The following is a 56,585-nucleotide window of genomic DNA, read 5'->3' as shown; positions in this document are numbered from 1 at the left end:
GATTAGTAGAATGGGCAAAACAAGTGGGTTATATACAAAGGAGTTGACACCATCACTATGAGAAATAAAGATGAATATAAGAACCAAAAACAAGTAGAACACATGAAAGGAATCAACTACTTCATAAGAATTGGAAACATAATGAGTCAACTATTAGAAATAGTAAGTTTTTAATTTAATTTGTAGTCAACCACATCGAAGGAGTATACCTAGGTTCAAGGCAAGACGGGTTTTACCAAACTCGACTCAACCCTGACCCTAATTTGACTTAATTAACTTATATATCATTTTTTTAAATTATAATTTTATATATTTAAAATAAAAAAGAGTTTCTTTATTTTCAAGAGATTTATATTATAATTTATTTATACAGTATAATAATTTTTTGGGGTCAAGTTCAGGTTTTCGAAAACCTAACCTCGACTCACCCTGACCCGTGTCCACCCCAATTCAAGATTTTTATGTCTAAAATTTTTTTAAGTCACCTCCATTGTATCTAGCAACTAAAATTTTGGATTTTGACTTATTTCAAACTAAATGATGAAAAGTCATTTTTAGTCTAATAACTGGCCTTTTACATGTTGGAGAAGTTTCTATTTAACCAAATCACACTCTAAACATCCTAAAACTTTTGTCATAGTGAAGTCCTAGTCTTCTAAACCCTCACACATGATTTTTAGAATTCGTGCATCCTTTAGAACTTAAAATTAAAGGAAGGCAAATTTATCCATTGAGCTAAGAATTTCTATACCTATTCATTTAAATCTTGTTTGGGTACGTAGATTTGTAATTTATGAACATATGCTAAGTTGTTTTATATGATTTGGTTTAGTATTTGCACCTAAGTAATTTGTTTGACTTCTACTCATAACCAATTTTGTTTGAGTTTTTTTTTTTTTAAATTGTATTATACATTCTAGCATGTTGGTTTATTAAGGCATTAAAAGGGGCTTTTGTATAGTAGTATAGTTTGGATAAATTTTTAAATATTCAAGTATCTACATGCATTTGCTTTGAAGCCTATTGATTATACTTGGTCGAATACACTGAAAAATGTCATTGCACTTTGAAATCATTCATTAAAGTTCAAATTACTACCCGTGCTTTAAACATTGAAATTATTTATTCTATTGAGTTACTTTGTGTGTGTTTTTGCAACTTGGAAAATGAATTTGAGATTTTTCTTGAACTTATATTTTGGAATTAAGTCATTAAAGACTAATTGAGCTACTAGGTTCTAAGGACCAGTGTGCCTATATACTTATGCTAGAACTATAAAAAAATTGTCTATTGAATAAGTTTCTGTATGGACTTAAGTGTAAGCAAGCAACCCTTGCAAGTACTGGTCAAGCCTTATATAGGCAAGATTGTCCTTATCTTAATTTGATCGAGAAAAACCTATGTAGCTAAGGACTAGAGGTTGAGAAGTCATATTTGATGCTATGTAAAATGGAAACCCTTGTATAGGTAAGAACACTAAAAATCCACATGTGGGTCTAGAGTGGTGTATCTAGTGAGTGTTGCAAATCTTTGTGTGCATCAAGGCTTGTGTAGCCTAGTTAACTTATGAAAAATCCCTTTGTAGGTCTATGTTGTGTCTTAGTTTGTTGTTCCAAACTAAGAGTGGATTTAATTGAATAAGTATTGTAAATTGATTATTGTATTTAATTGAATGGCATAAGTCCTTGTGTGGGTAGCATTTGTAATTAGTCTTAGAGGCAATTTGATGTAAGTGTCGCTTGGTAATCGTAACATAGTAAACTAACTCTATCATACAAAATATTTTAAGAGTGGATTAACAATTCTTACAAAATATTTTATGAAAGATGTGGGTTTTAACATAAAGTCATGATTTTTATGTTAAACAATACTCTATGAGTCTATTTTTTTTAACATATATAACAAAAGGTTTATTTATTTGAACTCTTTTTATTCTAAAAAATTGACGTGGAAATGAGTAATGGTTGCTTAGGAATGTGGTTACAAGTAATACAAACAAACTTTAATGAATAAAAAATATACATATATAATTATGTCTTCAAAAAAGGCTCAACGAGTCTACATAAACAGTTAATCTCAAAGTGAGGATAACCCAATAACTAACTAATTACATACAACTACTAAATAGAACGAAAAAATAGCCACGATATTTGAATACAATAAATTAGTCTAGGTCTAACATGACTATAAACTAGTCCAGGTATAAAGTTTCATGCTTGAAAAGAAGAAAAGAAGAAGAGGAAAAGCTAGAAGATAAGGTGCCAAAGTTCAAGAAGAGATGAAAGCTAGGGTTTTCTCCAATAGGAGCTCGTGAATTTATGAGTTTACCGTCTCCTCTATATCTTACTGATAACGATGGGTAGAAACCCTTATACGTATCTATGAGCAAAAAGAACTTAAAACACTTAGTAATTATAAGGTGTGCCACTAAACTACTTAATTACAAGATATGTCATTAGTACTTCTTCAACATCAACAACTAAGTAAACTATACTAATCTAGACGTACACAAAGATTTGCAACAACTCACTCAGCACACCAGACCTAAATTCAAAAGGAGCTTTCAACACCCCCTACCTACAGAAGACTTCTCAACTTTCAACACCCCCTGACTAACAATAAAAACAATAAGACTTCTCAACTTTCATCCTCAACCACTAAGCAACAATTTAGATTCACAAAGGATTTTACAACAACGAATCCTCAACCACCCAAACTTTTGTCAATCAAATTGAGATAATGGATGGTCTTGCCTAAACAAGACTTGACCGATTACAAAAAAACCTCTTGATAGGTAGATTTGATAATTTCAGCAAAATAAATAGTAACTCAAATAGTACTTAATAACTTGATTTCAAAATTTAATAGCACCAAAGTAAATTGAATTGATTTTGAAATAGGGGGGACAACACATAAAAACAACTTGATATAAACAATAATTTCAAATTTTAGGCATATAAGTAGCAATATGAAGTTGACACTTGATTTCAAAGTGTAGTAACTCAAGTTCAATCAAAACATTTCAAAATACACACACATTTACACTTGGATCTTATGATGTAGCCCCCAAAATTTTTAATTCTATCTAAAAGCTTATTCAATTGCCCCAACAAATAAATATGCTAGAATATATTAACATATGATTTTAAAGTATAAGAGCAAATATTCTTGTATAAAATAAATCGACCAAAAAAATTTCAAAGTGTAAGCTAGAAAAAACTTGCTCTATGGGGATTGCCTTTTTGAAAATTCAAATCAATCTCAAATGTTGATCTCAAAGTATTAGAGTGCTTAGGAGTGGTTAAATTCGGTTTAAGGGTCAAGATAGACAAATCTTGGGGTTAAAAATTGAACCATTGTACTAAAAAAAATATATCTACTCCTTTTCAAATCTTGACAAATTCTTGATTAAAAATCACAATAAAATACTTAATATTTTGAATGAGTTGTTAATCACACAGATGGATCATTTATAGATTTTGAAAATCTATCTTGGCAAATGAAAACATTCAATCATGTTTTGTAACTCTGAAATACACCATTTGGACGCCTATGAATCAATCTACGGTCTTCATTGGATGCCTTTTTTTCTCTTATGGGTGTTTGACTATATTTGAATTAGTTGTTAAGATGAATCACTTTTCTCTTTCTTGCCGTTTGGATGATCCTAGTCTAATCAATCATCCTTTAGAAACCAACTTTTGTTTTCTTCGGGGTCTTCAATCAATTGGTTAACGAATACTTATATGTTTTCTATCTTCTGTTTAGTCAAATGAGGTAGTTTGATGGACAAACTTCTTTGCATGAACTTGTTTAATAGTTTTTCTCTTTCCGACTTCATTGGATCAGTCATTTGGGCATTTGAGTAAATAGATTTCAACAATCTTATCTCGTTTTTATTCAATTAGAGGAGCAATGTCCAGTCTAACTACTCTGTCTTTCTTATTGTGTTGAGCTCTCTTGTCCGATCAATTGCAACGCATACATAATGTACACCATTATCCCTAGGTTGTGTCCCTCATGGTTCATGACCCATTCCAACTTTTTTCCAAAATGTCATTGTTTAAGTTAGATTATCTTTTTTAATTAGTTTATCATGGTCAAGCCTTAAGAAGGGAGGCATTGTTTAACCGCCAAATTAATAAAATATAAATTTAATAATTTCTAATCATTTTTCTTTCTAACAGTCCACAAATTGGCAGTTTTAATAAGCAAAATCAAATAATTAATTCTCTCTCCTAGCGACCTCGTTGTTGCTCGCCCACGGGTCAGAAATTCAGCTCGATCCCTACGCAAAGCATCCAGTCTCCCTCCTCCACTCACCTACTACCCTTTTTCTTCCACCAAGGAAGGGCGGTATCGTAAATCCATCAAAGCTCGGGCCATTTCCGTCCTCACGCCATTTCCGTTGTCGTTCTCATGTTCCCCCCCTGTTGAATGACTGTTTCGAGGGATTAATTTAGGAGAGAGATAGAGAGAGACACAAAGTGGAAGCTGGTGGTTTGAAAGGCCGATCTTGTGGTTCTCGCATTTGGGATTTGGAAGCGAATTTGGTGAAAAACTGAGGAAGGGGACCTGAGGAGGGCTTTTCTGTTTTTGTTGGCGTTCAGATTTTGTTCTTGATTAAGGTAAATTTGGTGACAATCGTTGAAGAATAAGTTATGTTTTCATCCGATCTGTCACTTAGATTTCGAATCTTATACTTCGGTTGAGAAATTGAGGGTTTGTTTTTATGGGGTTTACGGGGTTTGATTTCAGGTTGTTGATTTGTTTTTTTTTTTTTTTTGTGTGTTGTTTATTGTGTGTGATTTGAAGGAGGATGCCTTATATTTTGTCTGAGAGGGTATATCGTGGCTTTTGAAAGGGGAGAAGATGGAAAGAAAAGGACATTGGTGGGGGTGTCTGTGTAGATTCTATAAGATGTATAAGTTAAGTTTGGTCGATTCTTAGGAGGAAGTTGGGGTCGTGATTGATGATCGGATGCTTTGGCGTTTGGATCCGTGGGGCAATTGAACATACTCGAGCGGAGAAGCGGAGATTGAAGGAATTTTTGTTATTCTAGGTTTTCTTTTTGGTTGGTTGTTGGGGAATAAGCTTGATTTTTGTCTTGAGTATAGAATTGGAGGCATGCATATTGAGGAATTAAAGGAGGGCGAGTCGGGATGTGTTGATGAGGAGTCCGTCTCAGAGGTTTGTCGCCATGAGATTGTATTTTTTTATGCGAAGAGAGTTGTGATCGGTGCCGGAGCACGTCTTCTTTTCTACCCGACGCTTCTGTACAATGTTGTCCGGAACAAGATACATGCGGAGTTCCGCTGGTGGGATGAGGTTGATGAGGTAAAATTCCTTTATTCTCTACCTTCGATTTGCTTCTGTACATGGGTTAAATGTTTCGCGGGCTTTGCTGCTACTGTTAATTTGGTAGTACTTCTGAAGAAACCATCCTACTTCTGCTGATTATCTGCTACGGGAATTTGTAGATCTCACATTTCCTATTTTGGGAGGTCAATCAAATATCGAGAAGAAATAATACATGAAATATGCGTTCTGTTTTTGCTTGTATATTCTTTTCTGAGCAACGGACGTAATCCCTTTTTTTCCCTTAAAAGATCTTATTTAGATAATAACTACCGTAATCCTTGTATCATTCATTGATTTTGTTAACTTTGATCAATTAGCAATACTACAGGAACAGATATTCTCTCAGCCTCATGATTTTTAATATTTTGACTACTAAATATTTTATTAAGATATCGAAGCATTGTGTTTGCCTCAAGCTTTTTAAACTGGATGGTTTCTTCTGTTTTTCCCCTTTCTTCCCTTAACCGATCCCCTGCACTCAATGGACCTGGTTCTCATCATGAGGGTAATCTTTTGGCATGCAATGGGAATTGGAAGGAATTGTGCCCTGGCAAGTTCAGTCTAACGCTTCTGTTTATCAGTTTTTATTATTAGGTGCTGTACCTTTTCCTGGAGACGTTCCCCACCTAAAACAACTTGGTGTGCATGGAGTGGTCACTCTGAACGAAGCATATGAGACCCTTGTCCCGACATCTTTGTATCGTGTGAGTACTTCATTGTAGTAAAGTGTCTTTGAACATGGAAAAAGATTAGAGGGTTTGTTTTATGGATATTATAGCTTTCTTTTAGTTTTGTGTACTATAGATCTGAATATAAAGCATAGTGTGAAGTATGTGCATAGATGCCTGTATTTGTCTTTTTATGTCGTTTTCTGAGTATTAGGGGTTTTGTGGAGTTTGTGAACCTGGAGCTTTTTTGCTCTTAATGCGATCAGGTTTACAGGTCCACTCTGTGGCACCCTTATTGGGAAGTTCTGCAGAATTTACTCCTTCAAAGAAATTAAAAAAAGTAGTTCGTTTTGTTATTACCGTAGTAACAATACTGGATGGTCAAGAAAACAGGAAATGAAAAGGCCTATTATTATAGCTTTCTTTTATTTTTGTGTATTATAGGTCTGAATATTAAGCATAGTGTGGAGTATGTGCATAGATGCATGTATTTATGTCTTTTTATGTCGTTTTCTGAGTATTAGGGGTTTTGTGGAGTTTGGGAGCCTGGAGCTTTTTTGCTCTTAATGCAATCAGGTTTACTGGTCCACTCTGTGGCACCCTTATTGGGAAGTTCTGCAGAATTTACTCCTTCAAAAAAATTAAAAAAAGTAGTTTGTTTTGTTATTACCGAAGTAACAATACTGGATGGTCAAGAAAACAGGAAATGAAAAGGCTTATGTTGTTAGCTTTAGGTTTGGCAGCCCATCATCTGCCCATAAAACTTTAGTTGGGTTCAGTTGATGGGACAGTTTGTTTCCATGTTTTGGTTAATATAGTCATTCATGAATTTGATCATCTCCTTTTCATCTGTAGGCTCATGGCATTGACCACTTGGTGATCCCCACAAGAGATTACCTTTTTGCTCCTTCTTTTGGAGATATATGCCGAGCTGTAGATTTCATTCATAGTGAGTTATTACGTTTGAGCTCTGGCCTGTGCTTACCTCTGTTCAATATCTATGTCATATTTCATTTATTTTCATAATCTCTCGAGGTTACACATCTCTTGTTAACAATTTTGAGAAAACTTTTTCTTTTTCTTAGCTAAAGCTGTTATTGTATTTGTTTATCACCAAATAAGATTGTGAATTTTTTAAATATCAAGTGTGTATAAAAATCTGAAAAAATGTAAGAAAATGAAAAGAGTCAGTAATGCTGGGACCTGTAACAATAAATGAGGTCTATACTTTAATATACTCTCTCTTTTTTTTAACTCCAAAAGCTTATACAGATGGTTCTCTGAACAATTTCTATCTTTATGTTTAAGAAGTTAACGTTTTCCTTCCATTTTCCCCTTTGTGGCCATACGTTACATTCTTCCTCTCTTTCACTAAAATGTTTTTTCGCTGTCTTCCAAATAAAAAACATTATATTCTTTTTTAAAAAGCACTTTTTATTTTCTTTCATCTGCCTAAGTCATGAAAATAATAATGTGGGGCTGTTTACTTACCTAAAATACAGCTAGAAAAAAAGGCAGAAATTGGCATGTGGAAAATGGTTGTGGATTGGGCCTTTGGCTTGATGGCCACATAAAGGGAGGGGTGTCTAGTGTGAGGTCTTGGGTTAATGTTTCACAAGCGGAAAAGGGTATAGTTTGTGTGCTTAATCAACACTCAAAGAAAAAAAAGAAAAAAAAAAAACTAAAAACACAACTTGAAAAAAGACTGCAATGAGATATGAAAAATGGAGTGTTAGTGGGAAAATGTATTATCTGTTCTGGTAAATTAAAGAATTACAGGAGAAGCAAGCTACGCTATAGTACTTCTTGTTCAGAAACAGAAGGAAAGAAGAAAGGGAACACATTTACATCTACCTGTGACGTTCTTCGTTTACAAAGCTAGGTTCTATCTAATATCCATGATTGCAATTTTAGTACTTTTTTTTGTCATATTGCCTGCCTGCATTGACTCTAGGCACTTTATCCTTCTCAAGTAGCAATGCAGTCGAGTGGTGCTTGATTGGGTTATGTTCACACAATTATTGATTCATGAATTCTGTAGAGCATATGGGTTCCTAAAAATGTAACATGACTGCAAATAGACAGTTCTCTCTTTCCCTTCCTTCCCTCCCTCCTTTGTCATCATCCTTTTTTGTGGTACTTTATTCAATTCCATTTACTTCTGTTCTTTTTTTGTTCCTGGAAGAGCTTGCATCCTGTGGAACAAGGACATATGTTCACTGCAAAGCAGGCCGTGGCCGCAGTACAACTGTTGTTCTCTGTTACCTGGTGTGTGATGCTGCACTCATCTTCACGTTGTAACTAAGGTATAAGAGACTGACAACCTGAATATGTTTTTGCAGGTGAGACACAGGAAAATGGCACCTGAGGCTGCTTATGAGTATGTGAGATCTAGGAGGCCAAGAGTGCACCTTGCTGCTTCACAGTGGCAGGTAATTAGTTTTCTCAATGTGCACATATGGTTCCTCCTTCATCTTTTGCTTTGGCTTTTCCCAGCATGGTTGAATTTTTTTCTGCTTACTAATCTATACAAGTTTGGGTATTGAATATTAGGCAGTGCAAGAGTTTTATCAACATGGGTTGAAGAGGGCTGAAAGGACCAACCTTGTGGCTGACCTAGTCCCTAGAGCCCCCGGTGCACTGATAGCTGCTACGCAGAAGTTTGTTGCTTTCGACGAGAGCTCCTCTATGGTGGTGGTGACTGAATCTGATCTTGATGGATATGATGGGTCACATGAATCTGGCATTGTGGGTAATGACATCTGGACGGAGTGGGGCCTTGTTTATAGGGTTCAGTTTGCAGGGCAGGCAGCGCTGACCAGGATTTCATGCTTATGGATCCGTTGCCATGCTAGGCAGAAGATAACACCCGAAAAGTGTGGTGGGAAGAAGAGTTGCTCAGCAGAGGCTGATCAGCTAGGAGGCATGGGTGTTGATATCCCTGTTTATTGACTTGTCCGTGCAGGTGGAAGTTGGGGGATGTAAAGAAGGTTCCCAGTTTTTTTTTTTTTTTTTCTCAAACCTTTTTTTTATCTTTTCTTCTTCAACAGAAGCTGGTCGAATCAAGAAAAAACTTCACATAGTTTATCACCAGATGAGAATGCACCAACCCGTCAATTCAGAGCAGCACCCGAACTACCAAAAGGCCCTTTGGGGAATGTGAAGTTAAGATTGCTGTTTCATTTGGCTTGGAGTCGGACGCAGGTTTTAGCTCTGGTGGTCATGCTTGCTGAAGCTACAACTAGCTGTATTTTATGCTTGTCGTGCCCTTCACCTATATTTCCTTTTTGGTGGGTTTGTTTGGGAGCTGGGGAGACAGGTTAGGGATGAAGGAAAGTTTCATAAGAGGTTATCTGTACATATGATACTGAATGTCACATTTCTGGAAGAATAATCATGAAATGTAACTTTAAAGTTTCTTTAATGTATATTGGTGTCTGAGTGTCATCTTGCAGCTGCTCGTAGATGTCACAACAGACAGGCAGTAATTTTCATTGTTGTTGTAACTGAGAAGTTTTATTTCAGAATAAGAATCGAAATACAGGACCAAATAGACTCAAACATAAACCGAGTTTGTAATCTCTATGTTGTAATTCTCCGCAGGGTCCGTCGGACGTTGTAATTCTCCGCAGGGTCCGTCGGACGTCAGCAAAGATGACATAGGCGTAAAGGATCTCCAGGTTTTGTGGATTATATTTAGCAAATGAGAGTGTGATACTGTTCTTTGGTTGTCTGGCGTGCCGTCAAGTTATTTTGGGTGTAGGGACATGTGCTTAAAGATAAACCAATCCAGGGCTCAAATGCCCTCTTCGAAATCTTAGTACAGTCGCCTTAGTTTTCCATTAATTCATGAAAAAATAATCATAGAGGCGTCCTGCCATTGTTGGGTTTTCATTTCCACCATGAACATGATGATTCGCCTTTTTTAATACGGTCGGATTAGACGACGATTTTAAAATCAATTTAACTCTGAATTTCTTATCTTCTTCCTCTTCCGACCCAAACAGGAATTCTGGTTGGAAAAAACACGGAGGGGAGCCTCCATATTAGAGTAATCAACGTGGGCTACACGTTGCCTTTTCCTAATGGCTGTTCGGCTGCCATTAAAGAGTCACCCATTTCGCTGCCGCCGACCATCTGCAACTACGCTTTCAAGTCTTAAGATAGAAAGAAGTCTGAAAAAAAGGCAGTGTTCAGGAATCACTTTGCAAAAGGGCACTGACGGGACGACAGAAAATGGAACCGCGGTTCCCTTACGTCCGATAAATCGGGCTGAGGATTTTGTCGTGGGCGAATATTCCTTTCCTGGATACACCGAGATTTCGCGCCTGAAGCAAATTATTTATTCTTTATTTTGCTTAATACCCCCTTCCGATTCTGAAGCAGAAGGAACATGACTGAAGAAATTCGAGAAAACTCACTGAATCGTTTGAAATATAACAAGCTAAATTTGAAGCAAAAGAAGCAAAAGGTCGGGCCTGCACCGCCCAAGGCGCCCTCAACAATTTGAATTTAGGAAAGGAATTTATCCGCTTACCCTTTTTCAGAAGGAAACCTGTAGTTGCAGGTAAACCATCGCGCTCACCTTCTTCGTCTTCCTCTTTCCTCTTACGCCACTCCATCCCACCGTCCTCCCCCACCCCCGGTTCTCGAGAAACCCAACTTTGGAAGACCAGCATTTTGGGTTTTTCCGCTGCACGAAAAGAACCACAGTTCGTCGTTTTCTTTTCCGCATTCTTGTCCTTTTTTATTTCATTCAACCTTTCAATCAAACAGTTCCATTCTTTACCAGCGTTGTCATGATTGGTCGTGGGTTTCTTCTTTGTTTCGTCCTCTTTAAACTCGCTTCAGCGCATTCCAAGCCCGATTCGCAGCCCCTACCGAGACCGTTGATTCTCGAATACCCGAGCAACGAGGAGATCGAGGAAAAACAGGTGGTTGACTTGCGATGCACGAGTTGGAGGGTCGCCGTCGAGGCAGGCAATCTGAACCCCTGGAAGACGATTCCGCTGGAGTGCGCGGAGTATGTCAGAGATTACATAACCGGCAGGGGGTATTCTTGGGATTTGGAATTGGTGGCGGAGGAGGCTGGTGTTTATGCCCGGAGTGTGGAGTTGAGTGGTGATGGGAAGGATGTTTGGATCTTTGATGTGGACGAGACGTTACTATCGAATCTCCCTTATTATGCCGAACGTGGATTTGGGTGAGTTATTCCGTTCTGGAGATCAATTTGGTTTTCTGATGGGTTTTTTTCCTTCTTTCTTCTCTGATGGCGTTCATGATGCTTAATAACTCAATCTTTGAGTTTTCAGTTCAATCGAAAGAGAATGAAACGAAAAAATCATAAATTTTTTTCTTGGATTTTCACTGGTTTTTATATTATTATGTAGTTTATTCTCATGGATGGATTCATCTCCTATTTCTTCGTCTTGACGATTGACCCGATACCTTTCCAAGCTTACAGGTTAAAGCTTTTTGATAAACACGAGTTTGATCATTGGGTCGGGAAGGCTGTGGCTCCAGCGATAGAATCCAGTCAGAAGCTATATGAAGAAGTTCGAAACTTGGGCTTTAAGGTTTTCTTGTTGACTGGGCGAAGCGAAAGCCACAGAAGCATTACGGAAAATAATCTGTTAAATGCTGGTTTTCAGAACTGGGACAAGCTTATTTTGAGGTTTGTTCCATTCCATCTCCTTTTACTGCTATCCCTTGTCCCTTGTTCCGAACAAGAATGGGAACCTGTAAACACCTATACTGTTCTCTGCAACCATGAGCTGGATAGATTTGGAAGAACCATTCATGGTTTTTTGGATTGTATTGAGTCGCTACTGTAGATGAGAAGATTTTGTGCAAAGATGTGTTATTGACTTCGTCTGGCTTGATGCAGGGGCGTGGATGATCACGACAAATCTGCAACTGTATACAAATCGGAGAAACTGGAGGAGATGGTGAAAGAGGGATACCGGATTATTGGCAACTCGGGAGACCAATGGAGTGATTTACTGGGTTCCTCAATTGCCAATCGTTCCTTCAAACTTCCTAATCCCATGTACTACATCCCCTGACTGGCTCAGTTTTAGACATTAACCTTCTGTGCTAACTCCACCTTGTGTTTATGAAAATAAGAGAATTCATTCCTGCAAGGAAGGAATAGTTGACTCGGTTTGAAATTAAACTAAGACATATGTATGTAAAGGTGAAATGCAGTATAATTTCCTTTGATTATTGTTTCTTGTGTTAGTGTATTCTGTAACTGAGATGTATTTCAGTTCACTTTCATTAGGTAAAATGCCAAAAAAAAAAAAAAAAAAAAAAACATTAGTGCACTCAGGAAGTTATGAGTGAAAGTGAATGCATTCCATTAGACGATTGAATTCACTCTCACTCGTTCAATTCCCTCGCCGTTCCAAAGAAGACGTTGTTCACATTCTAGTGACATGTCCCTCCTCTCTGCAACTTCTCCCTACTGATTTTTCTCACTGATCCTCTCTTTCTCTCGCCATCCCCAGTGATTCTTGACACTTGCCTCTCGATTCGACAGATATTAGGGTAAACCCTTCTTCCTAGAATTCGATCGTTCTTCTGGAAAATGTCTAATTTTAGAATTTAATGTCATAATGACATTAGATGGGGAAAATCTAGATTTTTTACCTCAATAAAAAAATAAGAGGTTAGTTTGCTTTCTCTTAGTACCTATTAGTGTCCTTAATGGAAATATATATCCTAGGAAACGTTTGAAATATTTTTTTAAAATTATAATTTTGTAAGGAAGAAATATTTTTTAAAATTATAATTTTGCAAGGACTCTTTGAATTGACATCTTGTTGGTAACCTATTAGAAAATTGTTCATAATTTTTTTAATATTTTCTAATAAGCATTATTATATTTTTTTGAGGAAATGATAGAAAAATCATATTTTTGTGTCATGGAATCAACTTAAATTTGGACTATGGGTAATATTAGAGATAATCATCTTAGATTTCCTATAAATTTTGCAAGTCCAAATTCAAAATCTAAGATGTCTCGATGAAACTCCCACTTTCAATATCGGTTGTTGGACTGCTTCAATTAGACATTGATTATGTAAATATTAAAGTTTAACTTGTCTTAAAATATAATACGTTTTAAAAAACCAAATACTATCTTGGACTTTTTTGAAAATGTATTATTGAAAGTAGTTTAGTAAATGTACTTTTTATTATCATATATATTTAATAAAATTCATATTATTAATTAATTTAATATAAAATAAATATTTCATGAACATACATTTCTTTATAAAATAAATATTAATTTTATCATATTCCATTTATTTTTATAAAACTCCAATACTCTCATGCTCCCACCCCTCTTCCCCACACCGATAGCAGGGGAGAAGTGGGCGAGGTGGTTATATGCTTTCTCTTGCTTTGTTTGAATTCATGTAATGGGGTGACTCTCCCCCTAATTCCAAACTAACGATAACAATAATAATAATCGCGTAATAAAGGAAAAACAAGCACGAGAGATTACGTTCTGTCTTCCACTACTGCAATAATCCATAATGAAGATAAAATGGAACACAAGAGAAATCGTACACTTACAGGTGTTTCTCTCTAACCTATTGAGATGCACCTGAGATTAAGATGATCAAACCCTAATAGCAATGCCTCTCAATTATAAAGAGAAAATGAGGACAACCGCTATACAAGAGTAAAATTCTCAAACTGCCCTTAATAAAACAAAAATCAATATATCATGGATTGGACGTGGGTTCCGTCCCAGCACCCCCGGGAGGGGAACGATTTTATCGCGAAAGTCGATCTGCAACCAACTCAGCTTAACAGGAGAGGGTCCCCGACTTGGGCAAGTATAGGAGAGGCTACCTACCTCTCTGCCAAGTACGGTAGAGTAATAAATAAGAGAAAGATACAAGTTTTTAATAAAAAAAGTTAAAAATAAATAAATGAAGAAGCATGATATGACCTTCATTCTCTCTCTTTTTAAGGTTAAATTAAAAGATTTTATGATTTTTTTTATAGTACATTCCATACGCTTACACAAATAAAAAATAAAAAAATATATTTTTTCCTAAATAATTTATTCTCTTCGTGAATCAATCCACCCCATTATCATATTCCGGACCATGTCTACAAACGTTTTAGCAGCCACCCAGGCACCAACCTTGCAACCGCCCACTCCACTTTTGGTCTCCGGAATCTAAAGCTTTTGCTTGGGGCCTCCGCGCGTGAAAGGTGTGGGAGTCTTGGACAATCCATCAGCCTTCCCAGGGCCCACCCGTGGAATATTCTCCACTCCTTTTCTTGTGTCAGAGAATCGTAATGCGGGCCCCACCCCCCCCCTCTTTTCATTCTTAACTCACTTTTTTTTTTTGCTTTAATTAGCATTTTAAGCGGTGGTTGACGCATTCAAACCCATATGGGACCACCTCTTAATACCACTGGCACGATCCCACGTGTTCACTTCGTCTCTTGTGGTGGGTCCCATGACGTTAAAGAAAAAGGAAAATTAGAAAATTTGGATTAATGGAATGAAGCGATATTAACAGGGGGAGAAATATTAAATACAGTGAAAGGCAACGACTTTCTGTTGATCGGACGGCTCAGAGACTCAGATCATTACGCTCCGGGCCTACAAGTGGCCCCCCGCTTCTGATCCAACCAAGTCTACATTTAATGCACCCAGCTCAAAATGACTTAATATTTAATAAATTCATTTTTAGCTTTAATCATTAATATTTATCATTATCATTTCCGGCTGTAATGATCAATAAGATGTAATCCCAACCACCGGATTTCTCTTTTTCGGTGTTCTTCGATCTAACGGATTGGATCGAGCCAGCTCGTTTCCAGACCCAGAACGTGTTATCCAATTAAACTGATTAATCTTCTGGTTAAAAATGGATCCTGCCAAGGGATTTCTGCCACGTGTCTGACGCGGTCTTTTCCCCCTTCGCGTCTCTCTCTTTTGTCTCTCGATCCCAAAAATCAGAACTTTCTTTTTTCTCGTCTGGAGTTTCGGCGCTTTCTACCTGACTTTTTGTTGGTCTGAGAGCAGGATCCTGTGTACTGGATTGCTGTTTTGAACAAGATCTCGGTATTGGATTACTGGCAGGGTCGTGAAACGGCTGACAATGCTGCTGTTCGTTTCGTTACTGGATCTGAAAGACTGAAAGTTTCTCGACCTTGGTTATCTACTGGAGCGAATGGTCGACAGGGAGGTAGTCTAAGAAATTTGGCATTTTTCTCCTCAATCTAGAGTTGGGGTTGTGCTTTTTTTTACTTGTGATCAGCCGGATCAAACTGGTATTTGGGGAGAATAGAGTGATAGTAATCGGCTTGGAATGGGAAGAGACACACGGATTAAGATAGTGCTTGGCGTGGTTTCTGGGAGCCTTGTGTTACTGCTTTTCCTCGTTGTGTATTTTTGTCGAAGGAGATCAAAAAAGGAGGAGTCTTCTGAGAGGGGGAAGTGCGAGCTTGGTGAAATGGTTGAGAAAGAGGATTTGATCAGTTTTGCGGGGTGTGGGGATTTGACTGTGCAAGACATTCTTGATGCGCCAGGGGAGGTTGTGGGGACATCGAGCTATGGGACTCTTTACAAGGCGACTCTAGTGAGGAGTCGGTCGTTGGTGTTGCTTCGGTTTCTTCGGCCGGCGTGCACTGGACGGATGAAAGAAATTCTTCCGGCGATTCAGTTGCTGGGTTTTGTCAGGCATCCGAATTTGGTTTCATTGGACGCGTTCTACTCTGGGACGAGAGGAGAGAAGCTTCTTGTTCATCCGTTCTTTAGCAGTGGAAATCTGTCACAGTTCTTACGAGGTACAAATTCGTTTTTTTCTTTTTTCTCTTTCTTCGAGTGTTCTTCCTTCCTCGTAAGATTAAACTGAATTACAGATGATTTGATGTTACTCATTCGTGTGTCTTGTTTGGGAACGGATCGATCTGTATCTAACAAAGTTGTTGAAGATCCTTTTTTTTTTTTTATCTTTTCCGGATTAAACTGTTTGCTGCTCTGAGATGTTTGAGGCCAGTTGTGATATGTTTGAAGATTGAACCTGATATGTTAGTTCTGTTTTCATCTAGACATACCTCCTTGGTATCGCTTTTTTTACATCAAATGGGAAGAAGAAACTCGGACAGACTCCACTCCCCTGTAACTTGGTATCTATCCTTAAGTAACCTCTTTCTGTGTTGTTCTTGGTCTTTACTCCCTTTTTGGACAAGGTGTTATGTTTGTCTCCCTGTATGCTCTCTGTTTTATCTTGCCTCGGTTTTGTGAAATTTCTCGTTCTTTTCTGTTACTCTTTCATAAAAAGTTAACAGCTCGCTTTCTTATCTAAAATTTTTATTAAAAAAAAGAAATCCGTTCTCTCTTATCTTTGATTCTCTTTGTGATCTTTTCCATCTGCGTAGAGTTCTTGTTTTAAATCCATTCTTGTTGATTTTTTAATAAAGGAAGATCTCGACACTAAGTTCTGTAAATCATATTTGTAACACTTGTATTTTAGAGTGGCTTTTGGTTTCTGAAATCTGAATTGCTGCCATGCTCTTGAGGACAGATGGCAAGGACGAAGCTCTGAGATGGTCTGTCATCTATAGGATCTCTCTTGGCATCGTGAGAGGACTGGATTATCTTCATTCTGGGTTGCCAAAGCCATTAATCCATGGAAATCTGAAGTCAAAAAACATATTACTGGATTCCAATTACGAGCCTCACATATCGGATTTTGGCCTTCATCTCCTTCTTAATGCAACTGCCGCCCAAGAAATGCTTGAAGCCTCAGCTGAGCAGGGTTACAAGGCGCCAGAACTGATTAAAATGAAAGAAGCAAGCACCGAGTGTGACATTTACAGCTTAGGAGTTATTTTACTGGAGATTCTCACTGGGAAGGAACCCCTGTTTGGGGACCCATTATCTCTTAGAACTCTTCATCTTCCTTCTTCAACGAGAAATGCAATTTTGGATCATAAAGTCTCTGAAATATTGAACACGAAGCTGCTCAATCAGAGTGATAATCTGAAGACACAAAACCCAATCACGGAGGAAGGTCTGCTCATGTTTTTTCAACTTGCAATCAGCTGTTGTTCTCCATCCCCATCATTGAGACCAGATACCAAACAAATTATCAGAAAGCTTGAACAGATCGGATAGCAGATTTATCGCATCCCTTTCATCTGAAAATGAGGGATCAACACTTACTGCCAGCAACAGTGGCTCAGCACCACCATGATGATGACAGCACAATATGTCTGAGTGATGGATATTCTTCATGGTTAAAAAACCATCTCAATCTCTGGTTGAAGATTCCTGGTAGCAGACAAACATGATGAGTTCAACAAGGCACAAATGGCTGGTTCGGGACTGATGATTTTGTGTATGTAGCATGTTCAGCTCCGATGATTTTGTTTTGTGAGGCAATGGGAATGGGTCTGAAATCAGATATTTCCGTTGGCAAATGATTAGAAGAAAGATACCCAATTGTTTTACTGCTAACTGTAAGAGTTTTGATCAGCAAAACTCTGTAACCCAGCAATTTAACATCACTTTTTTTCATCTGGTTTTGTTCTTTCTGCTTGTAGTTTTGATGCTGAAGCCATTAACAGACTTATAAAGGTTCTTAGCAAGTCTAAGCTGCCGAGAATGCGAGTGTAGGGTAAGATGCTTCTCTCTTCACCATAAAAAAAAATTGAACCTGTTTAGCTCCCATTGGATTTAATCTTCTTTGGCTTATGAAATCGATAAAATTCTCTAGTATGTCATTTTTGCCCTGTATCTTTCATCTTCCAGAAATTTAAGGCAAAGGAAGGCTATACTCGGATTGATTTTCCCCTTTAACAAAAGAAGAGCAAATCAAAGAAAGTTCGCAGTGAATATGTTTGCATCATTGCTTACGGTAAACGTCTACTCATTATGCCAACAAGGAAGAATATGTTCGCATCATTGCATACAGTAAACCTGTTTCTTCTTCACAGAACAAAGAAAAAGCAAACTTCGTCCAAAGTTCCAGACTTTTGACCTCCTCTGGATCATGGTTTACTGATTCGTTTTACCAGAAACTTTGGATAGACAGCGGTCCCATTAACGTTTTTCTGCCAGAAAACACTTATGAGCTGATAGAGAAAGGCAACCCATTAACTTTCCAGGCCATGCTACCAGAATCTGTTTCTTCTTTCTGAACCTCAGCAGCATCGTCTGTGATTGATTTGGACGGTACGTTGAGAGCACGTTACAGATTTTTCATCTGGGGTATTTGGTACCACAAAATGGGACCATTTGTATCACGATTTACTTTGATTCAAGCGTTGCTGCTACTTTATTGGCAAATTTAATGGCTGATGCTTGGCATTAGTATGATCGGCGCATGCCGGAAAAACAGGGGTTGAAGGCAGGTTTACTGTGTAGATGGAGAAATTTGGTTGAAGGAGTATCTTGGGTGCACTGAAGAAGTAAAGGCAGCATTTTTTTCCCCTCATCAATTGTCATCAATTGACACCATCACATCGTAGTCTTTAATTAGCCTGACCTTGGCAATAAAACGGGTAGGCATGAGGTGGTGACCCATTTAATAATTAGTTCAACTCAAACCTTGTCCATTGCATTGTTTGCTTACAATAAATATATATTAAAATAAAAATAATAATAAACACCATTAATGTTATTAAAAAACTATTTAAACATACATTTATGGGTATTTTGGTAATTTTACCCAGGGATATTTTGGTCATTCAGTGGTTAATTTTTTTTACGTAATCTTATTATGTATGTTAAAATTATGTCACTGGATAAATTTTTATGTGCAGAGGATTTGTAGTTAGGGAAATATAAGGAGATTAAAGTTTTTTAAGTGTATAAGGATATTTTTTTTATAATTTATGACTCAAAATACTCATTTAAAAAGTATGAGAATTCATGCATAGTTCCCAATGAAGCCTTTAAGGCTCTTTAGGGTTTAGGTTCGGAAAGTTATTCTTCTTCTTTCTCCTTTTTTATCTCAATTTTTTTTGCTTCCTTCACCCAAATCTTGATTTTTGTACGGTATTAGAGCAGTCGATTGTTGTTAGGAGCATTCTATTGTAGATTCTTGCAATTTTTTAAGAGGATGACTTGTTGGAAGGACAAACTATAGGTTTTTTATGCTGGTTTATCAAAGTTAAGTTTTTTTCCTCCTTTTTTTGCTATAACCTTAAGGTTACTAATCTTTATGAATCAATTAAGGTTTTTCTACACTTTGATTGCCGTAATTGGGTTGCTTGTGGGATTTTTTAGATCTGCATCACCCAACCTAGTGTTGGATGTTTGTGTCATCACCTAATTGATGATATCAGCCCTAATTGCTACTACTTTTGCATTATATTGGTTGAAATAACTGTGAATTGTTGAAGTGCATACCCTATTTTTTGTGCTAACCCTAATCTCTATGAATGGGGTCCACCTTGGGGATAAATCCTGAAAATTATCTAGAAGCTTAAATTGGTTATTTTGTGATCATATATCAGTAGGGAATTTCACTCAAATACCCATTTAAAATAAATTATTTTCAAAAATGCCAACGTCATCAAAATATTTCTAAAACTACCCAACTTTGACCGGTCAAATGCCTATGTGGGTAGTCAAAAACGACACATGAGCTTTCACTGCTTATGTGTCGCCATGTCATCATGACAATCAACTTACATTGACACATCACTATTTTACCACGTCATCTGCCACATAAGCTACCATGTCATTAAATAAAATATTAAATAATATTTTATTTAAAATAAAAAAATCTTATACATTTCTTGCCACGTAAGCCCTCACTTAAGTTTTTTCTCAAAAATCTCTCTTCCTCGATATTTCTTTCCCCTCGCGTCTCCTCTCGACCCCTCTCCTCTAGCCGCTGCCGCCGCTCGCTCTGCTGCCACCGCTCGTTCGCTCGCTCTCCTGCTGCCGTTGCACGCCCCTCGACATCCCCCCCCCCCCCCCTTCAACCGCTCTCTCTTCTTCTCAACTCAAACTTCGTCTCAACCTCATCTCTCATTATTCTTTTTCGCTCCCCTCTGTTCATCCTCTCGCCGCCCCTTTCTCAAAACCAAAAACTATCATTTCATCTCTTCGGCGCTCTCTCTCTCAAAACCGAACCCTATAATTTCCTCTCAGGGCCCCCTCTCTTATTACCCTATTATTTCACTCTCTCGCCGCCCCTTCTCTCAAAACCGAAGCCCTATTCACCCTCCAAACTAGAATTTGAATTTCAGAAACCGATTTAGCAGGGTGATTTTTTAGGGTTTTTGTTAATTGAATCTAATTACTGTGTTTAATTACTGTATTGATTTTTTTTTTTTGTGATTTACTGTTTAATTACTGTATTGATTTTTTTTTTTTGTGATTTACTGTTTAATTATTGTATTGATTTTTTTTGTAATTTACTGTTTAATTATTGTATTGATTTTTTGTGATTCACTGTTTACTGTCAATTGAAAATAAATTAAAATTATTATAAAGTTTAACTTTAGTTTATGGATTCCTATGCCATTGAAAATTGTATTTTCTGAAGTTGTTAGTTTAATTTTAGTTAATTTCGTTTAATTTTCTGATTTATGAAGTTGCTAGTTGTTGAATAAATTTGAAGTGTCATGGAATGATCATGCCATGTGGTGAGGAGCTTTGGGTGTTATAAATATCCACCACAAGGTTTTTTTTGTTTTGTTTATATTTTCTTATGTTTGCCCTAGTTACTAGGATGGGTACAGCTTTTGATTAAGAGTAGGTTGGGTCCAGTTCAAACTAGGCTGAGTCGCCTGCACGGGCGTCCATTAGCCAACAAAACCCGACCCCCATCACTGACGAGGTACGGTTCGTAGTGACTGCGAAGTCATATGGGGCTCTATCAGGGGTGTTCGGTGAATTTGGACTTAGGTGTGTTTTTGCATTGTTAGGACTAGTTATCTGTTATAGAATTAGTTGGATTATTTTTTAAATGTTGAATAATTTTGAAGTTCAGTGGAATTACTTTTTTGTTTATGTTTTATTGAGTTTCCATGTGTCCCTGGGGATGGGTAGAGAGTCTGATTAAGAGTAGATTGGGTCTAGTTCAAACTAGGCCGAGTCGCCTGCACGGGCGTCCATTAGCCAACAAAACCCGACCCCCATCACTGACGAGGTACGGTTCGTAGTGACTGCGAAGTCATATGGGGCTCTACCAGGGGTGTTCGGTGAATTTGGACTTAGGTGTGTTTTTGCATTGTTAGGACTAGTTATCTGTTATAGAATTAGTTGGATTATTTTTTAAATGTTGAATAATTTTGAAGTTCTATGGAATTATTTTTTTGTTTATGTTTTATTGAGTTTCCATGTATCCCTAGGGATGGGTAGAGAGTCTGATTAAGAGTAGATTGGGTCCAGTTCAAACTAGGCTGAGTCGCCTGCACCGGCGTCCATTAGCCAATGAAACTTGACCCCCATCACTGACGAGGTACGGTTCGTAGTGACTGCGAAGTCATATGGGGCTCTACCAGGGGTGTTCGGTGAATTTGGACTTATGTGTGTTTTTGCACTGTTAGGACTAGTTATCTGTTATAGAATTAGTTGGATTATTTTTTAAATGTTGAATAATTTTGAAGTTCTATGGAATTATTTTTTTGTTTATGTTTTATTGAGTTTCCATGTGTCCCTAGGGATGGGTAGAGAATTTGATTAAGAGTAGATTGGGTCTAGTTCAAACTAGGCTGAGTCGCCTGCACCGGTGTCCATTAGCCAATGAAACCTGACCCCCATCACTGACGAGGCACGGTTCGTAGTGACTGCGAAGTCATATGGGGCTCTACCAGGGGTGTTCGGTGAATTTGGACTTATATGTGTTTTTGCATTGTTAGGGTTACTAACAAATAAGTCCAAATTCACCGGTGATTCAAAAAACACACATAAGTCCAGATAACTAGTCCTAACAATGCAAAAACACACATAAGTCCAAATAACTGTATACGATTTTTCTAATCAATTACACCGAGTGACCAATAATTGCTTTAAACTAAACTCTTTGAAAAAATGGAGAAAAGTAATTGAAAATGAAATATAATTTCTAATAAAATTAAAAAGAGGACTTTTTTTAACATAATAGATTAGTCAATTTAATACATTTAGATTATACACAAATAAAAAAATGCAACATGACAAATAATTTATTTTATTGGATTTAAAAAATATATACATTCATAAAAGGAACATGGTAAAATGTGGTAAAAATTTATTTAAGTGATAAAAATTGATCTAGTTTTAATTAAAAAAAACTAGTAAATATTTTACCATGAAATACCCATGATCAAAATGGCTTCATTCTTGCAGTTCCCTTTTAAGTTAATCGCCTACTACATACCTTGAGGTAGGTAGATGTCACATTGCTTATGCGAGTTTTTGTGTGATATAAAAATCGATTTATAGAGTTAATAGATTGTGTAGAAATACCTAGTGATTTTTTTTTTCTGAATTTTATTTGTTTATTTTTTTAAAATTAAATAATTTTTAATATAAATATAAACACTATAATTAATTTTCTGAATTTTATTTGTATATTTGTTTAAAATTAACTAATTTTTAATATAAATATAAACACTATAATTAATTTTCTGAATTTTATTTTTATTATTTATAAAAAAATAAATTACTTTAATATAAATATAAACTATATAATTAATTTCCTGGAATTTATTATTATTAATTAAAATAATTTATTTTTAATATAAATATAAACACTATAATTAATTTTCAGATTGTTTTTTATGATAGCACAAACACAAAAAAATATGTCAAAAGCAATTCTTTTAATAAAATAATAATTTTTTCCTCTTTTGTTTCTTTCGGCTGCACTGCATATAATGGAATCGAGTCTTTGACGGCCTTCCTCACGCCACGTGTGCAGCCACAGACCTTCCCACGTTTTTCGGGCAACATCGGTCGGTAGATCATTCTCCCGCCCTTTCTCAGCGGATTCGCCAATTTTTCCCCCAAAAATTGCAAAATAAATAAATCGATCACCACTCAAGGAAACTACCACGCGGTTTGAATTTTGTACCTTCTACTCCCCCTATTTCTCTCTCGTTATCTGGATAGAAAGATCAATTTGGAATCTTATCGCGTTGCCCCGGCTCTTCTGTTGATCTCTTGTTCTCGATAATTGGATTCTTCACCGACTTTTACCGGTAAGGGCTCGAATTTTTGTAAGTTAGGGTTACAAAGATCAATTCATGATTTTATTTTGAAAGTTTGTTCTGGTTTAGCATTTGGGTCTGTATTTATCCTGCCCTAAATTGGTAAATGAAGTTAATAAATTTTGAACTACTCCTCGACTTCCTCTATGAATTATCTGGATTTTGTTATGGATTGATTGTCAGCCTAGTTTCTGTTAGTTTGACTTCCCTGTGAGGATTGTATTTAGCTATATACACCGTTGCGTTTGGCTATTTTTCTCTTTGCTATTTGTGACCCTGGTAGAGTTTGTGAAGTCTTGACTTTGACATCTATTATGTTATGATATTGGTGACTGTATTGCAAATTTGCTTATCCTCTCAGTCCTTTTTCGTTTAATTATATTGGCCATTAGTGACGGGTCTTTTTATTTTTTGAGAACTATTGAAGAAGTATTTGCATAGAGGTTCCTTCTTTTCGGAAAGATATCCCCGGATAGAACTTGTGGCAAGGAAGCTCAGACCAAGTTGAAGGTGAATTCTTTGTGTTTATTTTGATATTGCCCAAACGACCTGTTATTTTGCCTCAAATTGACTTTGAGATTTATAAAGAGTGACCTGCTGCTTATTACCCTGGACACAGCAAAAGCACCCTGGCTTGCTATTTCATTGATTCATGGGAAATACTGAACTTTTGTATTAGAAAAATATTATAGGTCTCTCTGAAGAAGACAGATTAGTAGAGTAATCCTTGATCATAATATCCAATATGGGTATTTTGTCCAATGTGAAACTTTTGATTGATAATAAAATATTGAAATTACTGTTTACACCCAATTCTTTCTCTTGGTTCTTTCTTATGTACTTTTGTTATAGCATCTATAATAGTCTCTGGTTTGCTGTGGCGGATGAGACCAATCAACACGAATGTCAGAGATATATGTTTTGGTGGACAATTTCCTAGTGCACCATGTTAGGCTATGATACAGCCAAAAACAAATCATTTGATGAAAGAAAAGTGATTGGCAATTCCAAGGCAATCTACCTTTCACAAGGTGAACAACTCTTGTATGATGGTGGTAAAAAAGTGAGATGTGATCAATTTCTTTCAAGACTGATTGCCCTGTTCTTTATAAATTTCTTTGGTTAGCTTAATTCCACTGGCAATTTTTTTTCACTATAATCTGGCATTTATGTTTTGTCTGAATGGTAGGGACTTGCTCTATTAAATTTAGAAAATAATGTTGGAAAAATGCGTTGCATGAATTGCTGGGGCACTTCCTGGTAAACTCCATTGACATTGAGGACATTGGTAGATCTAGGCCATCTGTTGGCTGCATGTCCTTTGAAGTGCCAAGAGTATGGCAGACGACCTGGCTAGGGAAGGAGTTAGTTGTCAGCACCCTGCTATCAGCAACTCTCTCCCTTTTATGATTTTCTGTAGCTTACCTTTTCTTTTTAGTGGCTGCCAAATTTGGCTCATCTAATCTTTTGATTTCTTTTTCCTTTTTTGCACTTTTGCTTTTTACTGTTGCATGGTATGAGGAACCACATTAAATTTTGCTGGCCCGACTGTAAATAAGTTGGGGTATTAAAAAAACCCAGTGGGGTTGAAGTGCCTTCTGCTTGTTTCCTTTTAGCATTAAAAAAAGAAGTGGGTAGGGCCTTATGAGGAATCTTTTAGAGCAAGTGTGCAGTCTCACAGGGTTGTATGAGTGTCATTTGAGTGCTATCAACAATCACAAGAACAGCGTAAAAGAAAGGGACAACGGGTGCTTCTAGTAAGTCTTAGTTAAATAGTTTTGACAAGGAAAAAATTTAAAAGATAAGGGTAGTTATTTCTTGTTCCTGTAACTGTCTGGTGTCTCACATTTGAGTTAAGTAACATGGTAGTAGAATGAAAAAGAATGCCATGCTGCCTTACATTTGAAGGCACATTTATTGCATCACAGGATGCATCCTGCAGTCAGTGTTGTTTGTCTGTTTATATAAATCAGGATATTGAAGACCATATTGGGTATCTTTTTACTTCAATTCTTTGCATTAAACAGTTCTCAACAAGGTAGAACAAATGATTGGGATAGTTGTTTCTCATTCCTCTTAACATACTGTGCCTTATGTTTGAAGACACATCATAACAAGGTGGAGGTGTAATATTTGTACCAGTTGTCTTTCCTACTATTTAGAAGTATCTTCCTCTCCATTAAAAGTTTCAAGAGAATCATATGTTTGATGTTGATGTTATAGTTGCAAATAACAGCAGAATAAAGAATGCATCAATTTGTTGATTGTTGTTGGTGCTGTATTGGTCTCGGTCAAGTCACGGAGGTGATTGTGGTATTGTTCGTGTGTGTGCAACCACCACTCAGCAATAGAAAAAAAAAAATAAAAAATCTTGGATTGTCCCCGTATGCATAGGCATACTTTTTCTTTTTGAATCGGATTTTTTAAAAAGAGCATTTCTCAATATGTGCATATGTCTAGAGATAAATTTTCTTGCAGGTTCCTTGCTTAACATATTCCTTAATTTTAATGACTTGCTTATTTTCCTCCTATTATTCGCTGCTATATGTCCTACTGTACTCCTGTCCTGCTTATTTGCAAGCGCAAGGGTGAGTTCCTTTTTGCCTGCATTGGCTAATGCTTGTGTGGGTGACATAGAACTTTGGGCCCAAATACACTTAACTGTTTCTACTGTTTGAGTTCTATGTATCTTTTCATGATTTTATTGTGGTTGGTTAATATTCTAATATCTAGACATCTAAACTCAGTAACATAATCACTGGTGATTTATTTAGTTTCTTCACTCTGCTAGTTGCTAGGTTTTGTTGCAAGCATGCAGGAGACGCCATCCAGCAGAGAAGAACCAGCCAATAGATTGGTGGTAAGGACTGATGCATAAAGTTCTGCCCATGAAAATTATATCATCCTTGGTCAATTATTTGATGTGATTAAATAATCTGAGGTGAATTTTGAGGGATGCAATATTTTGTTGAAAAGTTTTGAGCAAGATATAATTTATCTACTGGTTCTCTCACAAAATGTCTTTAGTCCATCTGAAGCATTATTTTCTTTACCAGTTTAAGATTCAACATCATGATTTTCTAGTTTAACATGAGACTCTTTTCTCATTAGAGGCTGTGGACTGCCTTGTCTTTTCTGCCTGATGGGAGGCAGTGGAACTTGTAAATGTGAAAATGTGATTTTGATGGATGCCTTGGTGGATATTGTTAGTTATTTTTCTGGAATAAACCAAAAATGGGTGAGAGATTTCTGCAATCAACCACTTCATTTTAAAATTTTGGACCAAAAAGGTCTGTTCATGTCTACATCTGAGAGGAGTAGGGCCCAATAGGTTGTTAGGACTTTTTTACCATTATTATTACTATTACCGATTACCACTTGAGAAATGGAGGTTTCTCGTTAAGATTGCTTGATGCTTCATGTTTGATTGGTTGGGCGTGCTAATAAATAGTATTCTCGTGTCAGATTGAGAATGACCAGTTGCAGAACAGTGCACTTATGCCTCAGATTTTCACATCTGTTCCAGCTCTCAGTGATGCTGCTACCTACCTTGCCCAAACAACTTCATATTTGGGTCAATGCTTCTCCAACTTTGTGGGTGCGTTACTTCTTTGGCTGTATAGATTTACTAGGGTTTTATTTTGGTAGAAAGTAAAGATTTCCTAGGTTGTTGTTGTAAGTTTTTTATTAGTAAAATTATTATTATTATACTTTTTATAAACTGCGTTTACTTGTTTGTGTCACTCCTTACTGTCCATCTTTTGTACCAGTCATTTTTTTGTTCTCATTACATAAGCCCATGGCTTCATATATATTGCTCTCTGATTGTATCTCATATGATTTTCTCTTATAATGGCAGAAGCTGCCCCAGAAAATTCTAGCTTGGATGGACAGGAATTGACGACGTTTTCATCAAGTCAACCAGAAGATGCCGTTGATAGTGGTTCTCTATCTTCAGTTGGGAGCAGCTCCTTGATGTTGGAACGCTCTATGACCCGTGGCACTGCATCATCGGCTAGTGATAGCTTGGTGGGTAACAACTCTCTGCAAGTTAGGCAACACACACAACCAGCTCAAAATGCTAAAAGCGGAGGCTCTATGCTCCAAAGGTATAAATGTTAAAGTTTCTGTGACTGATGTGTTGAGGTTTAAAGACGTGTAAATAATGTGTTGTTGATCTGGATAATGCATGAGGTTCTTCGTTGAAATGGTATGGGGCTAATCTAGTTATGTGCTAGATCTATAAACTTAAGCTTGTTTTTCAGAGTCCAGAGGCTCCTGTGCTAACCAAGGCCTCAGGGTCCATGCCATAGTCGTAGAGATTAATGCTACTTGAATGTTTGTTTGCTTCCACAGGCTTGCGATGGTATAGTTTCTCCTGAACCAGAGTAAAGCATGGGTGCCTATTGTTCTTCTTATGCTTTAGTTTTATACAGGCTGGCCTATGGCCTTTAGGTTGCGTGGTGTACATGTAACGTGGACTATTCTCATTGGTTTTTGAATGGTGTATAGTTTACAGTGGATTATTAACTTTTTACTGAATTCAGATGATTTTCCCAATAAAATAACTAACATTCGTATCCCAGCACTGAAAAGGCGGGGGGAATTTAATGATGGAGGCATAAATAGATTATGTTTCACTATTGGAACTAATTTTGCTTTGTCCTAAATACGAGGTTTCAAACTAGAGTTTTCTTTGCTGCAAATCAGTTTTATATTCTTGTGCTTAAGAGAAAACAAAACTTCCATGATGTTGGTTGTTGGTAGGACTGGGATGTCACTCATGTAATCTTAGACTTAGCATGCACTGGCAACAGTTTGTGGATCGACAGATATGATACAGCACACAGTTTCATGTTGTAGAGTAAACTTAAATTACATTATGTTGCTAGGACTGATGTCTCGTTGGTTAAATTTTTAGTCTTTTTGCTCGGGCCCGCAAGACCATTCGTGGATCGGCAGATGACATTGGATGGCTGCAGTCTGAACCAGGGATGCCCCAAGTTGAAGATGGAACTAAACGATTCATGGATTTACTTGACAACGTGAGGTACGCACTTGTTGTTCTATTTTACCTCATACATCACACTCCATGTTATTTGATACTTTAATGAATGGTTGTCTTATTGATTTCTTACTTTTTCTGTTCTGGCCAGGAAAGGGGTCCACAAGTTGCCAAACTCCATGGTGTATCTACTAGTTCCAGGTACAAATGATTTTAGGTATTTTCAGCAGGTGAAGTCAAGCTGTTCTCGTGCTCATTGCTTATGATCCTTCATGATTTGGATGGACAGGTCTGTTCAGCAATCACGGTCCTCTTTACTTTAGTAGCACAAAAATGTATTTCTCAAAGATGGGTTTGGCTTGTCATATTGCACGGATTCACAGTGAGGTAGATTTGCTTCATTATCTTACTTTTTTGCATCTGTAGATGTTTGTTGTATTTGCATATTCAAGTTTTAAATGTGCAGGCATCAGTGGAAAAAAATGCTAGAGAAATAAAAGAGTATATAGAGGAAATATACTGGGGATCTGGGAAACGTGTCCTTCTCCTCGGACACAGCAAAGGAGGAGTAGATGCAGCAGCAGCTGTGTCCATGTACTGGTCTGAATTGAAAGATAAGGTTGCGGGAATAGCATTAGCCCAGAGTCCGTATGGAGGTAGCCCTATTGCTTCCGATATATTGCGTGAAGGGCAGCTTGGGGATTATGTTAGATTACGACAACTCATGGAGATTCTCATATGTAAAGTCATCAAGGTATTTATTTGCTTTTCTTTCAGTTTTCAGCAATAAGTTGTATCACAAAATTTGAAATTTAGTCAAGAAATTTACGTGTCTTCATCAACTTTCTTTTTTTAAAATAAAATTAAGGAGGCAGAATCATTGATAAGCCTAGAGGTACTCTTCTCTGTGCATTTAGATAATTATGCTTTGGCAAGCTTTATCTATTTTATGGCAGTAATTATTCAGAGAGGGGTTCTGATAGAGCACACAAATAATAAAGCCAGGCAGCTAGATTTTATTCCCATGCTTCACCCAACCACTTCATACCTTGTTTTTATTGTTGAGGCCTATCAAAAGTCGTTCCCTGATTGATACAAATTGTGATCTTCATGTTGCAGGGCGACATGCAAGCTCTCGAAGACTTGACATACGAAAGAAGGAAACAGTTCTTAAGGAAATACCCTTTGCCCAAGGAAATTCCAATAATTTCATTCCACACAGAAGCTGGGATTTCTCCTGCCGTTCTTGCTACTCTCTCTCAAGTAGCACATGCTGAGCTCCCTATGGTTGGTCAGACCACCAAAGTCCCGGTGGTTATACCACTTGCAGCTGCAATGGCTGCTTGTGCCCAACTACTTCAGATCCGATATGGTGAAAAAAGCGATGGACTTGTGACTCGTCGAGATGCAGAGGTGCCAGGATCCGTTGTAGTCAGGCTAAAGCAGAAACTGGACCATGCTTGGATGGTTTACTCATCTTTGAGCGGTGACTCTAATGAAGCCAATTCTGCTCAGGTATGTGAGGCTCTTTTAACTTTCCTTGTGGAAGCGGGTCAAAGGAGGCGGCATGATATGGCAATGAAAGATGACTAGAACTGGGATTCTTAGAGAGTTACCTGATGTGCATATTATTTGTGTCTTCCTCCTCCCTTTATGTTCATTTGATGAGGGAATCAGCGAGGAAGTGATTCTTGGGATGTTGTAAATATCTTTTTAAAGGATTTTCAGTGAAGAAAAAGATGAAGTTAGATTCTTCATTGAGGTCACAACATTAAATACCACGGAATTGGCACTGACCTTTGTGAACTTTTCATCTCTTAGCTAATTTATCGTTGAGCAATGAACCCCAAATCTGCAAATTTTTAAAAAGCTCCATTTGATCGATAACTTTTGGTATTCATTCTGGTTTTTAATGGTAAATTTTTTTACCTTGATTACCCTTGTCTAATAAAAAGGAAAACAAAGAGATACTTAATTTATTTTGTAAATAATAAGCTGAAAGAATATATTAACTCTTAAGTTTCACAAGAAATACAGATACCAGAAATTATATTTATATCCGAAATAAATTTTTACCAATTTAAAAAGGCATAGAAACTCTTCCGAGTTTGGTTTGATTTAAATATTTCAAATTTAAATTAATCAGTTGAACTAATAAGGTGATAAAACGAACTAAGTTAATCAGTTGAACTAACGAGGTGATAAGACGAACTTGAAAAATCTCGAGTTAAAATAAAAATTGAATTATTTGAGTTATTTTAGTCAAATTCTAGTTTGACTTGGTGCTGCCTTCACACACAGAAAAGGTTCATGTGGGGACTGGGCGCCTGCCTGCAACCGACTAACAAAGCAAGTTAACTCGTTTTGACACGGGCCCTAAAATGCAAATCCCAGATGACCCGTCTCTCCTTATCCTTTTTTGCACGCTTTCCTAAATATTTCTAGCATCATCACTGACAGTAACTCGGGGACGAGTCCACACACGCTCATTGACACGACAGCTGGCAAGTAAAATTTAAAAGACTAAATTACCCTTTTCAATTAGTAAAAATAAGTGTTAATTTTATACGGAAATACAGACGATTGCAGCCGGGGGTTCTTTCTTTTTCTCATGCCATTGGGTTGAAGAGGACTGCATGCACAGGAACGCCTTTCTCTCTTTATTTCTTTCAACTCCAACTGCGCCTGGGCTTCTTCTCCAATTCTCACTCTCTCGCTTTTACTCTTTCCATTTCTCACTGCTGAAGGGCGGGGAGGGCAGGATCAGAATTTCTGCGGCTTGTGGGATAGGCAAATTGAATAGTACGGAGAATCCACTTCATGTTGCTGTCCTTTATGCCCTAGGTTATTCATTTCTGTAAACTGAGGAGGAATTAGGGTGATTCTTGGGTGGAGGGGAATTCGACCTTTGGTTCCTCCCTTGGCTGTCTCTTTAGGTTTTCGCTGATTTGGGGCCATGGCCTGAAATAATCTTGTTGCCCTAATATGAGGGCGAGGCCGGGTTAGGAGCTTGTATCGCCATGGGGAGCACCGGAGAGCCAGACCGGAAGCGGCGTCACTTCAACTCCATCTCGCCAACCGCCGCTGCCGCCAAAAAGCTTCCCTTTTTGCCGGTATCCGAAGATAAAAAGGTTGATTTTTTTTTTTTTTAAATCTATATCTTCATCCTGAATGAATTGCTTGATCTCGGCCTCTATGTTGTGTGGTTGATTAGAGGACCCTCTACTTATTTGGTTTCATCAAATTTTATTGAATTTTACGATTTTGAATAATCTGTTTGACCTCGGTTTTACGATTTTATCTATTTATCTGTTATACGTGTTTTGCGTCTTTGGCTGTGGTGGTATATAAATTCTTGTTCAGGGTAATACTTTAGCAAATAGTTTTCTCTGCACGTTAGTTTGTTTTGACCCTTTTAGCGATTGCAGCAATCTTCTTGTCGCAGTACTTCTTGTTTCTGAGGAGAGAGACTCTCTTTGCCTTTTCCAGAATCATTTGTTGTATGTGGGTTTAGTCGAGGTTTCTTCTGGTAGTTTTTTCTGATGTTGAGGTTATATAGCCTTGTGAGAACACAAATTTTTAGTCAGTACTCAAGTCTCTCATTTTGCTTATCATCATTCTGTATCGTTTTTCTTTCTTATAATGTGTATGGAATCAATAAAGCTAATTGCTAAGTGGTTTCTTTTCCTATCAATATTCAAGAAGCGGGACCTTCTTTTGGTGGCCACATGAATTGCATTACCTACACTGTGGACTGCAGTAAAGGCGGAGTAAATTTATAGTTCTTCTCTTCATAATGATAGGGAACTTTTGATCATGGTGATACTCCCAGTTGGGCGAATGTTATTTATCTTGTTTGATGCATTTGTCTGTAAAGTAAAACAGCTTGCCCATTAAATATGTTACAACATGCATTTGATTTTGCCCATTTTTGATTTTATTATTGGGATGCTCAAAAAGTGGCTGAAAGTAAAGTGGGCAGGCAGAAAAATCCATTTCGTTGTTTATGGAAAGCCCAAATAAGAAAAGAGCTTGTGTCTGTATCAACTGAAAGGTCCGTGGTTTTCGCTTAAAATAATTTCTCTGAACTTCTACTGATCCCTAGACTAGATCTTAGTGAATAGTTTGGCTAATCGTTTCCAAAGATTTTATTTTCTCTAATATGACATTTTGGTGGATCTTAAAGTTAAAAGGGTACTGTGATTGATATTTGTTTACGTCATCCAGGTCTTTAGCCTTGATCCTTGTTCTATTAATGTCTTGGTTCCACTTGATATTGCGAGTGGAGGGGTTGACATGTGCGTTGGAGTTATGGTCCACTGAGTAACAGGGGACTCATGAAGGAAGTCTCTCATGACATACCGTGTATAAGAATGTTATGCTGTGAAATGGGGTTAGCATGATATCCAGACGTCCTTAGTAATATAACAATTAGTTCAATTAAATTATATAGATACTAGCTGTGATAGTTCTCTATTTCTATGTGTGATAGCTCATTCTGCTTGTGCCACAAATCTGGATAATAATTATTATGTGATGGATACTGTTTAAAAATTTTGTTTATTAGAAAAATTTAGTCAAAATCAACTGTACTAAGAAGCATTATTCTGATTTTACGAAGTGGGATGAACATATTTTATGTTTATTGATTCAATATTTAGTGGTCAGATAATGAAATATTTTACGGGTAAGGATGGAACCACAACAAAATCAGCTGGTGGTCAACCATTTTGATGTCTTATTGCTCCAGTTTTTGAGATGGCTATGGAAATGTTTTTATTAATTGTAGGAAAAGGAAATGTAATGATGAAACTGAGGATCATATCCTTTGTTTTGGCTTTAGTAAGTTACGAATTGAGCTATTGTGAGATAAATTGTCTGACACAATTAATTTGACATAAGAATTGATAAGGCCTTTGTTTCACTGGTCACAAGGGGGGAGGCGTACCCAACATTCAAAAGGCTAGGAATGAAATCCTGACCTATTCCCTGTAATAGCTTGATAGTTTTTTGTATGAATTTGATTATGGTGATTATTTCCATTTACTTTAAACAATTCAAAACTGGAAACCTATGATTAGATCTGCAAAGGGTTTTCTCCTTTTTAAGTTTCAAAGTTAAACAAAATTTCGAGTCCCAATGGTATTTTTATATTTCCTAGTTATTTGTAACTCGTTTTGTTTTGGGTAGGATTTTTTATTTTTTTTTCCTGGGGCAGGGGGAAGGGAGCATAGTGGAAATGAGGAAGCATTCTCGTGCCAGTATGACTATCTGTCTGTCTACCAATCTAATCTCTCTTTCTCTATCTGTATATGTGTGTGTATATATATATATATATATATATATATATATATATATATTGAGTTTGATGGTTTACTCAGTGAATTTTTACACGAAACAATTTGTAACTACAAAACCGTCATTGGCTGGCTTAGCTGATCAACCAATGTGATTGATGTATTATTGGTCCAATGATAAAGTGATTTAGTGATGGAACTTAAGATCCTTGTAGCCTCACTTTGGTAAAATGATCAAGAGTTGTTAATTGGACATAAGAATGAAACATTCCTGGGACTGCATTCCACTTTTTGTTAACATTGGACTTGGGAGTAGGTACTTTACATTTCTCAGGTTCAGTACTTTTAAAACAGAGCCAACATGGAAACTGGTGACAAAAGGTGAAATTGTTTCTACTAATGAGATTATTGAGTTATGACAAACTTTTGAGTCCAGCGGTACGAAAACTTCTTTCCCTAGATTATCCAACTCTTTCTTTCTTTTTATGGGGGGATTGGGGGTGGAGAGGAGTTATGGCCAGATGGTAAAGTCTCATTATGGAAGGAGTTTGATTAATGAACTGTTTATGAGTTTGTTTTTCTTTATTTGGCAACACTTCTTTTTTATTCATTACGACAATGCAATTAAAAAGTATCTCAAAAATCTCACTTGGGTGTCCTTAATATGTCAGAATGAAGCTGATGGGTTCACCTCCATGTTGAAAAGTTTTGGTTCTGGAGTCGTATCGAAAGTCGAGTAACCAAAAGTAGCGGTCTGGCCTTAAGTTAGATTTTATTTGTATGTGTACAATGTGTGCAGCATCTGTAGCGAATTTGAACAGACTATTCAATTTCCTTGAGTGGCTGTGAAAAAAAATTCTGTTAAGCAGAAAGTAATTATATGATCAGTGAACTTTTCTAGTTTTCTCTAAAGCATCAGTGAACTTTTATAATCAATAAGATAACTATGTTTTATTTTTAGTTTTCAGGTGGTCAATTTAAAACAGGTGTGCAGTCTTTGACATGTAAACATTGAGTGTATTTGGTGTATCAGTGGTTCAACTGAGGACAAGTCATCACGCACTTGGTTTTTCATTCTGAGTTCAACTATTGTGAAACAAGTTGTTTAGAGTTCTAAGTTTTCTTCAGGAATGGAAACTTAAAAATCTTCAGTATTCCTGAAACATCGCCCTTTTTGTGTGAGTTTGACCTGAGCAAATGTTGCATAATTCATGGTATTTAGGATAAATAAGAAACCTAATTCAGAAAAAAAAAATCCTTAGTAGGTGTTTATTTTTTTATAACAACTTTGATATTTTCAGTTCTTGTCTGATATTATTAATCTACTGCTGCGGCCTCTACTATGGCAATATTATGAATTACTTACTGTATAGATGATAGGAGATTTAATTACCTTAATTACATACAAGTATGCTATTAACCTGTTGATGGTTGTATGTTTGACCAGCTGGCATTTTATTTAAGTTATTTCCTGAAATAGGTATTATATTTTGAAATTTGGTGAATAAAATTGTTTGTACTTCATTTGGGACTGTCAAATCTTTTCATTATTGCATTATCAGGTTTTCATTGGAAAAAGGGTGAAGAAAAGAACATCTCAAAGGATTGTCTCGAATTTGCTCAATTATTGGTTTAATTCATGAGTATTCTCTAATATATTTTTCGAATTTTGTTTTTTTAATGTCTAAAAAATAATCTTTCTTAGATTTACCTCATACCCATGTCAATTGTCATTTGGAAGAAAAATATCTGCTTTTTTGGTAATCCTAAGACTTGATATTTACTTGTCAATTATGTGAATGCATTTACTTTGGGAAGAAGTTTTCTTTCACTGTTATCTGACTGCTATAGAGTTAGCATATTGGTTTTTGTCTATCTATCTGAATTGTATTCTCAACTTCGGCATTGTAACATGACATGTGATTTGTTTTTGATAGCTTGATACTACTGTACTCCAATATCAAAATCAAAAGCTTGTTCAGCAATTGGAAACTCAGAAGGTCGAGTATTTTTTGCTTGAGGATAAGTTTCATCAGTTGAAGGATAAACAGCAGGCTTATGATGAAACTTTAAAAGTGGTTAATAAGTCTTGGAAGAAGGTATGTGCTGATTGACTGTTATCTTTTATCACTGCATGGAGCTGCACAAAACTATATATGTATATGACATTGATTTGGTTGTTTGACAGCTAGTGGATGATTTAGATTCAGTTTCTTTTCGTACCAAGGGTTCTGTAAATGGTGTGCGAGGTGTGAAACATTCTAAAATTTTAGATGGTAAGAAAAGTTGATGTTCTGGAATTATCATGTGTTGTATGCTTTTTTTTAATATTTGTATAAAGTAAGGATTTTGGTGGAGGAAGAGGAGAAAATTGAGAGGAAACGAAGAAAGAAAAGAGAGAGAGAAAGGGAGAAGAGCCAGAGAAGGCTTGTTGGGGGTTGTGCACGACCCCCAGCTCTCTTAAATAATAGGTTTAGGCTGAGAATTACAAAATACCCCTGGATGTATTTTCTAACAATATATTTAAAAATACATAATTATTGTAAAGTTTTAAATTGATTTATCCAAAATTCATTTCTTTATTGCATTCTAGAGAAAGAGGATCCTGTTATTGGCTAAGGTTTTGTAGGTAAAAGTCGATGTTTAAAGTGGCTTAGCCCATGAGATGCATAGTTATATAAAGTTTCATCAGTCAGATGTTTCCACTGTAATTTTTGAATTTTTATTTTTCTGAAAAATGTTTCTATGATTTTAAGATTCACTAGTATTATTCCGTCTTTAGAGATATTTTTTGACTTTGCAACTATAGGTCAACCATCCTGTTCAGTGGAAGAGACCTTTCTGTCTAGACTGCTGGAAACTGGTGCCACACATAGTTGCTCAGTGGGCAGTTCTCCTGATAAAGTGCAAGATGATGGAACGTCACATGCAGCCACCAAAGGTGTCCTACAAAATTTACTAACTGCCATTAATGGTGTGTTGCTTGAAAGCGATGTACTTTCTGCCAGAGTCTTTGGAGTGGTACCCAAAGATGGTAAGCTTTATTGCCACAATTATCTGCTTCATCTGCAATATTTTAACTTGTAATCTAATTTCTTAAAAATGGGTTTTTGAGGGCTAGTGCCTCAGCTCTTAGCTGCTTTGTTCTGTTCTCTATAGAGTCCACGAGAAAAATGGAAAAGACCATTAATGACTTAGAGATGGAGGTTAGGAACTTACGCATGGCTCTGAGTGACCTTCATTTGAAGCACAGATCCCTGGGAAATGAGGTACAGAGGTATCGTGACACTAATGCAAAGAACAAGGCTCAGCTTAAACTTTTGACTGGTAATTTTCTTGGTCCTATGACAAAATACATCCATCATAGTTAAAAAAAAAAAAAAAATCCAAGCAGGGAGCGACCCTGCAATCTCTTATTGTTAGGGATTTGCTCCCTCTTCCTTTGTAAAATTTTCTCTTGTTAATATAAATACATCTTTGTAAAAAAAATAAATCTTTCTCATCTTTCAAAACACAAATGCATTAAAAAATTGACCCACTTTCCCTTTATTTTGTTTCCACAGGGGAACTAGAAAGTACTATTGCAGAATTGGAGGAAAGTAATCATAAATTGGCTACCCTGAAAGCACAAAAAGATGCTCCACGGGGATCTTACTTTCCTATATTAAATTTGGGTAGTAAGTTTGTGGCAGCGAAAAAAGCCAGGGATAAGGAAAAGGACTTGCAAGATTTGGAATCTTCACTGAAGGAGTTGTTGGTAATCAGTTGGTGCCTTCTCTTCTTTACATAATTTTTTTTATTAATTTCATATTGAACTTATAATCTTTGTGTTTTTGGGTTTTGAATAGAACTTAACTTCAAGTCGACTTCTGGAACTTAGTAATATGCATGAAGAGCGGATAGAGATTTTGAAGAAGTTAGCAAGTTTGCGGGTCTGTTTTATTTTGCCATCTTATTCTTTTCTTTTCTTGTCATTCAGTCTTATTAACTCTGATTTTACTGTTTGCTCTAATTAATGTTTTCTGATAGCAATTTTTTTTTCTTTTTTGACAGAGCACCCTGAAAGATGTGAAATCTATTTCTTCTTCTAAGATATTTGTCTTGCTCAAAGATCAGATTGAGAAATCGAAAGATGAGGTGGCCCAGTACCGAGTGGCATTAGAGAAACTTCAGGTGGTAACTGGTCGGTAGTTGCATGTAGTGATGCTTGATTAGTCGCTCCAGTTAAACTTTTTTGTTTGTCTTGACTTGTTTTTACTTTGGTGTGAAAGGTTGAGAAAGACAATTTCATATGGTGGGAGAAAGAAGCAAACTTGAAAATTGAATTAACAGAAATATCTCGAAAGGCTTTTATAGATGCAAATCATAAAAGAAGTGAACTAGAAAAGGAATTGCAAAGACGAATTGATGAAAGAAGTTGGATAGAAACTAGGTTACAGGAGGCCTCAAGAGAACCAGGTAAATATGCACTTTTTATCTTTAACTTCACATTGGAATTCCTGTTTAATTACTCTAAGCTAAGATCGTGTTTGATATCCCAGGAAGGAAAGAGATTATACAGGAGTTCAAAGCCTTGGTATCTTTATTGCCCAAGAAAATGGGTAGCATGCAAAATCATTTGAATAAATACAAAGAGGCTGCTTCTGAAGTTCATTCTCTGCGAGCTGAAGTTCGGTCCCTTTCTTCTCTCCTCAATAGAAAGGTGAGCATGAGGGTTTTACATTATCAACTCCTTGTTTATTTTGATATTATTATTATTGTTGTTGTTGTTGTTGTTATCATTATCGTGCCTTTTGCCTGTGCTGATGAATAGGTTTTTTATGCAGGCAAATGAGTTAAAAACGTTGTTGGGTAAATCTGAAGAAGAAGTAGCTGAAGTAGAGAAACTAAAAGCTGTGGTATCTGACATTAGCCTCTTATACAAGTTTGTTTACTCTGTGCGATCTACTTACTGAAGCATTAGTTAATTTATCATCTATAATTAACTTGTCTGAGAGTTTTAAAAAATCTAAGAGAATCATGATTTATAATGAACATGTAAGAGAAGAAAAGTGAGAGAGAATATCTGATAATTGACTCCTCAAGTTGATGTACAGAACTGAAAGCAGTGGTATTCAAAAGTTTTGATTTTTCTGCTTGTTAACTGTTATTTGCTCTTTGTTGAGCAGACAAGTAACGTTAACAGTGTAAACGAAAAAGAGGAAACTATCATTACTTTTAATCTGGTTTTGTGAAGGAACCTAAAAATTTCTACAACAACTTCATCATGTGTGATCGGTGAATACAAGAATATTAGGAAAAATAATGAACATATAAGAAGAGAATCAATTGTAAGTATAGAATGTGCTACACATGCTACTGTTTTGTTGAAGTACGATCTGTGCAATACTTAGAGAAAGCTTACATTTTCAACTAATCCTGTAATATCACGTTAAACTATAATTAATGATAACATGTAAGAGTGTTAACAGTTGTGGCATGGGCGTTTGACTCAATGGTCACATGGGGGGTTTCTAGTTTGAAGTTCAAGGTTCGAGTCTGCCATGGTAAAGGGTTTCTACATTAAAAAAAAGTGTTATCAAGAAAAATAACAAGCGTATAAGTGAATTGTAATTAGTAGAATCATGTGAGATTAGAGCAAGGGAGAGAAAAATTGTACATGACTGAAAGTCTTTGCAGGTGTCAACTTACTTTTGTTTTTCTGCTTTTTACTTGTGTTCAACTCAGCTGCCAAAAAGTAATGTTGATGACTTAAATAGAAGAGAGGAAGGGCCTCTGTTTTTTCATAATTGCATTGCATATGACTCTTGTTGGGGGGGGGGGAATCATTGTCTCAGCACGAAGTTGGTATGACCTATCTTTCTTTTGTTTATGGATACAGTGTTAGGGAAAATAGGAACACGTTAGAGAAATTCTCTAATCATGTTAGTGAATTGTAATTAGTAGTTAGCATGTGAAATTAGAGCAAGGGGAGAGAAAAATTGTACATGATTGAAAGCCATTGCATATGAACTTACATTTGTTTCTCTGCCTTCTCCTTGTGTTCAACTCAGCAGCCAAAATAAAGTTAATAACTTAAATAGGAGGAGGAAGGGCCTCTGTTTTTTTCGTAATTTCTTTACATATGACTCTGTGGGGGGAATCGTAGTCTCTAAAAAGAAGTTGGTATGATCTATCTTTCCCTTGTTTATGGATACATGGAATATTGTTAGGAAAAATTGGAACACATTAAAAGAAAATCACTAACTATTAGTAACTAAGTACGCTACTTTTTTTGGTTGGTGCCAACTAAATCTGGAAGAAAGCCAATGCTTAAGGGATAGAGAACTTATCTCTTCAACTGACCCAGGCTTGTTTAGTGCTTTGCGTCCTAAATTGAAAGTGGTTCCAATGAACGTCTGCTTGATTCAGGTAGGTAAATGAATAGTTAAATGTGCTGTTGGAACTGGCTAGGTGCCATCATGTAGCCCAAAAGTTGGGGTGAGCCTTCTTTTTGTTTTCATTACAATGACAAAAGGCAATTCAGTAGATAAAGGGTGGCTCTTGGAGGAGAGAAAAAATAAGAAAAAAAGCAAGAATACAAACACGAAAATAAAAAATGAGGAACTCAAAGGGGGAGAGTTGCTGACAGCAATGCCATTGGCTCTCTGAGTATGTTGCTGTAAGACGTCAAGCCATTACATCTTGATGATCTAGAAAGTTGAAAAATGGAAATCTAGTTTCATAAATCATGATGATGTAGTAGGCCTAGTTTTAGATTAGAAGGGGTTGTTTTTGTTCTTCAGCTTGACTTTTACCTGTCAAATGTGAAGCTGCTTATGTTTTTTTGTGTCTATTAACTCAAATTTGAGTGTTTTTTTAGTAAAACTCAAATCTGAGTGTTATGAAAATGAAAATTTGTCAACTCAAATTTTTAGCTGGCAATATCCTGCGAACTCGAATATATAAAGGTGATTGTTGCGTTTCCAAATGGAGTCCATGAGTAACTATGTTTAACTTCTTGTATCCTTTCTTTGGTGTGCTCTTATCTGCCTTGCTTTGTAACTGCTTTGCTTCTGTGCTCAAGTTTTCACTGTGTATTTCTGTTGAAGTGGGAGGTCATAGAATAATCAGCACTGTGGAGTTGATTTTTAAAGGAAATTTAAATATTGATGATTGTGAATGCAAAAGAGGTGTTGCTAAACGTGCAAGACATTATCCTGTTTTTCCCTCTTCTTTGTTTGTCAACAAAATTTTGCATAATTTGTGAGCTTTTATTTGTCATGATTATAACTCTTGATATTATGTTTCACTCTTGTGCATATACTTACCACATATCTAAGGGTTTTTCTTTTATTTTTTCTCTCCCTTGTTCCATTCAGTTAACCCTTATTATTTTCTTATTGTTTGAATTTGCTTTTTGGTGCTCAAGTCTTAAATCCTCCACTACTTATTATTTTTTTGCATCTTTTTGTACTTGCACATCTTTTATAACTGATAGCCGTAGCAATGGTGAAACAATATTACTTTCTTGTCTCATTGTTATAACTCTTTACCATTATGTTTCCTCTTTCAAAAAAACATTATGTTTCATTCTTGTGTGTATGCTCACCACAATGCTAAGTATGTTTCTTTTATTTGTTCTCTCCTTTTCAGTTAACTCTATTTTTTTTTTACTGTTTGGATTTACTTTTTTGAGTGCAAGTTCTTAACTGCTTTATTTTTGTGCTTTTTTATTGTTTGATTTTAAAAAAAAATTATTTGTACTTTCGCATCTTTGTAACTGATAGCAATGGTAATGAGCGAAACAATATTTCTCTTCTTGTTGAACAATTTTGCTGAGATTCTGAGTTGTTTTACTGGCACTATTGCTTTTGGCTGGACTAAAATTTCAAAATCACCATTTCATCAGAGTGCTATTCATGCTGACTTTTTTTAGGCTACAGTGTTATTACTAATTCAGTTTTTTAAGTTCTCAGACCCGGTGATGGGACTGGGTCCAGTTGAACCTGGTTCAATTATTTGGTGGTTTTGATAACATTAGTTGATTGCCTTACGGTTTCATAAGAATGCTGCTCATGGTGACTTTTTTTTTTCCTCTTGGTCTAGTTGCATTGTTATTAAAAATCCAGTATTTTAAGTTTTCAGACCCAGTCGTGGGGTTAAACTGGGTTCAACCATTTGTAGGACTAGGGTTTAGGCAGACTAATTCTTAACTAGTGAGAGTGAAGCTGATCACCTAAATGCCTCGTGTTATCAGGATGTGTTAAATACTTCCCTGTTGACTAAGTGTTTGTGTACATGATAAAGAAAAGAAATGTCCCAATGCGGTGTTAGCTCTTGATAGGGTCAATTTGTTTTAAATTTGTGATATCGACTTGTTGCATTTTCATAGTTACTAACTGATGTTTTCAATTTTGTACCTGCTATGGGAATGACAATGGTTTAATGTAAGAATATCTTGTGATTGTTTCTGGTGTAACGAAGGTGTATGATTTAAAAGAGAGTGTAAAGGAGCTCAAGCTAATTTTAGAGATGTATGGGCGCGAATCTACTGAATCCAGGTAAGACTATGTCATGTTTCTTTGGAGCCAAACATTCTATTATGTCATTCATTCTTGAAGAAATCATACTGCATGGCTGCATCTTGTATGTGATAATCTTAGTGTGCTAGTTGTATTGTTTTGGGTAGAGTATATTGAAAGCAATCCAAGCATTGGTTTCAGTTGTTCTGTAGTGTCTTTTGCGCTCGAGGTTTTTCTGGCATTTTAAACTTTTCCCACCTAATTTAGCGATGGTACTTTTCATTATACAAGTGTCTCTGGATTGATCTGGACAATATTTATACTTGCATCATTGTTCTTGGATTCTGGTTCTAGCCTAAGAAGAGTAGCTTTACATAGGTGATGTTGATCCAATGAAAAGATCAAGTGAGAGATAATCCAAGGTGTTGAGGCTCATACTAGTTTTAATTTTTTAATGAAGATTATAAATGACTACCATTTTTATATATCCTTTTCCTAATTGTAGAAATGTTACTGAGGCTAGAGAGACTGAGTACAAAGCATGGGCACAAGTCCAAAGTCTTCAATCCTCCCTTGATGAGCACCAGTTGGAGTTGCGTGTTAAAGCGGCCAATGAAGCTGAAGCAATATCTCAACAGAGGCTGGCTGCTGCTGAGGCTGAGATAGCTGACCTCAGGCAGAAGTTGGAGGCTTCTGGAAGGTTTAAACTTCTGAAGATTGACTTTCACTGTTGTTAATTTCTGTTTCATTTATTTATTTATTCTCTTTTCCAAAAAAAAAAATCCTAACTTTTGTGTTAATTAGGTCCAGAGCAGCCAATAACAAGTCCTTTCCCTAATTTGAAACTTTTTTACTTTTTTTGACAATTATTTTGTCAATGAATTATGCATTAAAATGTTCAGGTAACCTGATACAGTGTGATTCTTAAAATTTGGCTGCTGATATTTTGTAATAATTTATTTTCAGGGAGATAACTAAGTTCTCAGAGGTCTTGAAATCTAAACACGAGGAAGGTGAAGCTTACTTGTCAGAGATTGAGGTTTGTATATCTCTGCATTTTTTGTCACTAAATTTAAAGGGCAGGAGCAAAAGGAACTAAGCCTTAAATGTTCCTTCCAGACAATTGGACAAGCATATGAAGATATGCAAAATCAAAATCGCCAGTTGTTGCAGCAAGTTACTGAGAGAGATGATTACAACATCAAGGTGCAGCAGACTTTTTCCTTTTCTGGCATGATTCAAACTGTTTACCTTTTCTTCTTCTGGTCTTGTTGAGCATAAATAAAACCGATATATGTTTTTGTTGTCTTTATACTTTTTTTAGTGTAAAATAGCTCACGGATGGAAAAATAATTGCTTTTCTATTTCTGGGGAGAAAAGGCAATCTGAAACATTAGAACCTAGGTTGGATTTGCCACATTGGTGTGCCTAAAAACCCATTACAATTGAACAGCTGCAACATGCCACGTCTATTGTAATGGTTGAATTAGAAAGTTCCAATGAAACAATTGTAACTTGTCATTTCTATATTCGATACTGAATTAGATTTTATCATTTATTGTTGTTGTTATTATTTGTTTTCCTATAACAATACTCTGTATTAGGTGCACCATTACCAAATGGGGAGATAAGAAGGAAAAAAAATGGAAGAAAAAAGGTAGCTACCTGCTTCTGCAAAGGAATTGTTAAAATTGGGTCCAGGTCAATCCCCAAATGACTAGCCAAAGTTAAAGAGGCCTCATGACATTAACTTAAGGGTATTATTCCCACTAATACTCCTGTCATTTGCAAGCCTTACAAAGGGACAGTGGGCCTGTGATTTGGATGACTAAATGGTGTACAAACTAAATGGGCCATGAATTAGGCCCAATAAAACAAACACCCTACTCTGATACCATACTAAAATTGGATCCAGTTCCATCCCAATATGACAAACAGAAGTTTAGAAGTCTTTTCCCAACTATGAACTCCAGGATTTTTTTAACATCAGCCTATCCAGAATTGTTCTCACTTACAAAGAGATTCCTTTAGATAATTTTTTCTTCTTTTTAAAGATAGTACCACAAAATTTGAAAATTGGTGGAATATTGATGCACATGGTTGTCTGATATTTGAAAGGCTAAAGTTAACACTATGCACTTTCTTGGCAGAGGTATTGGCATCATATAGTCTTCATAATCATCATATCTCAAAAGTTATTAGTGAAAACTTTTTCATAGACATGCATCAAAATTAGTGAAGTCATGGAAGCTCCTGTATTTTATGATCTATGGGCTAGATGGATTTTGGTCTTTTGTTTTTATTTCTTTGGAAGAAGAGAGAACATGCTGTGGAAGATCCAAAAAGATAAAAGCATAGGAATTACTTGCTGAGACGAAAAGCTGTAGTCAATGAACACTTGTTGTTTTTTGTTGTTGATAAAAAAATAAAAATAACCAGAAGATAGTTCTTGTCCTCCTTCAAAGTAAAATATGTTATCCAAAAAAGGCAATAAAAATTAAACAAAAGGGAGAAAAGTTGGAGTTATTTGAATTTATTTCTGAGTAGAAACATTTGCAAACAGCTTTGTAATTTCATCTAATGTGGATAGCTCTTTGATGCATTCTTGTATGGTTAATCTGGTTGTACTTAGTAAGAGCTTCACGGCCAGTGTATTAAAAGCTTTCTTTTGGTTGTTGTAGCCATTGTACTGTTTTGCCATACTTTAGCTTTTTCATCTGAACTAATTTTGTATTTTGTGCTTCACAGGCTGTACATCAGTTTGTGTATACAAATCTGACACTATAGATTTTTTTTCTTTTAACAGAAATATGTGCAATGAAAATCTATATAGCATTGCTGTATAAACTGATACTGAACTCATCTTGTTGCAGCTCGTTTTAGAGGGAGTGAGAACAAAGCAAATGCTGGATGCTTTGTATATGGAAAAGCAACATCTGGAAAGGGAATTGCGGCAAGCCAGTGCATCCTTGGATTTATATAATTTTAAAGCTATTCGGATTGAAGAACAAGTAATTTCTGACTAAATCTGAGTATCTGTTGGGCAAAGTAGGCTTTGCTTTGTTATCTAAATTTTGTTTGTTTTTGCAGCTCAAAATTTACTCAGAGCAAGTAGGAAAACTTGGTGAGGAAGGGTGGCAGAATTCAGTTGCCATGGAGAATATCAAAAGTAAGTTGTTGGATATACAAAGGCAAACTCAGCAGTTAAAGCAAACCCAAGAGGGATCTCAACCAAAAGTTGAGAAAAGCCGACAAGATGTTGTGGCACATCTGATAGAATTAGAAAGGGAGAGGTAATGTTTTGTACTATAATTTTTGGTTTTCTTGGCTGCTGCTTTCAAGTCCAAAAAGAACCTAGTTCTCAAATTCTGCTGAATTTATCAGATTTAGTAGGAGGAGGACAGAAGAGGAGTTGGAAGCATTGACAAGGAAAGCCAATCACCTTAGTGTACATACCGAGTCTTCATCACTCTTGGACAAGCTCCAGGAAGAAGTAGGAGAATACAGAGAATTACTCAAGTGTAATGTTTGCCATGACAGACAGAAAGAGGTAAAGTTCATCATCTTAAGCACCTTTGGAATGCTTTATACCACTAGCTATTACCATGTTTTCACAATTTCATTACCCCTTCAGTTTTTTAATGCCTCTCCCATTTGATTTGCCAGGTTGTGATCACTAAATGCTACCACCTCTTTTGCGGTCCTTGCATTCAAAAAGCACTAGAGAATCGGTTTAGGAAATGCCCTATGTGCAGTGCAAGTTTTGGGCCTAATGATGTGAAGAATGTATACATCTGACATGAATGGTGTGCATGCTTGAGCAATGTCAAAGAGAATGGTGATTACGGATGTTTGCGGGGGTGCGATCTTTGTAAGAAGAAAAGACTAGAATGTTCTCAAGCACCGGTGAGAAGATCCTCAGCGTGGTCTGCCGTGTCTTCTGGAAATTCACCATTGTTTTGGTAGGTCTAGAGCTGCAGTTTGACTATTATAGACAGAATTCGTAGGCAGATCCTTCGCAGTGTCTCTTCCCTCTTGTAAAGTTGTTTTCATTACGTTTCTGTTGGAGTCCCTTCGTTATTGGAATGTGAAATTGATTTATTGCAGGTTGTGTTGTTTGGATGGCATTAGGTGTGTCACTGAACAAATAAAGTTTTCAGTGCTATAATGTGATTGTTATTCATGATTCCATATCCAACAGAATCTGTTCATATTTTTTCGAGTTAAAAAATTCAGTTTCGAAGCATTTATTTCCTTCAGATAAGCAATCTTCTATTTTATTGAACATCGAAATTAGGAGATTTTCGAGTGGATTAGTAATGAAGAGATTTATCAACCTAGATGGAGTAGTTGTGTATTTTACACAAGCCACGGACAAGCAAAACTCCGTTGGCGATGCGAAAGTGATCTATATGTGGAGGCGGAGTGATAATGTGAAATGTGATAGCTCACCGGGAAGCAGCCACTGATTGACGTAGAAGATGCCCTGGGACTTGGGAGCAGCATCTGTGAAGGCCGGTGACCGTGAACTCCAGGTAGTCGCAGAACCGTAAGGCCCCGGGCTCTGAGATTTAGAACCGCCACCAACTCCGACCTCGGCGTCTCCCAAGGTGGCGCTGATCTTCGAATCCGTGCCGACCTTGAATATTTGCCTGTCCTCAGGTGGACACGGTGTAGACGCACTCATCCTGTCCATCTGTACATCAGTTTCACAAACCAACTTTATCAACATAAATTAAGAACGAAACAAAATATTCCAGACCAAAATGATCATGACGCATGATGAGAATCAAGGAAGATGAACAGTTGTGATAGTGTTACGAAGACTTACTGTTCTTCGCCTGATCTGAGGTGTGTCACAAAATGCTGGATGATGAATCGACGAAGAAGAAAACAAACAAACAGCAGCGGCCGAGAGGAGGAGAGGGAGGGAAGGGAAGGGAAGCGGCGAGTCCACAGCCATGATCCGCCTTTCATACTTTTCCTTATTTTCAGAATTTTGAAAGAGAGAGGGATAGATAATGGCTTCTCATGCGATTCACGGAACATTTCTTAATTACACGGGAGATTTGTCATGGTAAAGAATTAAAGAGTAAATTTTCAAATGCGTAAATTATAAATACGATCAAATAAAATTCATAAATTTATTCTCCCACCATATAAACAATCTATACAGCCAACGAAGCCTGTGACCCTGTGCACGTCATTAGTCAAAACAAAAACAACAGTAAAGAGCAGAGCATGTACATTCTTCCAGTTTAGTTACGAACTGTACTAAGATTTTTGGAAGGCATCCGGATAATCCAGATTACCCAGTAGAGAGAGAGAGAGAGAGAGAGCTGTCCACCACCTTTAAACCAATAACCACTCCTCTTTTTGTGTCATCTACAGATAGTAATTTTGGGCTGAGGAACAATGAGAAAGTTATATGCTTCAAGTTCAGCACTTTCAGCTGTTTCAGGAGGAAACTACTACTTGGTAACCGCTGCAGGAGGAAACATGAGAGCATGAATATACACTGGAGTAGAAAACATCAATCAAAACATGAACCATCTTCAAGTCACAGTAGTTGCAATGCTCAACTGCCCAATTACGCATAAATTGTTGTGTAAAATGTTTTTTCTTTTTTGAAGTACATTAAATCTTTGGACAGAAAAAAACTAATCAATATTAGCTCTGAATGGGAAAAATATATGTCCAAGAAAGACCATGCTTACAAAGCTAAAACCAAACCTAAACAGAACCTGCACAGCACCATGGCTTAGTTCGCAAAAGATCAAACAGAAATATAAAGCTTTTTCAATTTTGTGGAGTACCAAAAGACAAGCAAGGCTTCCAGTTATCATCTGAAGTATGTCCATTTCAAAATTTGAATATGGGAAGAAAATTGATCAAATCTTCATATATTGCAACTATTTAATTTTTTTTTAAAAAAAAGAAGAAAGAAAAAGGCATCCTTCTGATACTAAAGTAAATCTGTGAGAATATTTACCTCCAATTTATGACTGACTGGAGCTGCCAAGATCAAAATCAATAGTGTAGTCATATTCGATTGTTGGAACAACAGATCCCATAAATTTCAAAAATAAAAAAAGGTACCTACAAAAATTTGAAACTTAGATAAATGGAGAAGTAAAGTTCAAGCTCATAAAGAAACGTCACTGGAAAATGCAACAACAATTTTACATACGTTGATCATCAAAAGAAACCATCACAGTCATAACATGAGCGCATAAAAATATTGAGGATGCTATTGGAGTTTCTTCCACTAACTTCAGCTTTAATTCCTCAACTTGTTCACCATTTTCAGAAAAAAAAATTCATTCCATTTAAAACAAACTTATTCACATATTTGCATTTTTTTTTAAATAGTTAAGACAAATTATCTAATGATAATATATAAAAGAAAGAGCAGTACTTATCAACTTCAGGTTCAACTCCACGAGACATTAGAACATCAATAATCTTTTTCATCACAGCACCATGTCGGCATGGATGAACAGATGCATGTTTCCCAGGTAAATGTGGATGATCCTCAATAGTTACCTGTAAATTATTGAGGAGAAACAAGCAAAGACAACTTCCATTAAAAAAGAAGAAGTAAAGTTGAGATGAATCTAACTTTTTTTACTTCAAATAACATTATGAAAAACCAAACATGGTAAAAAGGACATTACCGTCTTGTGTGCATGGTCCTGACTAACATCTTCAAGCACAAGTTCTGGTTTCAAGGGCATCCTTGACTGAAAAAAAAAAGGCCAACAGAAGATTTCTGATTAAATTTTAAACTTCTAAAAATAATCAATCCACTGAAAGATGATGGTATGGCTATAAAACTCATTTGCCCTTCAAAAGAAATGGCTATAAAAATCATCCTCATTAAGGCTAATACCGACTAGAGATCAGCTAAAAGAGAAATGAAAGAAAGAAACAGATAACAATCAAGATAAGGTTTAGAACATCAAATTATTTCTACTGCGTGAAGCATCCATTCATCCATTAGTTTTGAAATCACAAGCATCTATTACAAGTACGAGTGACCTTTCAGTTGCCAAAAATGTCAAAACAACCTTTTTAGCTTTAAAGACTTTGTCAGTTCCCAACCGGCCAGCATCTATAAGACTAACTTCGAATAGTTAAACTATTAACAAATTGACTAAATCTTATTTTTCCTAAAATACATTTTTTTTCTCTACTCTAAGATCAGAAGAATTTAAACTAAGATGAATTGCACCAGAGGTGATTCAAAAGATGTTACTTCGAGTGACAATGATTCTTGTGTAATCTAATTAGCTTCCAATGAAACATATAGAACAAACTGTAATCTACTGTTGTATACTTAGATAAGTACATGAAAAAATGTATCACCAGAACTACCTCATCATATCCTGTAAGCCACACACGAGGTGTCTGATAATATTTATCATACCTGCACAAAAATAAATGGCCTTAAGAACTTCTCTTAGTGAGATGTAAATGAAAAACATCGAATGAAGATTGTGGTATGGTAAAAGCAATCTAAAGAATCATATTAAGAACCAATCATAAGCTACAAGAATCAATATAGAAGAAATCATCTTACGTTATGCTGACATCATATGTTCGAGTTCGTAAAATATTGTCATCATCAGGTTCATGTGCAACAAAATAAGTAGATCCCAGTGTTGCCTGCATATATAAGAAACAAAATGGGAACAAAATACCACATCTTAAGAAATTGTGAGCAAGAAACTGCAGTTCAGCTGAATATGCAATGCCAATAAAATAAAATATGTGATGTCCTTATTGGTCAAAAGCAGAATATGACTTTCAGAATGTGATGTCCTAACAAACAGAATATGACTTTCATATTTTACTAAGAATGAACAGGTCTCAGAACCCACATATAATAAAAGCATTTTTTCAGTTAGAATATGCACAGAAATGCTCTATTGACATTAGCAATAATATACAAGGAAAACAAAGACCTACTGCATCAGTTTCCAAGACATTCTCAGCATCTTCATATGCAGCCATGTCAGGTATATCTTCTTCCTCACCACCAAAGTAAGACGGGATAGACTGAATAGTCCTGCCCTTACTGATATCCAGAGCCTCCATAGTAGGTAAATTCTCTTCTTCATCACCTTTTGCTTCTGAAAGAGTGAAAATACTAGAAAATTATTTTCCACTGAGCTCAAAATAGTCTTAACACGGTATTTCTGTCCTAATCATGAAATATTTACACCGAACTTTACCTCTTGGTTTCCCATGAGTTGCCAGCCATCCATCATTATCTTCATTATCAAGAAGAACTTCACCCCCAGCAGCTTCATATTCTTCCTCTACACTGATGGCCCTGCGCAAACATGGCACTGAAAAGCAAGCAAACATAATCACTTAAGTGAAATGATAGAAGAGACTGCATAAACTAAAGCTACTAATGAGATCCTAATAACCAGAAACTGAGCAGGATATGCATGGTTTTTACCATTTCTTGTGATCAGGTATTGTTTATCAGCAGGTAAGTAGGACTTTTTCTTGCTTGGCTCACCAGCTTCCCTAAATTAATCAAACAAAACTCAAATGTATAACCAGACAGAAGACAAGAACGATTACTAAGTGCAAAGGAAAGCTCAATCATGCCCAAACCAACCCCTAATCTTTCTCAATTTTGTGAAAAATCTCTATCCTTTTTTTTTCTATTTCTTTCTTTAGGATTGCTAAAAGAAACTAAATTGTAAAGCCGACATTTGATCATGAGAAACAAAAGAATCTTGAAATTTATGAAATACATAAAGAAAAACAATAAGAAGGAAACTTAGAACAAAGGATTAGTACCATGACCAAGTGGGACATTTGGAGACAAGGTTATTGCCAGCAAGAACAAATTCACTGATGCTGAGAACTCCTTTCTCTTTGAAAGCAGAAACTGTCCGGGGACCAGTGATTCTCTCCACAGTACCCTTGAAAGCTTCATGGATCTTCTGAGACAGAACCATCTCTCAATCTAGAAAAAAATAGTATCCAGAAAAAAAAGAAGCCATTAGACTGCTTTCCACTCTTCTAGTGAACTGCAGAATGAAGATAGGACACAGGACAATGCTTTGAATCTGTCAAGTTAAAGAAAATGCCCTTGTATGCACTACAATTTTCACCATCAACATATCTAAATCTACCAAAAAAACATATCTAATCGAGCTCAAGCCGGGTTCAAGCTCCTATATTTAAAACTTTACATAAAATACATATCAAATAAACTATACATAAACTTATGCATAAATTTTACATAAAATTGTGCATGACCTTTGCATAAAATTGTACATAAATACTATACATAAAATCTGTTTAAAATTTTCCATCCACTCTGCATAAAATTATGAATTAACTTTGTACAATAATCAAATACAAAAATTTAAATGAAATAACAATATCAAAGGAAGCAAAAACTAGTCGTAAGGGCTAAAATGAAAGCCTAAGGAAATCAAAGGAGATCAACTAAAATATTTTTAAAAATGAACACCAAATGACATTAAAATTTACAACGCACCTAGTTAGTAGTCAAGGAAACAAAAGCCAACGCAAAACACTTTTTTTTTTTCTAATCACCTACTGATTTGTAAGTGTTAAACACGAAGAGCGATAACATTGCGAAAACTCCTAAGTCTTAATCATGAAGTTTAGCGCGATTAACAAATTCTAGTAATCTCCAAGAATTGGTTCGTGCCCTTTTGAACTTCTAAAAATTAAAATTTTAGAAGAAACAGCCAGGAACCGACTTACCTGTGACTATGGCCAAATCCGGTAGAGCGATGAAGAAATTGAGAAAGCTGAAGATCAACTTGGCAGAAACGCCTCGACGAAACGCCTCTCCGCAGGTCAGTGACCTTCTTCTTCAGTACTTCTACAAGTACACGCAACCTTCGGCCTTTAAGCGGGTACAAGGACCCGCTTCTTCTACCCGTTATCGACTTCTTCAACCCAGACTCAAATCTGAGTCAATCCAGGCAACTCGTAATTGAATCGGCGATTCAATAACACCATCTTTATGTGGATGTGTTTATGTCATTATTTGACCAAAATTCGGATGGCTGGTTACTTTTAATACAAACTGGCCCAACTCAACGAGACCCATGAATTATTACCCTTGACTTTAGGCCAGACATGCAGATATATTGGGCTTGGGCTTGGGCTAGACCAAGTTTAACTTTTCCTTCAAAAGTAGCAAACCCTAGAATTTTCTTGGAAAAATAAAGAAAAGATTTGATAATTCATATTTAAAATGTATATTTATAGATTTTTAATTTAATAACGCATTGTATAAAAAAGATAACGTAGAGTGTATGTTTTCTATCATTAGCGGGCCTACTTGGAGATCCGAGGGGCCATTCATGGATTCTCCTGACTCACATGAATCAGCGTTGCATGGTCTAATCATGCTAGAAATAATTGAGACGTGGTGTCCATCAACTTTCATGGCATAAGATAAAAAAAATCTAGAATTTGTGTCATATTTTAATGTGTCATGGGGTCATGCATCTTATTAAAGACAAACACATTCCAATCCAAAAGATAGTGTCATATTTTTTAATATGGGGGGGTTGCACAAGACATTGAAAAAAAACACAAAAAATCAACTAGGTTTAATTTCTTATCAGGTGAGTCACAAACTCGTGATCGACCAAGTCACAAAATCAAAGCTAAGGCAACATATAAAAAACCATATATATTTACATTAGAGATACATGGCCTTTCAATGTGAAATCCACTTAGGCCCCGTTAGTGTTTCACTTACACCGGGTAAAATATGCCAAAAGCTGTTAGTACACAGCGTGTGTGCAGGGGGAAAGTAAAATACAAATGAATTTTATTTCCCCCCGTTTTAGGCATAATGAGAGGGAAAGTGAATTCAAAGGGGTCGAGCTTCGAATTCACTTTCCCTCTCTCAATTACATCGGGCTCGGGCTGTCGGGAAAGAAGGCTCTATCGAACGGAGAAAAAAAAATTTCTCTCTCGCTCGCTCGCGACCTTCGGCGATTTCTATCGCCCTTTGTGCGACCTGTCTCTGGCGCTCGACTCCCTTCCTCTCGCCGTCCCCAACACCGATGACCTTCGGCGACTTTTCTCCCCTCTCTGCAACCTCTCCAACTCCTCTCTCGCTCGTGACCTTCGACGATTTCAGTCGCCCCCTCTGTGACCTCTCCCCGGCTCTCAACTCTTTTCCTCTCACCGTCCCCTGCACCAACGACTTCTCTCCCCTCTCTGCAACCTCTGTTATTCGTTCCACTCGTTACAACCTCTGTTATTCGTTCCACTAGCTAAGCGAGGAAGACGAGCTACAGTAACTCGTTATTATTTATGTTCTGTTTTATTTTTTTTAATCTCGTTTTTTTGTTTTTTTTATATTCATATTTTGGACTTTTTCATTATGCAATACTTAGTATTTAATTACTTCCCAATTTTATTTTTTAATTATAAAGTATAATTAAAACTAATAATTTATTTTTATTTTCTTTCGTTCCTTTTAAAATAATTTTAACTTTGTTTAATGTTTGGGTCAAGTGGAGTTTCTAAACACTCAACCTAACCTCGAGCCATATTTTTAAGAACTCAACTTTACCCTGAACCCTTAACCTTAAACCCCTACTTCTAATTTGACAAAAAAAAAGGCTAAAAAAAGGAACTAGATCCACCCTATTTTCCCACCCTAATTTGACAAATATTTTGTGTGTTGTATTTTTGTATATACAATTGTAGTTTTTTATATTAAATAAGTGATTGAATTATATTTGTATTATTTTTATTTTTATTATTACAATGTTTGTGTAGTATGATGTTTGTATAATTATTTCATATTTAGATATTATAAAATTAAAATTTTAATAATATAGAAGCAAGTATTTATTTAATTATTATATATTATTTTATTTTATTTATTAACTAATATTAATTTAATTTTCTGAAAGTCAGATATATCAAAATATTTTATTTAATAAATAATTTATCTACAATTTACATTACGTACACTAACACAAACAAATACTTTACATTCCCTCTCACTTTCCCCCTGAACTTACATTGTGCACTAACCCCCCCTTTAGTATTAGCTAGGTCATGAGGCTCAGTTTGACAAGCATGATATGTTGTTTCAAATATATGTTTGAGCTCACTTAAACTAATCTTTAATTAATCAAATAGTAGTTTTTGCTAGAAAGATAAGGTGTACGATATATTGACAGTTATTTCATTAAAGATAGTTTAGGAATTTCACATTAGTATTTCTGTTGCCTTAATTTTATTTTTATATTTGAGGCACCATTATTAGGGCTATCATCGAGGATCATGAGTTGCAAGAGAGAGAGGTTATATAAAAACAGTTGAATGTGCACGAATTATCTTGTAAACTACTTCATCATCATAGAGAATTATTGTAGCAACGGAAGACATGAAGTTCTGTCTTGAGGTGAACCTATATAAATATTATGTTTTTTTGTATTTAATTATTTTTTCTCTTGTAATTATTATTGTTATCGTTTGTGTATTTTCTATCAAGAACACGTGAGAAGATTCTCGAGTTACAAAGTGCTGTCCATTTTGGCCAAAAGGAGTAGCTGAGTCGTCCATTCTTCTTTCTTCCGCTTTGGGGAGCCTCATCTTCGTCTTCATCAATCAGCTTCGTCCTCGGAACATACGGCAACGCCAGAATGTGCGGAGGTGTCTTTTCATCTTTTTCTTCGTTTTGCAGGGTTGGTCCCATCTAGCCTGGAAAACCGTTCTTCGATTTTGTTTCTTGGCAGAAAACAAAAAGGTCTTCCGTCTGATTTGATTTTCTTCGTCACTTGTACTCTCTCTGGTTTATATTCGGAGTTTCTGAAGTTCTGATTTGATTCCTATGTCATGTCACTGGAATTCTCAAGAAGACTGTAAAGAAGTTTTGGTTTCAGTGTTCATGCTATTTAACTGAATTTTTAAATTCTTAACTGTATGAAGATTAAGATTTTAATACTTTTTTACTCAATTAAAACTTGCTTCTTAGATTCTGATAGTTATATTTATATCTATTTTAATTAATAAATTTCTAATTAACATATATCATGAATATAAAAAATGATAATTGGATACTTAAAAAATCCTCTACATAAAAATTTAACCACTGACATAATTAACGACGATGCACGATGTCAAACGAAACATTTTCAAACTCTTCAAAAAAATCTCCTTTTATTTCTTTTAATTCTTTTAATTTTCTCTTCTTTCTTTACCCAAATCTCGATTTTTACAATCACATGCATCTGGTAGCCTCGAGCAAGTTAGGTTTTCAAATTCAACAACATTAGGTTCTCTATTTCCAGAGCCCTAATGTATCCTTCTTCATTCGGTAACCCTAATGGCCATGAAGTGTTTGAGAGGATAGAAAGCATAGTCACCGAGGTGATATATGGTCTTCTCACTGCCATTGAGAGTGACTCAATTAGTCATTCCATTAAATGGAGTTTATATTTCAGCAGATCCTTTGCTGTTTGGTTCTATATGAGCTACCCTTTCCTGCAGTTGGCCATTTGTAATAAATATTTTGAGGAAAGAGTTTTCAGAACGAAGCAACGTCCTGGCTATCTGCATGGGATTCCAAAGCTTGCATCTTTTCATGAGTAATTTTCTGCATTGGCCACCATCATGGATCAACCACCTATCGATGGATTGTATCCTCTTTGTACAGACTGTAAACGATGGTGCAGTATACAAAGTGGGTCAGCTGGCTTTAAAGTCCAAAGTACATTTGCAAACTCCAGTAGATGACCTCTATAAGGAGTGTTAATTTTACATATTTGGATATTTTTTATTATTTATTTACTATTTGTTATATAGAATATCGACGAGTAAGGGTTATTTATCTACATCTTACACATACCGAGTAAAATATAATTGTTTGGAGCTGATATACATGCCTCGTGTGAAGCCATGTGGGTGTTGGTCGATGTCCAAACGTGTCATATATAATGTGATAATGGATTAACATAATCCCTTCAGTTATTAAGATCCCATTGTATTCATTTCATGTTGTAATTATTTTATTATGTAAAACCTTTTCTATTCTGAATTGTATAAATACCATCCTTAATCACTGCAAAGTTGTGGTTTAGTTCAACATTTAATATGGTTTCAGAGTAGATCGATTTTCTGCATCTTCCATCCTTCAATTTTTTTCTTCCTCTACCTTTCTATCTGTAGCTCACTATCTAAAACACCCTTACAAGCTGAACAACCCAAATGATGCACTATTCCATTCTGTCCACCTCACCCTCATCGACTAGCGCATCGGGCCCGACCTTCGCCTGTTGCACCTCCAGAACAATTGCTCCACCGTGTGACTCGCTAGAACGTACATGTGTGCCTCTCCCTCTCCTGTCACCTGATGCCGCATACCAGTGCCACGCTGCGCATGACTTTCCCCCACTCGATCCATAGCATCTGCAGCCACCATCACCATTGACGTAGTTGTCAGCCTTCCCTAGGCATTAGTGATGACCCTTCCGTGATGCCGCAAAATCCTTTACTTCCACCATTTCTTCTTTGCCTCCCC

At 36.3% G+C, this 56,585-nt stretch overlaps 6 protein-coding genes across 9 annotated transcripts; 5 read left to right on the top strand and 1 right to left on the bottom strand.

The window, feature by feature from the left end:
- Positions 1 to 4,343: 4,343 nt before the first annotated feature.
- On the top strand, positions 4,344 to 9,487 carry LOC137967103 (phosphatidylglycerophosphate phosphatase PTPMT2-like). Of its 2 annotated transcripts, none has more exons than XM_068813539.1 (7): positions 4,344 to 4,628; positions 5,118 to 5,337; positions 5,943 to 6,065; positions 6,885 to 6,978; positions 8,215 to 8,297; positions 8,372 to 8,461; positions 8,583 to 9,487. In XM_068813539.1, the coding sequence occupies exons 2-7, from the start codon at positions 5,128 to 5,130 to the stop codon at positions 8,979 to 8,981; spliced, it is 999 nt and encodes a 332-aa protein (XP_068669640.1). In that variant the 5' UTR covers positions 4,344 to 4,628; positions 5,118 to 5,127; the 3' UTR covers positions 8,982 to 9,487. The 2 variants fall into 2 exon arrangements, with proteins under 2 accessions (XP_068669640.1, XP_068669639.1); XM_068813538.1 differs by having other exon boundaries at positions 4,346 to 4,628; positions 4,816 to 5,337.
- Positions 9,488 to 10,526: 1,039 nt separating this feature from the next.
- On the top strand, positions 10,527 to 12,292 carry LOC137967104 (acid phosphatase 1-like). The gene is made up of 3 exons (XM_068813540.1): positions 10,527 to 11,232; positions 11,494 to 11,703; positions 11,917 to 12,292. Exons 1-3 carry the CDS (start codon positions 10,829 to 10,831, stop codon positions 12,092 to 12,094), a joined length of 792 nt encoding a protein of 263 aa, XP_068669641.1. The 5' UTR covers positions 10,527 to 10,828; the 3' UTR covers positions 12,095 to 12,292.
- Positions 12,293 to 15,050: 2,758 nt separating this feature from the next.
- On the top strand, positions 15,051 to 17,586 carry LOC137934642 (putative kinase-like protein TMKL1). The gene is made up of 2 exons (XM_068779092.1): positions 15,051 to 15,851; positions 16,592 to 17,586. Exons 1-2 carry the CDS (start codon positions 15,374 to 15,376, stop codon positions 17,182 to 17,184), a joined length of 1,071 nt encoding a protein of 356 aa, XP_068635193.1. The 5' UTR covers positions 15,051 to 15,373; the 3' UTR covers positions 17,185 to 17,586.
- A 5,362-nt stretch (positions 17,587 to 22,948) lies between these two features.
- On the top strand, positions 22,949 to 30,009 carry LOC137934891 (uncharacterized). Of its 3 annotated transcripts, none has more exons than XM_068779461.1 (9): positions 22,949 to 23,210; positions 26,011 to 26,079; positions 26,685 to 26,817; positions 27,079 to 27,328; positions 28,141 to 28,269; positions 28,376 to 28,425; positions 28,514 to 28,611; positions 28,691 to 28,978; positions 29,344 to 30,009. In XM_068779461.1, exons 2-9 carry the CDS (start codon positions 26,032 to 26,034, stop codon positions 29,815 to 29,817), a joined length of 1,470 nt encoding a protein of 489 aa, XP_068635562.1. In that variant the 5' UTR covers positions 22,949 to 23,210; positions 26,011 to 26,031; the 3' UTR covers positions 29,818 to 30,009. The 3 variants fall into 3 exon arrangements, with proteins under 3 accessions (XP_068635562.1, XP_068635563.1, XP_068635564.1); XM_068779462.1 differs by lacking the exon at positions 22,949 to 23,210 and adding an exon at positions 23,662 to 23,729; XM_068779463.1 differs by lacking the exon at positions 22,949 to 23,210 and adding an exon at positions 23,683 to 23,729 and having other exon boundaries at positions 26,018 to 26,079.
- Positions 30,010 to 30,830: 821 nt separating this feature from the next.
- On the top strand, positions 30,831 to 46,272 carry LOC137933984 (E3 ubiquitin-protein ligase BRE1-like 1). The gene is made up of 19 exons (XM_068778146.1): positions 30,831 to 31,355; positions 35,459 to 35,620; positions 35,710 to 35,797; positions 36,331 to 36,555; positions 36,681 to 36,848; positions 37,085 to 37,278; positions 37,370 to 37,453; positions 37,575 to 37,694; positions 37,793 to 37,979; positions 38,063 to 38,223; positions 38,348 to 38,419; positions 41,988 to 42,064; positions 42,531 to 42,725; positions 42,992 to 43,064; positions 43,145 to 43,231; positions 44,899 to 45,036; positions 45,116 to 45,318; positions 45,410 to 45,575; positions 45,692 to 46,272. Exons 1-19 carry the CDS (start codon positions 31,245 to 31,247, stop codon positions 45,821 to 45,823), a joined length of 2,643 nt encoding a protein of 880 aa, XP_068634247.1. The 5' UTR covers positions 30,831 to 31,244; the 3' UTR covers positions 45,824 to 46,272.
- Positions 46,273 to 47,158: 886 nt separating this feature from the next.
- On the bottom strand, positions 47,159 to 51,886 carry LOC137934610 (autophagy-related protein 3-like). The gene is made up of 11 exons (XM_068779050.1): positions 51,788 to 51,886; positions 50,846 to 51,014; positions 50,496 to 50,566; positions 50,263 to 50,379; positions 49,997 to 50,160; positions 49,608 to 49,693; positions 49,403 to 49,454; positions 48,703 to 48,768; positions 48,444 to 48,571; positions 48,018 to 48,124; positions 47,159 to 47,510 (listed from the first exon to the last, which is right to left on the bottom strand). The coding sequence occupies exons 2-10, from the start codon at positions 51,004 to 51,006 to the stop codon at positions 48,025 to 48,027; spliced, it is 945 nt and encodes a 314-aa protein (XP_068635151.1). The 5' UTR covers positions 51,007 to 51,014; positions 51,788 to 51,886; the 3' UTR covers positions 47,159 to 47,510; positions 48,018 to 48,024.
- Positions 51,887 to 56,585: the final 4,699 nt, after the last annotated feature.

The sequence above is a fragment of the Aristolochia californica genome, unplaced genomic scaffold, assembly GCF_029961685.1.
Source record: "Aristolochia californica isolate CCGP_79_NKW_82.1479 unplaced genomic scaffold, dmAriCali1.0.hap1 SCAF_6, whole genome shotgun sequence".
Classification (NCBI taxonomy): domain Eukaryota; kingdom Viridiplantae; phylum Streptophyta; class Magnoliopsida; order Piperales; family Aristolochiaceae; genus Aristolochia; species Aristolochia californica.
The sequence above is the reverse complement of the archived record's forward strand: the minus strand, read 5'-3'. Positions and strand labels throughout refer to the sequence as shown.

Coding starts and splice junctions, on each gene's coding strand:
- LOC137934891 (XM_068779461.1), top strand. CDS start 26,032: ATGCAGGAGACGCCATCCAGCAGAGAAGAACCAGCCAATAGATTGGTG. Junction 26,818..27,078: donor ATGCTTCTCCAACTTTGTGG/GTGCGTTACTTC, acceptor TTATAATGGCAG/AAGCTGCCCCAGAAAATTCT. Junction 28,270..28,375: donor GATTTACTTGACAACGTGAG/GTACGCACTTGT, acceptor TGTTCTGGCCAG/GAAAGGGGTCCACAAGTTGC.
- LOC137934610 (XM_068779050.1), bottom strand. CDS start 51,006: ATGGTTCTGTCTCAGAAGATCCATGAAGCTTTCAAGGGTACTGTGGAG. Junction 50,161..50,262: donor AACTCATGGGAAACCAAGAG/GTAAAGTTCGGT, acceptor TCACTCTTTCAG/AAGCAAAAGGTGATGAAGAA. Junction 48,125..48,443: donor GTTGAACCTGAAGTTGATAA/GTACTGCTCTTT, acceptor AAATTTTTGTAG/GTACCTTTTTTTATTTTTGA.
- LOC137933984 (XM_068778146.1), top strand. CDS start 31,245: ATGGGGAGCACCGGAGAGCCAGACCGGAAGCGGCGTCACTTCAACTCC. Junction 37,980..38,062: donor GGAGGCCTCAAGAGAACCAG/GTAAATATGCAC, acceptor TTGATATCCCAG/GAAGGAAAGAGATTATACAG. Junction 45,319..45,409: donor ATAGAATTAGAAAGGGAGAG/GTAATGTTTTGT, acceptor TGAATTTATCAG/ATTTAGTAGGAGGAGGACAG.
- LOC137967104 (XM_068813540.1), top strand. CDS start 10,829: ATGATTGGTCGTGGGTTTCTTCTTTGTTTCGTCCTCTTTAAACTCGCT. Junction 11,233..11,493: donor TATGCCGAACGTGGATTTGG/GTGAGTTATTCC, acceptor CCAAGCTTACAG/GTTAAAGCTTTTTGATAAAC. Junction 11,704..11,916: donor TGGGACAAGCTTATTTTGAG/GTTTGTTCCATT, acceptor GGCTTGATGCAG/GGGCGTGGATGATCACGACA.
- LOC137934642 (XM_068779092.1), top strand. CDS start 15,374: ATGGGAAGAGACACACGGATTAAGATAGTGCTTGGCGTGGTTTCTGGG. Junction 15,852..16,591: donor TCTGTCACAGTTCTTACGAG/GTACAAATTCGT, acceptor TCTTGAGGACAG/ATGGCAAGGACGAAGCTCTG.
- LOC137967103 (XM_068813539.1), top strand. CDS start 5,128: ATGCATATTGAGGAATTAAAGGAGGGCGAGTCGGGATGTGTTGATGAG. Junction 5,338..5,942: donor GGTGGGATGAGGTTGATGAG/GTAAAATTCCTT, acceptor TCTGTTTATCAG/TTTTTATTATTAGGTGCTGT. Junction 8,462..8,582: donor TTGCTGCTTCACAGTGGCAG/GTAATTAGTTTT, acceptor ATTGAATATTAG/GCAGTGCAAGAGTTTTATCA.